The following is a 60,948-nucleotide window of genomic DNA, read 5'->3' as shown; positions in this document are numbered from 1 at the left end:
GGAAGCTGAAAACTCTACGATCTGATAATGGCACAGAGTACACGGATGTGGCTTTCAAGGAGTTTTGTGACCGAGAAGGAATTGCAAGACACTGGACAGTTAGAGAAACACCACAACAGAATGGAGTCGCTGAACGACTGAATCATACGCTACTTGAGAAGGCAAGGTGTATACGCTCTAGTTCCGGGTTATGCAGAGAATGGTGGGCAGAATCGGTTGCTACAGTTTGCTACATAGTAAATCGATCCCCACATTCTTCTCTAGATGGAGACACACCTTATAAGGTGTGGTCAGGGGAACATGCAGATTACGAGAAACTCACAGTCTTTGAATGCACAACCTATTATCATGTCAAAGATAATAAGCTTGATGATAGAGCTAAGAAGACAATCTTTTTGGGATATCCAAGAGGGGTTCAAGGCTATCGCCTTTGGAGTGTAAATGATTCTAAGTTTGTAATTAGTAGAGATATTACCTTTGATGAACGATCTGTGGTAGCTTTGTCTAAAGATATGGTGCCAGATAATGGTGATGTTGGAAAAACTTCAAATACTCAAGTGGTGGAGATAGAGTCTAAATACTAACAAATAGACTCTAGTAATATTCAGGTGGAGCATCCTAATGCTACTCAAGATGACGTAGAGGATGAACTTGATCATGAAAAAATTCAGCGAGAAAATGCACATGCATTACAACAGCAGTAGCAGAATTCTTTGGCATCTACTAGGCCAAAGAGGAATTATAAATTTGTTCAGAAGTTCGGGTCAGACAAGCCTTTGAGACATTATGGACAGGTAAAATTGGTAGATTATGCACTCTCAGTGAAAGATGATGAGCCGGTCACCTTCAAACATGCTATCAAAGACAAAGATAGAGAGAGTTGGTTAGTCGCTTTGGAGGAAGAGATGCAATCTCTTTATAAGAACAAGACATGGGATGTGATCCCATTGCCCGTGGGAAAGACTGCAATTGGTTGTAAGTGGGTGTATAAAAGAAAAGAAGATCCTACTAAGTCAGATGGTACAAGATTCAAAGTTAGGTTAGTAGCAAATGGATTTGCACAGAAAGAAGGTGTTGATTACAATGAGATATTTTCTCCTGTGGTGAAACACACTTCCATACGGGTGCTTTTAAGTCTTGTCACTCATGGTGATCTTGAGTTGGAACAACTAGACGTGAAGACTGCATCCTTGCACGGTGACTTAGAGGAAGAAATCTACATGTATCAACCTGAGGGTTTTAAGGTTGAGGGTAAAGAAAGTCAGGTATGTTGCTTGAGGAAATTGCTATATGGATTGAAACAATCTCCTCGACAATGGTATAAGCGATTTGACTTCTTTATGTTAAAACAAGATTTTTCTAGAAGTAATTATGATTGTTGTGTATACATTTGTAAGCTTCCTGGAGGTGATTATATCTATCTTCTATTGTATGTGGATGACATGCTTATTGCCTCTAAGAGCAAGGTAGAGATAGATATGTTAAAGGTTCAACTTGGTAAGGAATTTGAAACAAAAGACTTGGGTGCTGCACGAAAAATATTAGGCATGAAAATTAAAAGAGAGAGATCAAGTAAAAAATTGTTCTTGAGCCAAAGATGATACATTGAGCGCGTCATTGAAAGGTTTGAAATAAAAAATGCTAAATCGGTGGTAACGCCGTTGGCTCCACATTTTAGACTCTCTGGTAAACAATCTCCCACAACAGCAGAGGATAAGGCTTACATGGAAAATGTACCTTATGCTAGTCCAGTCGGTAGCCTAATGTATGCTATGGTATGTACACGCCCAGATATTTCACAAGCAATCAGTGTTGTTAGCAGGTTCATGGCGAACCCGGGTAAGGCACACTGGGAAGCAGTCAAGTGGATATTAAGATACTTGAAGGGTATCATTGACACAGGTTTATGTTTTAGTGAAAAATCATGTCAAATCAGCGGCTTTGTTGATTTTGATTATGCTAGTGATTTAGATAGAAGATGTTCTACGACTGGTTATGTATATAAAATACAAGGTGCTCCAGTTAGTTGGCGATTGATATTACAAGCTACAGTGACACTATCTATTACAGAGGCTGAGTACATGGCAGTAGCAGAAGGGGCGAAAGAAGCATTGTGGCTAAGGGGTCTTCTAGATGATTTGGGGTTGAAGTAAGATTGCGTGAATCTGAGTTGTGATAGTCAAAGTGCAATTCATTTGGCTAAAAATCAGGTTCATCATGCTTGTACTAAGCATATTGATCTAAGATATCACTTCGTGCGCGATGTTATAGAGAAAGACAACATTTCTCTTATAAAAGTACACACAGATGAAAACCCTGTTGATATGTTGACTAAAGTAGTGTCAGAAAATATGTTCCAGCACTGTTTGGAATTGCTCAATATTGCTTCATGTTAGGCATTACATGGAGAAATAGCGGAACTACGATTGGTTTGATCCTGAACAAAGGAACGTAAGCAGTCATTGTAAAAATGATGCAACCGAATATGAATACCACACTTTGATCGTCCAAAATTTGAGTAGATTTCAAATTGTGAACGAGGTGGAGAATTGTGAGAATAAAAGAAAGGTAGAAAGAAAACAAAGGGATGCAGACAAAGAATGAAAGAGAGAAAATGGTAGATAGTTAAAGAGTTTTTATAGGAAACTATTTTATAGTATACTCTCTTGTTATTTATAGAAGTTAGAAAACTATATAAATGATTGAAATCAAAATGTATTCAATTCAATTAAAAATCAAAGGAATTCACATCCATAGCAATTATTCATTTTCTTTCTTTTTTTTCTCTTTAATAATTATATAACGAGTGTATTATTGTGAATAATGTTTAATTTCATATTACTTTCTATCTATTAGAAGTCAAAATTCCGTTGCAGACTCAACAGATTCCATTTTACATGCGACAAAAATATGTCAACAATTTGCGATTGTTTCGTGTGTTCATCAATATGTGGAACTTAAATGCGATTTGGTAACTGTTAAGTCGATATGTGATTTGGTATATTTTACAACAGCCATTTTACATGAACTATTATATTAGTATTAGTAAACTTCTGTTCAAATGAAATAACAACATGAAAATGTATTAGTCGATGTTGTATTATAAGAGTTTATAATGAAGACTAACTTTGGGTTTATCTAAAGAAATTGTTAGAGAAACTAAGATTCTGACAACTGAATTCAAGCGTTAGAGAAACTACGAAGGATATTTTGTTTATTTTTCAGACAAATATTATTCAATCTTGATTAACAAATTCCAAAATACAAAGAACACAATGGTTGAGTATACGGGATAAGATTTCTGCAAATTTCACATTTAAAATCTGAATTAGCGTTTGTTGTGCATTTGGTTGTCGTGTGAGCAGTGTAGGTGTGTTTAAAATGAGAGAGTAAATGGCTTTCATTAAGCAATCTATCACAGCTGCAATCAGCAGATGTGTGATGGCTAAGAAATGCAGGAGCCAAATCTTGGGTTTGGGGAAATTACTGATTAAAGTTTTATTTACTGCAAAGGATATACACAATCAGAACAAACAAAACCACACAGTTCAAGCATATTTAATTACTACATCTATGTCTACACAAAAGCTGACAACAGTTCTCACCAAGGGAAGTAAGTACTTTCACTTCCCTTTTCTGCCTCCCTTCTTTTTCTTAGAATTGTTTTTCTTCCCTTTTCCATTCCCCTTGGTATTTCCAGATCCTGAATTGATGTTGACTGGAGAATTCTTGGACATTTTGTCTTTTGATTCCTCCAGAGCACTTTGCCCCAGGTCATGATTGTCCAATGCTGCTGTGCTCGCTTCTGAAGCTACACCATAGTCAACAACAACTTTCTTCTCGCACAGCAGAAACAGCTGATCCAAGATATGTGATACTTTCGGTTGTCTCGAAAGAATTTTCTTAGAAAGTTCACCAATAACCGGAAGTTGGTTCTTCAAATCACTAAAGGAGAAGACAATCACAAAGTTCCCGCAGAAAGTTAAAAATACTTCTATAACTTACTGATTTGATAGTACAAGTCCAAAATAAAATTCAGTAAGAGAGAATATTTCTGTAACTTACGTTGCAATCAATGATGAAGAAAGCTGCTTCAGTTCATCAAGCAAGCTCAACACCTCTCCCATTTCATTTTTGTTTTCAAGGTTTACAGGGTTTTTCGGTAAGCTTCCCCATATTGAAGAAATTAGCAGCTCAATGCAAGGGTCAAGGAAATTCTCCTGAAGAGTGTGAAAGGGGAGAAGCACATAATTATTTTTCAAAGATATAAGGCCCATCTTAGACTCTAAACACGAAAACAATGAAGGAAGAAGCATACCTGTATCAGGATGGAATAATGCGAAACCTTAACCATACATGATTCATCTACAGCCAACTGTAACTTCTCCAACACATCCCAGAAGCCGAGAACATTCATAGACTCATTATGTCTAATTCCCCCACTGTTCGATGGCTGATCCGAAACAAGAACAGAACTTCTATTTGGGAGATCTGAACAATTTGTTGAAGGAAACACATTAGATTTTGTGTCAGAAGCTTCTGTTATAACTGCGGCAGTATCATCTACTTGTTTTTCAAGCAATACTTTTAACATGAGCTCTTGTTTCTGGCATGTCATTAAATCAATAATGGTAGCATCTGGGGACACAAATTTCGAAGCATTCTTTCGTAAATTGACAATTACCAAGGGATCATCAATCACTTTAAATGCCTCAGCATATACTTTCAAGCCCAGGCTATTCTTTCCTTTGCGAAGAACATCAAGAAATTCCCGAGGCAGGTGTGCACATTGAGCAGATATGCTGCTGTTCTTCCGGAACAAATCATGAAGTAAATCTAGATAGAGCCCAGAGCTGAGATGAAGCAAACATAGTAAGACAACCAATCTTAGAACAAACAATGGATAATAATGGTCCACATTCATGTTTGATTTTCTAATCCACTTTTTTACTGTAATTGGTTCACTAAGAAGCACGCGGATGACTTTGTAAATGAACCTATGGACATCTTCAACAATTTGTGGTACACCATCCTTTGAACTCAAATCTTTAGGGGAGTTTCCTTCCTGGTAAATGAGCCATTCAACCAAAGATGACTTTGTGGCAACAACCAAACCCCTCCAACGGGATGCTAAGAGAAAAAGGTGTTCAGTGAGATATATAAAACAACCGGGAGAAATATAGTCAATTTCAATCTCCCAATTGACATGGTAAGTATACTGCACAGCTTCATAAAACTTACGCATGTGAAGCAGCTCTTCACTTGCTTCATTGAACTTCGAAGATTCCTTTGTTGAATTCCGATACAAGCTCTTAATGAATTCTTGCCAAGGTAGATTACCTTCCCATTTTGTCACAATTTCCACAAATAGTTCCCTATTAAATTTAGGTGTACCAAGAATCATAACTACCACTCTTCCAATTTGACCATAAGTCAACCTATATTGTTTAAGGTTCTCAAAGACCACCTTTTCCACCAAATCCCGATAAGTCCCAGTTTCCTTAAGAGAAAACATGTCTTTTGTTAATAACTTCCCATTTAGAAGAGCTATATAACGCGGGAAAACATCAATTGGATATCTGGAAAATTTCTCCAGTGTTTTCATGTAACCATGGCTGCAGCTAAAACACTTGGATTTGCACAGAAAATTCGCAACATCATAGATAAGCATCAAACACCTGAGTTGACAAAATTCTGAAATAACCTTGTTAACTGAATATTTGTAAAGTGCATCAAGGTTGTGCAAGACATCCATACCAACAGAAAATAGCTCTGAACACCAATAACTCTCTGCTGCAGAGACTAAAGCATGAACATCAACAGATACTAGCCTCCCATTCTTCTTCAGAAATTTGTCACCCAATTTTATCACCCAATTAGCATCAGGGACAAGTAGAAGGTACATGTCATTCTGTTTTTGAACACCCAAATAATCCAATGCAAACAATCCATAGCTGTTATGCTGCTGAATTTCTTGGCATTTGAAACTTGGAAGATATTCCAATACACGGAGAATGTTATCCTTCCAACTTGTCCAACAGTAAAACAAAGTCTCCACAGAAAGCTGATTCTTCACAATCATTCCTTCCACAGAATCATCAAACACATTATTTTTCCAGAAATACTTTGAGGTGTTCATCTGAAAATGTACATCCAAAAGTTTCCACAAACACAATATTTCACCTCTGATACTTCCATGCATTCGAGAAGATTTTAAATGAATCATTATTTTGAAGATATTACTATCCTCACGTGATAATATTTCAGCCTCAGTAGAAGCACGCTCATGAAAGCTGCTAGATGTTTCCTTAGCAAATGACAAGGCTCTATTCAAAAGCTCGACCTTCTCTGCAAACTGTTTCAAGGGCCATCCTTTGCTCCCCGAAGACCAAAGAGAATTCGCAACAACGTAGAAAAGAATACGTTCATAAGCTTCAACAAACTTACAAGCTTTGGCTAGCAAATCAGCCTCACACAAAATGTCACCCATCATCTTAGCAATGTCTGCTGCCTCCGCAAAGTTTCCTAATTCCTCTTCCAACAAGAGGAGCTCAGTAAGTAAACTTAACGAACGTAAGAACTCACGTTTCGATTCAATGGAATCGAAAGCTCGAACAAATTTCATCATGGATCTGGTATCTTTACGATCATAATAATGATGAGCACAACTTTCAAGAAACTTTTGCTCCATTGTGTATAGTTCATGACTTCTAGCCATAATGGGGCCAGCAGACTCATTATGCTTCCAATGCTGAATGTAGTATAAGCCAAGGTCAAAAAGCCCTCCTTTTGCACAAACACTCAAACAATCTGAGAAAAACTTGCCTTTAGCATACACTTGAGCTGCCATTTCACAACATCCAGCTAGATAAAAACAATCTCCTGCTCTTTTAAAATCAGGCTCCTCACACTTCTCCAAATAAAGTTTCCCTAATAGCAAAAGAAAATAAATCTTCTAAGTAGAGAAGTTTACAAATCTTAAAGTGATCATATACATTTTCAAGATATATAAATATTCTAATATATTAAAAATGAAACAGAAAGTAAAATAATGGAAGGATTAGGATATTTTATGATCCAAAATATTGTTACTATCTTGATATGAATGGAAGAGCTTGGTTTATGATGAATCACACAATAATGCATGTTTAATAGGGGACATAGAAATGTCAAATATGATACTGCTGTTAGATATTAACTGTTAGTGCTACCGTAGAAGAGCTTCTATTTATGGGTTTCAACTTGTTCTCTTTTTAAATGTGTTTAATTCAGCAACCTGGGTAACTTAGCCCAACAGGCCTAGTCATTAATTTCTTAATGTCAAATCAGAAAATCTTTAAAACAAGAAAAGAGAAAAAAAAATGTGGAGAAGTAACTAATAACAGATGATAAGCATAGATATAGAAGCTAAACTTCAAATTTATACCAGCTTTTTCATGATCCCCCAAATCTGAAAAACATTGAGCTGCAGTATCAATCATTCCTATTCCTTCAAAAATTTCAGCAGCTTGCCTAAGAATTTCATGCGCATCTTCAGGATTCAAATCACGCAAACGGTTTGCAGTTGCCCTAAGACCAGCAGCCTTAGACTTTTTCTCCCAGTAGGAGTCCCCTGCTCTTTCAAAACACATTGTCGCCATCTCATAGTTATTTTGATTATAAAGCTGCAAAGGAAGAATCATAATGATATAATCTTGGTTTGGAAAAAGAATTGTCAAACAAAATTGTTCGCAACAATTTTCTCTATGGTTCACATATTATAGACCTATATGAGAGAACTGTGATATACCATGAGAGCATTTAATAGCTATACAAATATTACTTCTATATGGCTAAACAAATTATAATGAACTACCATGACATGACACCAATAAATAATGAGTCAATCTAAATTCAAAAGTAGTATACTGAATAATGGATATGTTAATTCTTTTTTAAGGAAACACAACGAAAATAATGCTCGAGAACAAAAAGAACCTTTATGCCACGCGACTTCCATTCTTCTGGACTGCTTGCAACTTTCATTGCTTGAGCAAGTGAATCATCCAATTCTTTGAACTGGACAAGACATTTCTTTTTCCAATAGTCAAACATGGGTCTCGAGAATTCTTCTGTATTCTCACAAATCCACAATCTCTGCCTTGTACGGGTTATGGCCACATACAGCTGCTTGAGTTCAGAACACAGAATATTGTGTTTTGATTCATTAAAACTTGGATAAGCCTTAAGTTCTTTAGGTTCCAACATATCTTGTTCCTTCATATATTCATATACCACCCTCCATTGATTTTTCAAGGGCGAAGAGCCAAAAAAGTTGTAGAGCAATACATCCTGGAAAATAGCACAAAAGACCATTAAAAAGATATAACATAGCATAAATAAACTAAATGGGATAGTTATGAGATAACCTGAAATTCTAGACCTTTGCACTCCAAAATGGTTAATACAAGTGCCTGTTTCCCCACATAATCCAGAACTTCCCTTCGAACAAAATCATCTCGTACCAAAATTACTTGTTCAGCTCCAAAACCAACAATTTTTCCTGTCATATGTCCACTATTTCCAAATATAGTTACAATTGCATTTTCTTTATTTCCACATTCAAGAACCACGGGAGCTTCACCAAATATCAAACTGGTTTCCGGCTTCAAGACATCAATAGAATAAGGGAAAAAGCGAAAAAGAAGCTCAATGGTACTTTGGGATAACTTCAGCACTCCAGCATGGGTGCGAAAATTCTGGTTCAATAAGAAAATATCTGAAATTTTCTCTTTTCCATAATTGTATGTGTTTCTCCTTGACTCTAACACAAACTTTTTGTAGAAGAGAGATTTTATATCCTGGAACCTAAAATCAATTCCCCTTGCTATAGTTTGTGCTGTATCTCCAGAAAAAACAAACCCCTCTTCTACATTTTGGCACACATATCTAAACAAAGCAATTTGACTCATTGTTAGATCTTGCACCTCATCAATATATACAAAATGCATTTCATCACCCTCATATCTTTTACTTCTGAGTCGACGATGCAAGTCTACTACAATATCAGCCATATCAAACTCTCCTTTATCTAGCTTCAGTTTTTCATAACTTAGATAAACATCATATATCATCTCTCTTTTCTGTTTAGTTAAGCTTGAAGCACGATTTTCAGACAGCAGGAGATAATCGTTTCGGCTTAGCTTACCCTCACCAGGCTCCATAGCTTGGATACCACCTTTTATATGTGATATGATTTCAATGAATACTCTAGAGCAATCAAGCTTCTTAGTGTGTTGGAGATTGAAATGAGGCCAATATAATGCAGCAAACCTATCATAAGTCACCTCCTTATTTCTTATGAAGGTCTCTAAAGCAACAGAACTGACACCAAGATTTTGACTATTAGAATCAAGGTTACTGAATCTTCCAAAAAAGGAATTCCCCAAAGTTCCATCAAGCATCAGTAAAAACTTCTGAAATGTTATGACAAGTGGGTAAGCATCTGTAGGCAAATCAATAAAAGAATCTGCAATATTCTTGAATTGCAATGCATTAACATCAATATCTTCATCCATAGGATTCCTCTCAGCAGAAACATTGCCACCACATATAGATCTGTTAGCACAATGTCTGATAATATTAGTTATAAACCAAATCATGCACAAAATATGTGACACAGATGAAATTTAAGAAACTTACAAAGCACATGAGGACCAAATTAACTTAAATGACTTTGACATGCTAGACTCATAATGAGGAAAACGAATTAAGGAGCTAAGAGAGTGTGAACTTATGACAAAGTTTCTTAGAAAGGCAACACTAAGAAACTTTACATGTAATTCACTACAAAGCAACAAATATGTTTCTTCTATGGTTCATGAAAACAGAAGTCGGAACACACTGGCAATATATTTATCATATCCAAACTGAAAGGGATGACAGTTGGCATATTTCATATTTTGACTGGAGCAGAAAGTGAACTATTTTTCTTTGAATACACCTGTCAGGTTGAAAAATATTTGCTTCTAAACAGTTTCTAAACAAATATGCATGAAAAAAATGTAGCTATACTTAAATGATAAACTTAAATCCATTTGAAAATCCAGATTTAACCACTGGGGACTATATTTCCTCCATTAATACAACAAAGTAATCCATGAATATATTCATACAAATGGAAGCTACGTCTGGAATCAACAAAATAACATTTTTTTTTTAAAACTATCACATTTCCAAAGTTTCAATGCATAAAATGTTACGAAGATAAACATGGATGGATAACGATATGATGGACTTCAAAACAGATTACAACAAAAATAGTACGCATATTTCAAATTAAAAAGATGTTTACCCTGCCATTCATCTGAGATGATGAATCAAAGAAGTTACACACCTTTTTAGACGAACAACGTGATATTTTACTGCTTGACATAACTTGGGACTCACTGTTACAAATAACTGACGTAAGACAGGCCTGTCATTGACAGAAGAACTCTCTTTGTAATCCTGATTCAAACAAGGAACTGCTGAACTAGTAGTTGCATACGCCGCTTCAACAGACTTGTGGTGCAAGTCCTCCTTTTGAAATAACTTCATGGTCAGAACAGTAGTTTTTCCAGTACCAGAGCGACCAAGCACAAAGGTGCTTTTAGGAAAGAGGATTATCTCTCGTTCCTCGTCTGTTACTTCAAACGGAAGATCCAATTCATTGTTGTCACAGTCAGAAAGCAAGTGATTGACCACAACCGAGGATAGAGAGTAGAATTTCATCAACAAAAGACTCTCTTCAACGTTTGAATTCTCAATATAAAGTCTTTGATCACCTTGAGGACCTAATTCTGCATCATTTACACTAGTATCAAGATTCTTAAATCTGATGATCTCAATTGACTTTTCCCAGCTCATTGGAATCTCAATTTTCCTGCAAAAGCAAAACACATTGACATCAACTAGCCATAATAGCATAGGTACAATAAAATGCAAACTTGACATACTTACCCCTCAAAATATTTCTCATTGCAACGACTAACAAAATCATCACTATAGCTTCCAAATATGTTATCAAGGCGTCTCACTAGTTTAGGGATATCCTCTGGAGGCAGTACATCCCATATCTTTAAAACTTGCATATACCTTGATTCCTTTTCTATGTCCGTTGAACAAATGACATAGAGACCTTCAACCTTGAATTGCTTCAACATCTGCGATGAATTCCCACAAAGCACATCCACTTTCATCCTTTTGGGTCTCCATCCACTGGAAAGTTTAAGTAAGAGGCTTATAACAGACTTTTTGGTTCTCTTTGATCGCAGTTTTTTAAATGATTTAAGGAAGTTATCACTGAAAAGAACCTGCAAAACAATGGAAGAATGGCCGTGGTTAATCAAAGGTTAAGTTGATGCTGAGAATATCAAAGCCAGAAATAATAAGTCAAAACCACAAGATTGAGAATCACAAATACCTTCCATATGGAATTTCTGAAAAGGAGACTATCAGCATTCAGCAAATCATCAAATTGATCAAGTTCTTTCCTGACATCCCAAATAGTTTTTGCCAATTCTTCATTTTCATCAGCATCAAAGAAACATTGACGCTTTTTAGCATCAAGCACCAAAGCTTTCCAAACATTATCTTGACTTGCTAAGGCTCTTTCACTCCCCAATATCCATAGACAGTGTCTGTTGGATATCAAAGCAACATTACAATTTCAGACAAAAGAGCAATGCAAATTTAAAATAATGCTAGATATTAAGTTCTACCTAGCCCTTGTAAGAGCAACATTAGTCCTCTGAGGACATGAAATAAACTGGAGAGTGCCTCCATTAGTTCTAACTGTTGATAATATAATAATGTCTTGCTCTCCACCTTGGAAGCCATCAATTGTTTTCACATTCACATAAAACCCATCATGCTTGTTATACTTCTGTCCAAGCATATCCTGAATCGCAACAACTTGAGCAGCATATGGAGACACTATACCTATACTAACATTCTCCTTCGAGTCGAGCCAACCTGCATACCAAGAAAAAGTAGCATACATATTCAAATAAAGGGAAGATTTTTTATTGTTTATTTTGAAGGAAAGAAATGCTAAGAAAGTAGTTACTTTTTAAACAGATTTATGTATCTTGTATGTTTCCCAAATTACCATACTGTTTTCTTTAGGCTATTTGTAATTGTATAATTTAAACACTGAAATGGTACACACAATGACATAACAAAGTCTTAAACTCCAAAAATAATTTTTTTTTTGTTACTGACTATTAAATAATAAAATGCAATAATATTATAAATTACTACTGAGAATTCAAAAAAGGAAAAAGAGGACAAAGACAGGAGGAGAGACAACCACAAACCTTGGAAACAATTTTTAAGTATCTTCATCACAATTGCCACCTCAACCATATTTTTTCTGCTGCGTCCAGCATCATCAAATTCTTCTCTGCCACCAACTATGTTTATGAAAGAGTAAGGACCGAACATTGACCCTGGTAGATACTTCTTTCTATAGTTCTTTCTCCCCACATTCGGAGCATCGAGAATTTGGTTTAAATAGAAGTGTGTATTTGGAAAGTAACTTATAGCTGGATGCATCCTATACTGTATATTGAGAAAGTGATTTTGATGACCCAATGAGCTCAGCCTCCCAAATAAGCTTCTTCCGAAACCAGCTTCATAAGAAATCTTCGAGAGAACAGCGACAATCATAAATATTAATTTGTGATGGAAATTCTAGGATTTAGATGGTGGATTGCAGGGGCCAGAGATATAAAATTGACCAAATTAAAGTATTAACATTTATATAATGTGCATGAAAGCAAAGAAGCATTCACGTACCTTACTTTCAACCATTGCTGGAAGCTGGCATTCATCTCCAACAAGAATGGCATGATTTATGCCATGAAGTTGCAAAGGAATTGTTGATTCACATTCCTTTAGCTGTGCAGCCTCATCAATGACCAAAATGTTTAGTGGCTCCATGGCAACAGAATGTAGCTTAGAAGAACTAGAAGCAGTGGAAAATATTATTGAGGAAGTCTGGAAACAGAACTCTCTAATTGATGTTTCGATTGAAAAATTTGGCAAGTTGAGTACATCAAGAGAACTTTTAAGGGTTCTTAAAGAAGACAAGCATTCAGTTCTGTTCTTGTACAATAAGCTTTCGTCACGCATAAACGGCCCAGAAGAACTGTGGCACATGTCTGAAGGTGACAAAATCTCTTCCAACACTTCACTGTTGATATTATTTTGAAACAGCAAATCTTCAAATGAATCAAGTAACTCAATAAGGCAGCCCAAGTTTTCCAAGTTATACTCCAAAATGTAACTTCTGGCAACATGAGTACATAAGATGGAAATACGGTTTCTGAGTGCTGTTGCCAAAGAAAGAAACCTTTCTCTCATAAACTCAAGAAACGATTTCTGTGTCCCCTCACTACAATCTGATGAGTTTCCATCTTTTGTTTCATCAGTAGACTTATCATCAACGTGCCCTTGCTCCTTTAACAACTCATTCTCAAGAAATATATGATAACTGGAAACACAATTTTCAAGAAGGTCAATCATTGAAGCGAAACAATATTTCCAATCAACACATGTAAGGAGCTGCTTGACCCGATAATCCAAATATATATCTTCAATGTCTGCACCAACTTTGAGCCGCTCATGATTCCCAAACAAGAGCATATCTCCTAATGAACAGAACACATCATCAGATTTTCCATCAAAGGATTCTCTCACGATACTTAAGAAACGTGATGCCACTTCTTTAATGGCAATATTTGTTGGGGCACAGACAAGAATCCTAAAGTTCATTTTCCATAGAGCAAAAAGAAGTGTTCCCAAAGTCTTGGTTTTCCCAGTTCCTGGGGGACCCCAAATGAGATCCACAGTAGCTTTATGATTGCAGTGAGAGGAAGAAAGGCATGCACAAATTGCCTTATATTGGGACTCATTCAGCTCAGATAATAAACTTTCATATGTTGTGTCATTTCTTAGATCATCAATCTCTGAAGAGCAGTAGTCACAAATTTCCTCAACCTGTATTGCATCACACATCCATAAGTTGTTGCAATAATCAGATGGTAAAATAAATTTTATTTAGAGATGAAATATAGTTACATAACAATTAATAAGAAAATGTTATTTACATTTTTATAATTATAAAAAAGAATTATATTTTCACAAACAATTAAGCTAATTGGCATGAATCTTCTCATATATCAATAGCAAAACAACATTACACTATTTGACTCATACACAATCAGCAATAGATCTTTAAATTACTTGAGTTCATTACAAAATGTTATACTTTGCACATAATGATAATATGAGTGTTTTGACATTAACAACTTATCTTTTTCCTACATTATATATTCCTATAAATAGAAAACAATGCGAACAAAGCCATTACATGAAACTAAATGTCTTACCACATCACTAGCACATAAAATTTTCTTGATCAGATTTGAATTCCGGGACATGTGCAATGCTTTCCATATTCTTCTGTTGGGGATTATATTTGTCAGAAACACCATAAACAAAGATTTTTCCCTTAATTCATCAACGTCAATGTCTTTAGATGCAGTAAACTTAAAAGAAGATACAATATCAGTGTCTTCCTCAAGTTCCTGCTCCGGTATACCAGCAGACAATACGAAGGTCCACATCCTTCCAACCCTTTGTAAATCATTTGAAGTCTCCGGTTTAAAATCAGCCAGAAGAAAAACATCTCCGGACAACGTTTTGTATAGCTCTTTTCCATGATTGGAGAACCTGTTTTTCCAAATGCCAGTCTTAACACCATAGAGTTTCTTATCAGTTGAATATAACTCCTTAAGAGAGATTACTTCTGCAAAAGGTGCACTGGACAAGATTTCCATACTTGAGCATAGCTGTGTTCTGGTTTCTTCTAACAAGGGGTACACATATGACCCAAAATAATGTTCAATGGAGCTAAATCTCATATCAATTTGTTTCACCTGTAACGTGTAAACAGCAAAGAAAATAACTCAAAATGGATCCGCACGTAACATGTTTAGCATGACAAGAATGCAAACTCTTGAATTAAAATACAAATTGTGGCATTCTGATCCCAATAACATGTTACCAACACTGCAACACAAGTAGTGATAGTGGATACAAAAAAGATAAATCAAACCTTGTATCACTTATGAATAATAATAATAATAATAATAATAATAATAATTAAAAAAAAATAGTAATTTTGTAATATTGAAATCTTAACCTTGTCCCTGTAAAGATCTTCATTGGAAATGTTTTCAAGGGACCATGAAAACAGTGTGTCCATAAAGCCATGATCACTATAATCAATGGCATTCTTTCTTCTTGAACTCCTCCAATTCAACATGTCTCCCATGCAACGAGGTATTTCAGTAGCGCATAGAGTGCTGAATGCTTGATCAAAAACACAAAGACCCTTCAAAATGCAAAGCCATTAGAGTGAGTAAGAATAAGCAAAAGAAAATGGTTTTCTTAGCTAGAAAGGAAAGGCAAGAAAAAAAAATCCTCGTACAATTATTTTCTCTCGTACATGCACTAAGGACACCCCATTATCATGTTTTGATGAGCATGAGTGCCTTTAAGCTCAAAGAGAAAAAGGAGTAAAGAACAATAAAAGTTTATCCAAAAGTTAGTTTCTTCACAACATTAAGTAATTTCTTTTTCCAGAAAAACAGTGAGAATAGAATTAGAAAGTAGTAATAAATTAGTAATAATTATTTAAAACTTATCATCATCAGCAACACAAATATAAAGTATTTCCCTATTTAAGTCTTTTACCCATTCCAAAAAGAAACAGTAAATTTTTTGAAAGAGAGAGAAAATTGATTGAAAGTGTATTGTTGATTGTGTTCTGTTGTGTTTTAATAACTGGTCAGTTCGGGGGTGGTTCCTTAATCAGCACGCTCATGGAGTGACTCTTGACTTTCTTTTTTTTTTTTTTTTTGTCATGGACTCTTGACTTACTTTGACCAATGTCATCGTCCTCTCTTTCTCTTCTCTTACATACTTTTTCGAGCATTAATGGGCCCAAGCCCAAAAATAGCCCTACATAGTCTTACCCAGAAAATATAGATAAAAACCATGTCTCATGAGTAGGGCTGAAAGTGATTCAAGTGAACTCATGAGCCAATTCGAGCTCCACTCATTAATAATTCGATAAGTTGAATTCGTGAGTTGGTGAGCTGAGCTTGAATTTAGATTTAAACTCATAAATTAAATGAGTTGAACTTGAGTTTAGATAAACGAATTTGGATTCTTTAAATTTTAAATTTGTACTTTAGAAGGTAAAGTGTGATCTTCTACCCTTGAATGATTTCTCTCTCATGTTTATTCTTGGTCTCACTTATAAAATAAATGGTGAGAGATAACACTTTATTCTCTAAAGTGAAATTCAAACTTTAGAAAATCCAAATCCTAGATAAACTCATCTCATTAGTTCATGAACTAGCTCGATTATATATATAATATTAAAAGTATAGATTAAATGTATATACGTATTAATAATTTAATATATATATATATATATATATATATATATATATATATATATATATAATAGTAATATATAATTTTAAATATATATTAATGTTCTTAATTGTTTAAAATTTTATAGTCATTTTTTATATATAATTTTGATTTAGGACATAAATAAAAAATTTATAATTAATAAATAGATAATATATTAAATTTATTTTTTTAATATTTTTAATATATATATATATATATATATATATATATTATAATTTATTATATTGATATAGAATTATATATTATGTTTTTATTATTTGAGCCGGTTCGTGAGTCAAGCCAATTTAATTTTTCTAGTGTTGATTATGATCGAGCAAGCAACTCACCAGAATTTGTTGGAGTTGATATATTCTTTTTCTTTTATCTTTCCTTGCTTCTTGCGTTGTATCCAGAAAATGGACGACATTGTTGCTCGTTTCTTGTGCTTCATATCATTCCGAATAAGGTTAGGCTAAAAAATTTTGATATGAAAGCAAAATGAATGATATATTTTAATATGATAATTTTTTATGTTTTTTAAAATTGTGAGAGTACACAAATCAGACCTTCCGATTTATGTTTAAAAAGTTAAAAAAAATAGAGTACATAAATCGAAGGGTCTAATTTGTGTTAAAAAATTGAAAAAATTCAGAGTACACAACTCGAACCATGCGAATTCTTTGGTCATGAAATTTTGCTTCACAAATCGCATAGTCCGATTTGCAGCTGATGGAATTTGAAATCTCAAACGTGAAATTTGGACCATACGTTTTTTCTTGTTCAGGGTAATTATTTTTTACATTTTGAGGGACACAACTCGCAGGTTTCAAGTACTGCTTCCTCTGATCCCACAACGAGGTGAAGCACCCTCCTCCCCATACGCGAGTCCAATGCTGTCGTTCTTTTTACGCCATTAAACTTCCCCTTCTACGAGTTTAAAATATTTTTTCTTTTTTATAATAAAAAATTTAGATTAAGTTTAATTATTCTGTTGATCCTATAATTTCACAAAATATTTAATTAGGTCTTTATATTTTGTTCTTTTTAATTAGATCCCTGCACCAATTTTTTTTTTTTTCAACTAGATCTCTTTTGATAGTAATTGGTTTAATTATATAAGAACTCAACTAAAAAAAATTAGTAAAGGAACTCAAATAAAAGAAAAAAAATTATAAAAATTCAATTAAAAAAAATATTGGTGCAAAGTGTCGTTAGGTTATATTAGAATTAAAATTTATATAATTAAAAAAATTGACTAAAAATTGATAATTTTTTATAAATATATTTATTTAAAATTTAATTAAACATGCTAAGTGTTCTGTTAGTTAATATTTTATATCATCAATCATCAAAAATTATTTATTAAGTAACAGAAGGACAAAAATAATTAATTTATATTTTTTAAAAAATTAATTTAAGTGATAAATTTTTTTTAAGATAAATTAAAAAAAATATTTTTTATAGACCCATTTAACTATTAATCTTTAAAAATTGATTACTTCATTATTTTTTAGTGCGAGCCACGTTCTTCTGGTTGCATTTCTATATTTAATAGAATCTTTTTTCTCTCTTCAGATATAAGTTTTAATTATTGTCTTCTGTTTGTAGAATAACAATAATTTTAAAAGAAAATTGTACTTTCATCTTCTGAGAGATATTAAAATGACACTTTTTTTTATTTGTAAAATATATATTCTCTTCTTTTATAACTTTTAAAAAATTTTCTCTTTAATCCATTTTAAATTTTTTGTGTTAACTAATGTTAATTTTATCCATTTTTTAAGAAAAATAAATTATTTTTTTATTGATTGAATTATATTTTTATCAAAATATATTTTAAAAAAATTTAATAATTAAATTATTTTTTCTAAGATACCTTTCAATAATTTTTTAATTATTAAATTATAATTTTACCAAAATTTTTGTTAACAATTATAGTTATATTTTACTATTAATTTTTTTATATCAATATATATTATTTTAACATTAAATAAAAAAATCTTAGTAAAATTATTTTTCGATATCAGTATATATTAATTGTTATATATATTAAAGGTGGTAATATTTTTTATTTAAAGTTAAAATAATATATATTGACATTGAAAAATTAATAGTAAAATATAAAAATAATTATTAACGAAAATTTTGGTAAAATCACAATTTAATAATTAAAAAACTATTGTAGGATATTTTAAAAAAAATTAATTATTAATTTTAAAAAAAATATTTTTGGTAAAAATATAATTTAATTAATAAAAAATAATTTATTAAAAGATATTTTCGTAAGCAAAATTTAATGATAAAAAATAAAATTTTTGTTAAAGGATATTTTTATAAAAATAATTTATTTTTTTTTAAAATGGATAAAATTAACATCAGTTAACACAAAAAATTTAAAATAAATTAAAAAAAAAAATTTTTTAAAATTATAAGGGAGGAGAACGTATATTTTATAAATAGAGAAAAAAATATCATTTTAGTATCTCTCAGAAGAAGAGAGTAAAATTTTCTCTAATTTTAATGATACTGTCTATACATCAAATGCAGGATGTTATTAAGTAATTATATATTTAAATTATTTTAATTAATAAAATAAAAAGAAGTCAGGTTAGTTGTTAAAAAAATATTTATTTAAAATATTTATCATATTATTTTTTAGAATATTATTATTTTATGTTAGTTATCTTATATAATATAATATTCATAATTTATATACATAACATTTATAATTATATATTTATTATATCTAAAATTATATAATTATTCTAATAATAATTAATAAATACTAAATAAAATAATTTTTAATTATTTGTGCTGATTTTTATTGTCTCCTAAATATTATTAAACACCAAAACATACGTAACAAAGACAGAGATGTACATAAAATAAAAAAATATATGTAGTATGTTAGTTGTTAAGACAATAATTAAAACAAGAGCTGGAATCTACGACTGGGATTTTTTCTACTGGTTTCTAGCAATTCTTTTTTTGTAAGTCAACACATTGAATACCATAAAGTCAACCATGGCAGCGTTTATTGTCTCTCAAAAAGAGAATAGGAGACAGATCGAGCCTGAAGAAAGTTAGATACTCTCTTTTGAAGATGATGACATCAAGAAAGGTTTGGAAAAATGCACAAAAAGCATGATAGAACATCTGATGAGTGCTATTTAGAGGCAATCGAAGGGTTTCAGATTTTAGGATCATAGAGGTAATTTGTTTCAATTCTTCTTTGATGATGAGATTGATGTGATTAGAATTAAGAAAGGGACTCTGTAGTTGTTTAAGAATTACATTTTGAATTTGTAAAAATGGAAGGATGATTCAAGTATAAATGAGAAGAAATAATTCGGCCTTGTACCTATCTAGATTCAACTTTGGAGATTGTCAGAGCAATGCAAGACCAAAAGTTTAGGCAAAACGATTAGAGAATCGATAGGAGAAGTGATGGATGTGGGTATTTTCGTTACGAGGGGAAAAGAGTTTTAAATCTTAAAAAACCAAGTAATGCTAGACATCACAAAACTCTTGAGAAGAGTTATGAAGATCGTAAGTAGTAATAATACAATTATTGATCTGAATCTCAAATATAAAAGGATCGATAATTTCTGTTATTGTTGTGGCTATTTGGGTCACAAAGTCAGATACTATAGTGATCATCTAGAGAAGGTGGCGAAGGGAGAAGTGGTGGAAGAAGGGTGGGGTGCATGGCTAAGAGCAGAACAGTTCAGAAGAAGAGTGGAAAAGTAGAAGGAAAACACCAATTATAACTGTCTAAAATCAAGAAAATAGGACATCCCAACACAAAAGAAGCCAATCCCAGTTAACCTACTTTGATAATTTTCTACTCTTTTATTACAAGAAAAGAATTCTCAACAGTAGAGCGAAGAGGAAGAAGTCCAAAGCCTAATAAAATTGTTGGAGTTGGGAGGAAATAAGGGGGGAGTAAGGAATGGGAGAAACCTTCAGGAAGCAAAGACAACACTCATAAGATAGCGGCTATCACGGCGCAAGACAATGTTGCAGAAACCTTTTTCTCATTTGGTGCCATTGAAGAGGTAGAAGGGAAGGGGGAACGTAAACGGCAAAGTCTAAAACAGTTAGCTAGAACAAATTTTCTCATAAACCTGCTACAGAAGTCAAAAGGAGGTTTGGAGGTACAAGGGGATGTTCTAGCACAAAAACATTGTCAGGAGAATATGGAGGAGAATTCTGAAGGAGAGGGTGCTACCTGTCAACTAGCACCCAAGGAGGGATGAAAATGATGATGTGGAACTGTCGTAGTTTGAAAAAATCCCTGATAGTTCACAACATAAAAGGGATTTACAAATTCTATTCCCCGAGGTTTTGTTTTTGTGTGAGACAAAGAACAATTCCTCAACTATGGGAGGAGTTCTAAAGAGAGTTAGTTTTAATTCAGTATTCACGGTTGACCCAATAGATCTATCAGGTGGATTAGTGGTAACTTGGGGAGATGGAATTAATGTTAAGATCTTGAATAGTGATGTTTTTTTATTCACTTCAAAATAGAAGATCAGCAAACTAGTGTAAACTGGGAGGTTATTGGAGTTCATATGCACATTGAAGAATCTGTAAGGGAATCACAATTCAATATAATTTTGCAAGTATTGGAGGAATGGATATTGGTTTTGAGGGAGACAAATTCACTTGTAATAACAAACAGTTTGGATGTAATTTAATTAAAGAAAGACTTGATAGGGCTTTGTGACAACTTATTGGAGAACCGAATTTCCTGAGTTTTTTGATGTACCTAGATAATTCGGGCTCAGATGATAGACCTTTAATGCTATGTTTGGGTAAGGAGGGAAGAAGAGTAAAGCAGAGATTTTGCTTTCAAGAAAGATGATGCAAAAATGAAAAAAGTCATTAATTTGGTAAAAAAAAATGCATGATCTGTTAATATTACTGGCTCTCCAATGTATGAACTAGCAGAAAATTTGAAACATTGTGGGCATAAAATAGTAGACTGGCAGAAACACTCCTATTTCAACTCACACCAAAACATTCTCAACCTCAAAATCCAGATCGAGACAGAAGCTGCAAAAGGGCAGCAAGCAAACAGAAATGCAATTCGGATTTTAGAGGAACTAAATGAAGCTATTGAGCAAGAAGACATGCATTGGAAAGAGAAGTCTAGAATACAATGGTTGCAATGGGGTGATAGAAACACCAAGTTTCTTCATTCCAAATGTCAAATTTGGAATAGGAAAAACAAACTCCAGGAGTTAGAGAATAGTGAGCGAGAGTTGGTGACTAAACCGAGTGATATTGCAGCAGTAGCCCAGCAGTATTTTGAAGACCTTTTTGCTACTTGTCAACCAAAGGACCCAAATGCAGAGCTAGATGGCATATCAAACAAAATTAACTCAAACACCAACCAAGCACTAACCAGAACTGTTTCAGAGGAGAAGATCAAGGCAGCAACTTTTTCCATTAACCCATTTTTAGCTCCTGGGGATGAGGGTCACTAGAAAATTTTTTTAATTTTTTTGGAGTACAATAAAAGGAGATGTGGTTCAGGCAGTAAAAAATTTCTTCTCTTGAGGTAAAATTCTTAAAGCTTTTAACCATTCACACATTTGCCTTATTCCAAAAGTATTGAATACTAGTAGCATGAAACAAGTTAGGCGGATCAGCTTCAGTTCTGTCTTTTACAAAATAATTTTGAAAATTCTGGTGCATAGACTTCAAAGAGCGATGAATAGAATCATTAGTGACTCACAGAGTGTTTTTATTAAAGGAAAATTGATTAGTGATAACATCTTAATTACTCATAAATTTATGTAGTTTTTTTAAAAGCAAGAAGTATGGTGATTATGATTTTACTCTTAAACTTGACATGAGTAAAGAGTATGACAGGGTGGAATGGAATTTTGTCTGGGCGGTGATGAGGAAGTTAGGTTTTTGTGAAAAATTGAGTACGACAGTTTTCTACTCTGTTACTGTGGATGGTCAATCTCATGGCTATTTTAGGCCATGTAAAGGGTTACGACAAGATGATCCTCTATCTCTCTACCTTTTCTTTTCTGTGCAGAGAGTCTCTACCATTTGCTCCACAGAGGAGAGCAGAGGCGGCAAATATCCGGTTTAAGACTGGATCAGAAATGCTCGAAGATAAGCCATTTATTCCTTGCAGATGACTCAATTATCTTTAGCAAGGCTACGGAAGAAAAGTGTCAGAATCTAATCTAGATTTTACAAGTGTGTAAGGAGCTCAGCGGTCAGAAGGTAAATCTAAACAAATCATCGATCTTCTTCAGTAAAAACACACCTATAGGGGTGGGGTATAATCTAGCACACATTCTTTAAATTCCTCATTTTGGTAACCAAAACAAATACTTGGGACTATCGGCGGTGGTTCAGAGATAAAAAAAAAAAGGTTACTTTTCACTACATCAAGGATAAGGTGTGTCAAAAGCTGAGTCACTGAAAGAGAACGCTACTATCGACAAGCGGAAGGCAAGTGTTGATCAAGGTCGTGGCTATAGCAATTTCGATCTATAGTCTCAGTTGTTTTAAGCTCCTGGAAACCTTAATTGAAGAACTTTAAAGAACAATTATGCAATTCTGGTAGGAACAAAGGAACTCAAAAAGAAAAATACAATGGATCGGGTGGAGGATTTCATGTAGGTCAAAAGAAGAAGGTGGTCTTAATTTCAAATATCTAAAAGCTTTCAACCTAGCAATACTAGCAAAGTAAGGTTGGAGACCCTTAGCAAGACCTAACTCTCTAGTTGCCAAAATTTTGCACAGTAAGTACTATAGATATTCAAATTTCATGAAAGCAAAGGTGGAGATCAACCCATCGTGGGGCTGCCGCAACATTATTAAGGGAAGGAAAGTTCTAGAGAAAGGAGCTCTACAGGAAGTCAGCAATAGTTTTTGTAACAACCCAATTTTTAGCGTGTCATGAGCACACTAAAAGATAAGTGTTACTAACTTGCCTCTCTTAACTTTAACTATTATTTATTATATAAGCATGAGTTGTTGTTAAAACGTGATCACTTTATCGGGGTGATTTTTTCTTTCTTTTTTGAAATGTTTGGTTTAGTAAATAGAAAGACATACACAAAAAAAAAATCACAAATAATAATAGATAAAGTAAATATAAATGATTACACATATTATCTATTCGTTACTGTGTTCAGCGTGATAAAAATTGGCTATGTCAGTGCTTCGGTGATGGAAAAAGAGAAAAAGACTAATATGATACATTTTTTTTAATTTAAAAGATTAAATTAATGCAATTAGAATCTCAAGAATTAAATTAATGCAATTCGTCAATCTCAGGTATTAAAGTGGGACTTAACTCTGTAAAACGCAAATTTTCCTCTTTGAAGCACAACCAATACACCACTAGTATAGCTATTGAATCAAATTCAATTAGAATATTAAATTTCACCAAATTAGAACACCAACTTCACCCTAGCATAACACTAGAAATCGTCTTCATATATATATGATCATGAGTTATCTACATAATTTCACAAACTCTTAATATTTGTTTTTTGAGTGAATACTCCATCCGGCCCCTGATAATTATCTCAAAAGGACAACGAGACCCAAAAAAAAAAAAACACCAAATCCGGCCCCTGATAATTTTTTTTTGGGACTGATTAGTCCCTGTACCAAAAAAAATAACATTAATTTTTTGTTGGCACAGGGGCCTCGTTGTCCTTTCAAGGTAATTGTCAGGGGTCGGGTTGAGTTTTTTTTTGTTAGGGGCCGGATTGGAGTTTTTTTTTTGTCAAAGGCCTCGTTGTCTTTCGAGATAATTGTCAGGGGCTGATTTGAGTTTTTCTCTTGTTTTTTCTTACCTTCTTGGCTTCCTGCCTTTTTGTAAAAAAAAAAAAAATAGAAAAACAATTTTATTCGTAATATAATAAAAATTCAAATGAACATGAACTTGGTCAAGGCTTTCCTTTTATAATTCAACTAATATATGGCTTTACTCTTTTTGGTCTGATTTACAAATGAAGGAAAAATGGGAATTAAAATTCTCAAAAGAATTCAAATCATTCATTTTTAGTTATTTCAAAGCAAGAACTAGAATTCAATTCTCGAGTGAATTCTAATTCCTAGTATTTCAAATCATTCATTTTTAGTTGTTCCTAATGTTACTATTTTTGTCTTGCAATTTCAGTCTTCTATTCGAATTTGAATAATCATCCAAAATGGACATTTCTAAAATTAATGAAATTCATGTTTAATAACCCTTTGTTAAGGTAGGTAGAGAACACATAGACATAGAAGAAACCAAGAAACCAAAAAGGCTAGACTTCAAACTTTCAAGTTACACCAATGTGGTGTCAAATGAGTTTCTCCCTGGAAAAAATCATATACATTACGTATATGTGTAATGGAGAAATCACAACTTGTAGTTGAAGATTTACTCCTATAACATCTAGTATATAGTTAGTTATTCTTAGTCGTCATCTAGTGTGTGCTAGACTCTACCCATCGTATATATTAATGTAGACTCTTCTAATTCCTGAATTTGTCACATTACTCGTCATATACTCGCACAACATCAAAGACTGGGCTCATACAAATAGGACAATTTTCTCCTTTCCATTGCAACTCATTTGCACACTTGAGACAAGCACACATGTGTCCACATCTGCAAAAATAAATTATAGGCAAAATTATTATATTATATCTATATTGTCTTTGAAAAAACAAAGACTAAGTTTCGGCAAATAAGCAAATAAATAAATAAATACCTGTAAAAAACTGCCTCAACTTTCCTCTCATTGCAAATGCGACATTTGCCTTTCTTTGAGGTATTATCGTTGAGTTTCTGCTCTTCTTCTTTCTTAGCTGTAAAATCATGTTACATATAAAGCATTGCATCAGTTCCTTAATTAATTATTGAGAGAGGTGGATACATATAATATTTAACAAACACAAATGAGTTGCAATATCATAGATACTTTTATTGACATTGTTACAAACACAGGGGAAAAGTTAATCACAAACCAGAGTAAACATCCTGGTTCTTGAATTGTTGCATTTGCATCTGCATCTGCATCTGCATCTGCATAGTGATGCAACTGTTAATGGAGTTCCTCAGCTCAGATATTTCGCGAAAGAGTTGACCCATTTGCCCTCTCATATCATACAAGAAATCCATTTCCTACAAGTGACAACAATAACATGTTATCCATCATCATCATCAAGAAGAGATTTAACTACTAACCCTAATTCAATTAATTAATAATAACTAACTAACTATGCAAGATTGAAGACTCACAATTGAAGATGGAGTTGAGGAGGATGAAGAGAATTGGCGCCTATGCTGACAAGAACACTCCGATTGAGGAGGCGGTGGTTGAGGTTGTGATGATATATATGTAACCCTATCATACTCATCGCCGGTTAATTCACCGTCTTTGTAACTCCATGAACTCACAGGGGAAGGTGTATGAAGCGTTGGCGAAGAGTTACTTGAACAATCACTCGATTCATGATCCGAATCATTGTTAATGATACTCGTTCCCTTTCCTTCTTGATGATTATTTATCCTCTTCTCTTCTTCATTACCTCTCGCTTCCTCGTCTCTGCCACTTTCTTGAGGACTGCCACTCGAATTCAGGCGCTGTTTGAAAAACTCCATTAATCGACGGTGCCTTCTCTCTTCATAGTCATCGTCGTCACCGTCGTCACCCTGAAGTGTTCGTGATATCGATCCAGTTCGAGACATCATTAATCTATCTATCTTCTCGCGGAACTCGGCGGTAGAAAGGAAAGTGGAAACTGTTTTTCTGCAAACATACACAAGGTACTTGAATGCATTAATCTCATTGAATTAAAAATAGTGATGAATTTCATAGTTTAATTATGTGTACCTTTGAAGGAGATTGCGGATTTCGTCATTGTCCGAACCATAGCCAAGCATCTCCCTATACCATTCTTGACGACGTTCTTCCCAGTAGCTTCTAGGTCGAGAAATAGGACTGATCCAATCATAACTACTATCTTCATCATAGGTTTGGTCATCGATCTCTTCCTCTTCCTCTTCGATTTCATCGTAACAGTTTTCGGTATACTGCTGCTGGTTAATTCCATTCTCCTTTTCTGATGTATGATTGTGACAAGCTTCAGTAGTATTAGTATTAGCAGTAGGGGAATATTTCTGTTCACTTGTCTCTACGTTATGATCAGATTTATTTGCATTTGAATCAACCATTGGTGAAGGCGTGATAGTAATTTCTTTTGTAACTTCATCATCATCATTTTGAGAATCCAAGCTCTGTCCTTGGAATGTGAGATATGAACTTGAATGATCTAATTCCTTGTTATTGGAACTAGTCTGCAAGATTGCGTTCTGTTTAGGTTCTGTCATGTTAGTTGATACATTTCTATGATTCATTCCTGGATCTGAAACTCTTGTTGGGGCTGGAGATTTATGCTTAATTCCTGTGCCAAATCTTTCCCTGCATTTTCATTTGAAACAATTACAATTATAGAGTTCATTTATGGATCTCACGATGTTCATGAATGCAACAAAATATCAAAACATTTGATAAGGGATTGTCATACCTTATCTCCTTAATTGCATATCCTTGTGGTTGGTTGTTCTTGTTCATCTTAGATATTGCTGATTGATCAAAAGCTTCTGCTACTCCGCGTTGTAACAATCTTAGTTTCAGCACTGACTGCATTGATAGTAGTTTAAGGAAACAAATTGCAATGGAAAAATCATAACACTGTCCTGCTTCTTTTGCAATAAAATCAAGTACCAAACGAACAATAAACAATGGAACGATACTCTTTTTTTGGTTTTTTAGATATACCTGAATGCGACCTCTTTGTGTGAACTTGGAAACTGGAGCCCTCAATGCAAGGTCCTTAAGCTCTCTATAGCAATCATTCTCAAACTGCAACAACAAATCACTGAATGCGCGGCGTCCCCTAATGCGCGGGCTACCTGGGACCGGAGATACTGGAGCCTGAGCCTGAGCCTGAGCCTGAACCTGAGCCTGAGCCTCATTGTTGTAATGGTGGAGCCTTTTCTCCCATATCCGAACAAGAGAAGAAGCCGCGAGGTGCGAGATATCAGCTACAGATGAAGAGTCATCATTAGGAGCACAAGATTTGGAGGACCTCAAAACAAAACTTGAACACCTTAGAGGATTCTCCTTATGATTATCATTATGATGATTATTATGATGATGGTCCTTAACTGTTGCTGAGTGCCTTGGGCTCATCAGCGCAGACAGCGAAGAATCTTCTTTTTCATTGACTGAAACATGATTCTTTTTTAAGAAACCAAGAGTTCCAAGGTTGTTCCTAGAAACTCTTGAGACCCAAGAATCATCAAGATTGTCCTGTTCAAAGTTCTTGATGTGCTCATGGCATGCAGCACCAGGAGAAACACAACCAAATTGAAAAGGAGCAGCAAATTGAACTTGCGATGATGCCATCTTTTTGTCTTAGCCTTACCCCTTTGATCCTTATTTAAACCTTCAAACAAAGATGAAGCAAGGATCAAAAGGCTATATTAATTTGTCCCTATAAGAAAGAGAGGTAATCCATTGCAATAATAATATTGAAAGTATAGATGTATTTATTTCAATCTCTTCAGTATAAAAGATTTCTTAAAACTCTGAATGGCTTGAATCAGAGAGAACGAAGGTATTAGAGTATATAGAGTAATGGAGAATTGATGTTTCTTCCACAACATCATATAGGGGTTAAGGGTTAAATTTAGAGCTGGGTGTAACTCATTCTTGTTTACTATGGTTATATTTAGTATGCATCACGGGGTATGAGCTAAGAGAGAGAAATTAGAGAGGAAAGAAACAAGCTTCGTTTCTAATTTGTTTGTTTTTTACTTTGATTATTGTTGTAACTTGTGCATCTTTTGCCTAAAATTAGAGGAAATGCTGGCGGACAGTTATTTGCATATATGTTGGTTGAACTTTGAACGAATACCCTATTATTAGTTTGTCAGACTTTGTGTTTTTGAGATTTTGGGATGGTTTGTACTTTGTAGGTAGGTCTATTATTTGCTTTTTTTTTTTGGGTGAGATAAAGAGAAATAATTTTGAGGGATATGAATCATATGATTAGTGAAAGTTTGAAAGATATTTTACACTGTCAATAGTAAAATAAACGTATTTTGTCTCTGTATCACCTTTTATTTTTAGTAGTTATAGAAAAGTTAATTTCATATAATGACATGAAAAATACATTGATATTTCTTATTATATTGGAAAAAAATGCTAACAATGTGATATGATCAAATTCTAAAAATAAAAAAGAAAACTATTATTTAAAAAGTTTAAGAAATCAATAGACATCTTATGATATATATAGCAAACTGTCTATAATGCAAACTTTTTTTTCTTAACATTTATTATCAATTAGCTTTTTTTGTTGTTTTTCCTCCTTTTTTTATATTTTTTATTTTTCCTTCTTCTACTATATATTTATAAGTTGTTTGTTTTTAATGTCCAAATAACAATTCGGTCTAAAAAGAAAAAAAGTAGCCAAAATTTATTTTATTTAATATTTATTAATTATAGTAACAATTACTAAATTTTAAATAAGATAATTTTATTCTATTTTAGTTAATTTTTTATTATCTCTCAAATATTATTAATAATAATCTCAGCATGCGTTTGTGTTTCTAAAATAAAAAGTATTTCCTTCTCAAAATAATATTTATTTTATTTTTTGAGTTGTTCTTTTGTATTACAAAAAAAAAAAAAGAAAAGCAGAAAATAATCAATTTTTACAATTTTTTGAGAAATTGATAGGAACTTGCTTCTATTAAAAGCAAAATAGTTAAAGAAAGAAATAATAACATTGACGTTATAAATATTTTTAATTAAAATATCATTAAAATGATAATATAGTTAGTTTTTCTACTAAAAATTATGTAATTATGTTATTCTATACTAATAAGTCATGTATAATAAAGTAATTGTATTTTTTCTATTTGAAAAATAGTCATGATATGCAAAATAAATTTTTTATTCAGAATCATAATTATAGTTATATAAAAGAAATACTTATATATTTATTATATTAAAAATTATTTTTAATAAGTATATTCAAGTATAAAATATTTTTCTACTTTTAAAAAAATACTTCTCTCAATCATCAAAACAAATGAGAGCAGACAAATGGCTCTCAAGACAATAGCAAAAATAGTTTTTTTTTTATAACTAACAAATAATAATTATATAAAAGATAAATTTATATGTATTGATCTTCATGTAAAATTAATATTTAAAAATAATTAAATAATTTAATTAATTTAATTTAATTTTTAATTATTAATTTTACGTAAAAATTAGGAGTGAATGTAGATCGAATCGAATCGAATCGGATATAGCCAAAATTTTGATTCGATCCATATTAAAATGATCGGATGATCAGATCTAATATCCGCAGTTTTAAGCTTGGATCCGATCCGTATATTTGCGAATCGGATATCAGATATATCCACAAAACATAAAAATATTTTTAAAAACTTATTTTTATTAAAAAATATCAATAAAATTCAATTTTTCTATTCTTTTAAATATGTTTATTCTTAAAATAGTATTAAACATATATTTCTTAAATAATAAATTAAAATAATACAACATATATAATAATTATTAGTTTAAAAAAACATAAAAAAAATTTACTTATTTATTTCTTTACTTTTATGGATAGCATGCGAATACCTACACAAAATTCGCAATTTGATCTTATTAATGCGTAAATAGGATATAATTCGATAACTTTATAGATTAACTTTATATCTACAGATAAACATCACGTATATACATACCAGATCCATAAACACCCAAGTAAAAAAGGGAAGAGTTTTACGTGTATTAAGAATATTGGTATTCTAGTTATTTTAACTGTTGATCTAAATTATAAAAAATATATAATATATATTAATTAAAAGCAACGGTTAATACAACTGGAATACACTTAAAATTTTTTCCAAAGTATGTGATTTAACATAAGTAACAGTGCATTAAAATTGATTTTTTTTTTCTAATTAGAAAAAAGTGGTAATAATATAGAGTGGCCAAGAATAAGAAAGGCAAAGGAAAGGGAAGTAGAGAAGAGAGTAGTGACAGAGAAAGAGAAGAAGAATGCCGCTAAGCTCGACGGCGATCGGAGCCCTATTGGGTTTGGGCACTCAGATGTACTCCAATGCCCTCCGCAAACTCCCTTACATGCGCCGTATTAACATTCTCCTCTCTCTTTTCCTCTAAAACCTTCTCTCTCTAGAAAATTTCCTTTTTCACCGACTCTGTTGTTGTTGTTTTTGTTGTTGTAGATCCATGGGAGCACGTGTTGGGAATGGGTCTGGGCGTTTTGTTTGTAGACCAGCTCTTCAAGTGGGAGGCCAAGGTCGAACAAGACCTCGATAAGATGCTCGAGAAGGCCAAGGCCGCTAACGAAAGACGTTATATTGGTATTTTAATCTCCTCCAATTATCATTCAATTCAATTTAGGGTTTTCCCCTCTTTTTCTTCATTCCGCCAACCTGAATTTATACACCATTTGTGTTTTCAATTTCGTTGCGTTGTTTCTTTCTCTTGATTGTATTCTCTCTTCTATTTTTTATTTTATTTTAAATTATATTTGTGTTTGTTGTTTGGGTTGAATTTGTGGGAACTAGTGGCGCTGTTCCTAGGGGATTTGTAAATTGAAGTGATAATGATTGCTGTTTGGATTGATGCTGTGTGACTGGAAAAGGGAACTCCAACTATTTCAAGGCAATGGGGTGGAGAGGGTCACAGATAGGAACCCTAACCCCCCCCCCCCTCCTCTTTCCACACCATAATTTTTAGTCTCTTTTTGATTTATTATTTTCTCTTTTGGTTTGAGTAAATTTCCACAGTTTTGAGCTTGGGTTAGTGATTAGGTAAAGACTTCAAGGATTTGATCTCTTGAGTACTGCAACTAACCACTTTGGGGGTGTCTTAGCGGGTATGGAATGTTGAGTAAAGTCTTATTGGAATCTGGATAAAATTTTGAAATCATCCTAATGAATCAGCCTCCTGATCCTCTTGGTACCGACTGAAGAAAGTATGAAATGGTTTTTGGATTCTGTTACTCTTGAAGATGTTAAATCCTTTTAGTTAACTCATGTAGGAATTATGTTTTGTACACTACTACACTCCCGGGGAAGAAATTTTTGTTTTAGATACTCTCAGATAAAGATTACCTCAGTGCAGTGTGGCAATTTATAAAGATAGTTAAACCAAAATGAGATTATGCAAATTAAATGCAAATCTAAAACTTGCATGGCTAATGCTGCATGATGTTGTTCATTATGGAACATTAGTCATCTTTGCAAAAGAATCTGATTACCCTAGGGATATAGTAGCTTGAATATTGTGGAGTTTTTCTTTTGTAATAGATCCTGGATGCAACATTAGGAGTTAGGACACAACAGGAAAGCAAGATACTTTGAACATGTGGTTGTTTCAATCATGGAGAAAATCTGGAGAGTGGAGAATACTTTCACTGGTTTATCTAGTTTGTCTGAGGTTTTAGAGAACTGATTAATTCAGCAAGAAATTCCATTTATTCGTATTGTGTAATCAATATTCTTGTGCTTCTTATGATGTGTTCCGTGTTTCTGGATTGTCATTTCCTCACTGCATTTATTTATCTGTGGTATTACATTGCAGATGCAGATGATGACTAGTGCAACATTAAGGTTTGCTGAGTTTTTGTGAAGAAAATGAAGAAATGTGTTGGACCTGTTCCCTTTGTTTTATGATTTCATGTTGCTTTATTTCTAAGGCTGTTATAGCTTTTTCATGCTGGTATACCTGTTTTGAGTAGAAGGTTTGGGAAGCAGTCAAACCTGTAAGAAGGTTTCGTGAATAATAAATTCAATCGGAATAACTTTCTTAGCTGTAAGGATCATAGTAACTGTGACTTCAGTATCTATCATTGATGTTTTCATACCATATGCTACTGTGATTTGACTCTTGATAATCGTCTTGCTAACAAGTTTAGGGCACTTGATATGGATTTAAAAAGGAAAAGATGAACTGAAATAATGTTTTAAGCTGCATTAGATGTTCTACAATAATATGCTATTCCTAACTCACGTGACAAACCCTTTTGTTTAAGCCATAGAAACCGTTAAATTCGTAATTTTTTGAAGTTTTGGTTGGCTTGGGTTAAAAAATTATGCTAGGTAGGAGTTGGTTAATGTCTTTGCTGTTATGGTAAACACTTGCCTTGATGTTGTTTTAACTTTTAAGAAGAAAAATTGGACCACGTCGATATTGATTAATTTGCACTTCTCTTCTTTTTTGAAGCAATTGATATAACCGATGATGTTTTTCTTAGCAAAATTAATTCCATTTACTTCAATCATGCGAAGGGTATTCTGCTTTCAAGATTGATATTAGGCTGCGTAATAGAATAGTATGACATAATGCAAAATGTCCAATTTCCAATTTGGAATTAGCTTTTTAAATGCAACAATCTGGTTTAAGTACTAAAGTTAAGCAAAACTAAATCATTAGTAGAATTTAACGGTATGTGACCGGTTTTTGCTGGCTGTTAAATCTAGAGCATCTAAACAATAAGGGGGAAAAAAAAACAGGAAAACAAGGGGAAAAAACCCGAAGCACTAAAAGCAACGATCCAAATCCAGAGGCATATACTCTGCATTATATTTGGAATCAAGTTTCACTTGAATTTGTACTGATCCAAATTCATCTTATCAAACTGGGCCATCCTGTTGTTGAATACATGGAGGAGAAGATCACATACTTTCCGGGAGGATGGCCTCTCCTGTGGTGTAGTTTTGGTGCACTGCAATGCTACCTCAAGCACTTGGAATGCCGCAAACTCTTCAGCAGGCAACAGAGGTTTCAGCTCAGGATCTATCACCTCCTCGCGTGCAGCGCCATGCATATCCATGTGCATCTCCACCCATCTCACCATATCCATCTCTGCTCCAAAAGTTTCATCTGTTGGTGTTTTACCACTAACAAGCTCCATAAGCACAATTCCCATGCTGTAAACATCACTCTTTTCTGTTGCACGTAGGGAGTATGCGTACTCTGAAGCAATTCAATGCTAACAAAATAAGTGATGGAAATTAAACATAATTGAAGCAACTCTTAAATAAGTTTTTGGTTCAGTACCTGGAGCCATGTAGCCGTAAGATCCTGCAAACAGAGAATTAGACTCGGTTCTGGAGTCATAATTCTCGAAGATTGCTTTTGCAAGTCCAAAATCTCCCAAGTGTGCTTCCATTTTGGAATCTAGCAATATGTTGCTGGATTTGATATCCCTGTGAATGATCTTTGGCACACAATCATGGTGGAGGTACTCCACTCCTTGAGCTAGTCCCACTGCAATTCTGAACCTTGTCTCCCAATCAAGGCTCCTCTTCACTTTGCTGGCCGTAGCTGGCTTCCCATGAAGCCAATCCCATACACTCCCATTCTCCATATACTCATATATCAACAGATTCCAAGCTGCTCCTTTGTTTGCATTATTGCCACAGTAACCTATAAGCTTCACAAGATGCCTGTGCCTTGTCCTCCCAAGTGTCTTAACTTCTCTTATGAAGCTTTTGTTCAACAGAAAATCATCTTTCGCTGAAATCTTCTTGACAGCCACTGTATCTCCATTGGCCAATTCAGCTTTGTAGATTGTCCCTGACCCCCCTGAACCAATCTTGAATTCATCGCTTAGATTGTTTGTTGCATCCATGATATCTTCCCACCTGAAATCTCGATTTCCAGCAGGGTTGAGTTGAAACAGCGGCCTTCGCTGTGCTTGTGATGAAGAGGAGGAGTACACATAATTCGCTTCACTGTCTCTCTTAAGATGTTCTGGTTTGTTTCTGAAGAAGGCTCTGAATGCAAGTATAAATAGCGCAACTGCGGCTAGAGTTGAAATGGCAGATATTACCACTACTGATGGTGCATTTAGGCCTGATTGATCTCTGCTGGAAGCATCATCACTGTTGCAGTGATCAAGAGGGCTTCCACAAAGCTGTTGGTTCCCTTCAAATGCCTCGTCTGGCCAATGAGAGAATTTCCTGTCCAATTTTCCTTGAAGGTTGTTGTAGGAGAGATCAAGCACTCCCAAACTGCTCATGTCACCAACTTGTGGAGGGACTTCTCCAGTGAGTTGATTGTGGGAAAGATCAAGTGCTTCCAATTTCAACAGATTCCCAAGAGAAGCTGGGATTTCACCTGAGAGATTGTTGTAACCGAGGTCTAAACTGGTCTGGAGATTTTGGAGTTTTCCAATTTCTGTTGGAATCTCACCATTGAAGCTATTATTAGATAGCTGCAGCTCATAAAGCTTGCTCAACTTGCCTATTGCTGCAGGGATCGGTCCAGATAACTTATTACGGCCAAGTCTGAGAACGGTAAGGGATGCAAGATCACCAACTTCAGCTGGGAGACTAGCATTGAGAGAATTGTCATTCAGGTCAAGAACCAGCAATTTGGAACATCTGAATAAGCCTAATGGAATTGGTCCAGAAAAATTATTGAAGGAAAGGGTAAGCTCCCCAAGCTGAGGCAAACTTCCAACCCAAGTTGGTATTTGGCCAGACATAGAATTATTGTGTAAATGAATTTGAGACAGTCTGTTGCATAAAGAGAGCTCATCCGGTATTGGTCCAGTGAGTGCATTCCCTGAGAGGTCTAACAGTGTCAACTCATGGATCTTTCCCAATGTCCTTGGAACTTCACCAGAAAATCTATTGTTACCTAATCTTAGCCTCTCAAGTGAGGGTGAATTTCCTAATTGGGGAGGAATTTCACCATCAAAGGCATTGTTCGTGACATCGAAGGAAAGAAACGATCTAGAGCTACACAATGCAGTCATACTACCATTCAGTCTGTTCTTAGAAAGATTCACTCTGGTCAAGTTTGCTACATTTGTGAGTTGGTGAGGGAGGTTACCTTCAAGAGAATTGTTGTAGAGCATCAACTGTTCCAATGACTTGAGGTATCCAAGTGTTGCAGGGATTCCACCTGAGAGTTGATTATCTGCTAAATCCAGAATATTCAGCTTATGACAGTTACCAAGTGTGGCAGGAATTTCACCAACAAGGTCATTCTGCCTTAGGTGAAGGAAATTCAATTTTTTCAGCCTTCCAATGGATTTTGGAATTTCACCACTGAAATGATTCCCATAGAGATCAATCATTTGCAAGCTGGAACAGTTCCCAATCTCCATGGGTATATCCCCTGACAATTGATTATCATAAAGATACAAGATTTCCAACTCCCGAAGCATCCCAATCTCTTCAGGCAGAGGACCCTGCAAATTGTTGTGGAACAATGCAAGTATCTGCAAGCTACTGAGGTTTCCAATTGAGGGAGAAACTGAACCAACCAACGTGTTGTTGTGGAGCAAGAGATCAGTTAACCACAGCAATCCATAAATTTCAATGGGAATGGACCCATTGAGTGAGTTGTTGGACAAGTCAAGTTGTTTCAGTGACTGGCATTGGCCCAATGAAGATGGAATCTCACCATGAATTCCAATATCAGACAGAAACATATGCTCCAACTTTGTTGCGTTGGAACATATGTTTGTTGGAATGACACCACTAAGATTGTTGTTGCCAGAAAGAACCAAAAAAGATAGCTCACGCATGTTCCCCAATTCTTCTGGGATTCCGCCACTGAGCTTGTTCATTGACAAGTCGAGAGTTTGAAGGTTCCCCAGTTGAGATAACGATGGTGGAATAGCACCCTCGAGTTGGTTCCCCATGAAATTGAGGTAAACGAGATCACTCATCTCCCCGAGTTGACTCGGTATCTCCCCTGACAAGGTGTTGTTGGCGAGGTTGAGAATCTGAAGGGTCTTGAGTTGACTCAGTTCACTCGGGATTGACCCGTTGAGCTTGTTGTTAGCTGCGGTGAAGACAGTGAGGCTCGTGCAGTTTCCCAACTCGGCCGGAATCGGTCCCATTAACTCGTTGTCCTTAAGTATCAGATTCTCCATATTGCTGAGTTGGCCGAGTTGCGGTGGAATCGACCCGGTGAGTCTGCAGGTAGCCAAACCAAGGATGACCAAGTTGACGAGGTTTCCAAGAGAGGCGGGAATGATGCCCGTTAGTTCGTTGTCACCGAGTCGCATGACTCGGAGACTGGTGAGCAAGCCCAACTCAGTGGGGACATGACCTGTGAGTTGGTTAGAGAAGAGAAGCAAAGATTCCAATGAAGTGAGGTTAGAGAGATTAGGTGGAATGGGACCGTTGAGGTTGTTGGAAGAGAGATCAAGGTGGTGCAGGTTTCGTAAGAGAGCGAGTGAGTGTGATATTGACCCGGTGAGCGACGAGTCAGAAAGGTTGAGACTCACCACTTGCAATTCCGAGTTAGAGTTAATGGATGATCCGCATGTTACTCCTCTCCAACTGCAATAATCTTTGTTTTCCTCTGACCAATCACTCAGAACGTTTTCTGGGTCTTGCTGGAAAGATTTCTTCACTTCCAAAAGCACTCTGAGAGTGGTTTCACTGTGCAATGATGATGAGTTTCCTATGATCATGGTGGAAGAAAACAACCACAAGAGGATCATCACAGCACTTGAAACCCTCCTCATCCTGAATCAAGCTTGCAACGTAAAAGAAAAAGGGTTGTATGTGTTCTTAAAGTTTATGATCAGAGGATGTCGATGGATGCATGGCATGCATTTGCAGAAACTGGAAAGCACTGGAATGAAGAATGGGTGGAGCATGCAGAGGAAGCTTTTAATGAAGACCACAAAGTCAAACATACAGCAGCATGGGAAATATAATGTACCAGAAAAAGAGTCCAATAAATATCGGAAACAATGCAATGGAACAGTAGTTGACTGCTGCATTAATTTTTAATAAACCATTAAATTATCAACTAATTTTGATACTTAATAGAGTAGAACACAAAAAGAACCCATATTGAATTGAAAAATAGTAATAATGAAGTCACGAAGATATGGGGTTAGAAGAAGAGGATATACAGTGGTTGGGTGAGGCAAGGAGGAACAGGTGAAGTGGGTTTGCTTGCAATTGCATTGCTATAAGTGTCGTAGCTCAAAATGAATCAAAAAGAAAGTGAGCAGTTCAATTTCCCTTTCTTTCCAATTCCAAATTCCAAAACTTTGTTTCAAATTTGTAGCTTTTAATAATCTCTTACAAAGTCAAACAGCGTTGTCATAAATTGTTAAGTTCTCTCAACCAACGCTCACTTTTCCTTATTCAGACATAAAATCAAATGTATAATATTAATGGGATACTACTATACGTAGTACTGTTTTCTTGTCAATCATTTTTGGTGAGTTACCAAATCGGTGTGTCCTTATGCAGGGGTTCGTCTTTTTAATTGGTTGCACGTAATACGTAACCCATTTTGCCTACTCCAAAACCTCTGCTTTTTTTCTGTTTTTGTGACTCAATAATGTTACTCTTGTCCAAATTAATCATAAAGATATTGTTCATTAATGTTTCTTATACTCTTTTGCTTTGTTCATGTCTGTCACCCCATGCCAATCCAAAAGCTTACGAGGAATTTTTAAATTTGGTTTGGTTTCATAAGTCAAACGACATTTGTTTCTTTAATCAATCAGGATAGCTAGAGTGTGAACTTTCATTATTCCGGTTTAATTTTTTGGTTTAAATGATGGTTCAGAATACGAAGAATACAAGAAGATTCTCAGGATTTAGTATTTTTGGTAAAATATATTTTGTTTGTCTCTGAAATTCGATAAAAATTTTAAAAATATTCATAAATTTTATTTTGTTTTAATTTTGCCATAGAAGTTTTCAATTTAGATCAAATATATTTCTAATGATTAATTTTTCAAAAAATTTAAGACCAATTCAACAATAATTTCAAAAGAACAACTCTAAACACAAGCAAATCAAGCATAATTTTCATGCATTATTGTTAGATTGACTTTAAATTTTTTGAAATTTTAGCCGTCGAAATTATATTTGATACAAATCGAAAACTTTGAGACAAAATTGAAACAAAATAAAACTTAAGAGTATTTTTGAAACTTTTACCAAATTTCAGGAACAAAAAGTATACTTTACCTTTCAATTAGCTACCAATGTTTAAAAATATAAAATAAAATATATTATTGAATTATTATACTAAAACAATTAAATTGATTATTAAAAATGATGCCTAAAAATAATAAAGTTGGATAATTTTTTAATATTTTTTCAGATTAATTAAGCTTTGTAATATTAATATAAGTTGATTATTCACATAAAAATATCTTTAAAAAATTAGTAAAATTTATTATTTTAATTAATATTTATTTATTAATATTTAAGAATATGAATTAAAAATATATTATTAGATTACTAAAAATAATAAATTCTAATAGTCTTGAATATTTTTCAGTATCTTTATATAAAAATTATAACTGAAATATATAATATAAATATATATTATGACAAATAAATTAATTAAATATGTCAAGTTATTTAATAATTTTCAAAAATTATTCCCGTATGAAAATATCAACATACAGTCATCTTTAATATAATACATAATCAACCATCTTTTCTAACCAAATTGGATTGGAATTTCGAATGGTAGTATTGTTACTATACGTGTATAGTGAAACCGTGTTTTACTTGAAATGGAACACAATTGATCTTTCTATGGGTGGTATAGCTAACATGATCAGTATTGTGATGATACATATTAACTGCTAATTACGAATCTGCAGCAAAGAGAGTTGAAGTATGGAACATTGTATCATATCAGTTTTTATATCCTGTATTTGAGCGTATGCTTATTATTATTGCGTTCAATTAAATATCTTAATTGTAAAGTAGTATATTTTGTCTTTTTCTGTGGTATGGTTCAACACCAGTGTAATAATCAAAAGCTCCTTAACGTCCTTTCAGCATTTCACAAGAAAAATTGGATGGGTGGTTTGGCTTGTTTTAGTATAATCATGGCAGTGGAATATACATTTTGGTTGGTCATAGAACACATATGATTATCTCGCCCCATATCAAAATATTCTCCCGTGACTAGAAATTGATTTTTGTATGGGTGGATAGTTTTATGAATTTAAACATTATTGGTGTCATATACTAAGGAGAAAAATATTATACAAGGTAATGTTAAAAAAATTTTACACGCAATTTGACTAATAATGCATGAGAACATAAATAAAATATTATTGCAATTTTGCATATTATTACATGACTTATGATCGATTCAATATAAACCAGCCGTACGTTTTAGATGCTTATCCAAGAGAATATGACAAATCCTTTCTTAAAATAAGCAATCAGAATGTGATAGACTATTGAAAGTTTATTCACATAATAATATACAAACTAATTTATTGGAAATAATTTGACCCTTCTTATTAAATATATAATTAAAAAAAATATCTCAATATTTTATCCAAAATAAAGCTGGTATTATCATCTCACCTACCAAAAGAGAACCTCATTCGCATAGCTTAATTGTGATAATACAGTAACATTATTTTTTTTAGGTAAAATATACAGTAACATTATTTTAAAAATACAATATTGGTTTTAACTTGCATCGCGTAAATTAATTAAAAACGTTTTGTTATTTTGGTCATGGAAACGTTTTTGTTAAAAGTTTTCCGGAGAAAAAAGGAGTCATTTTGGTCCAAAAGAGAGAGGATTTTTATTTCGCCTTCGTATGGTGTTTGGTCAGGAAAGCGTTCTTGAATTGGGCTCTAATTAGCGATCTTGGTTATGTTGTTCATTTTGTTTCTCTTTTAAGCCTTCTATGATTATGTTTTTTTGGTATTTTATGATTATATTTACGTGAAATAAGATTTTATTAATTAATGGGCCTTGGTCCAATGTTTATTTTTTTAGATACTGATAAAATTTTAGTCTATCACTCGGTTATTAGATTAAAATATATAGAGTATAAACCAACTTAGTTGGTCTGAGTGGTTAGTTCACTCGTCCGATTAAAATATATAGAGTATAAACCAACTTGGCTGGTCTGAGTAGTTAGTTCACTCGTCCGCTTAAGTAAGTGTCGGAGGTTCGAATTCCACCTTGATTAGCGAGCACCAAAATTCCATGTCCAAACAAATTAGCTATGATGGTATCTACTTCAACCAAAAAAAAAAAAAATTCTCACTAGTCACTTATTTGATTTCTTATAGTCTTCTTCTGTGTCCAACCATTCAACTTCAACCTCATTGGATGACACCAACTTGGATAATCTCCTTTCCTTTGGTGCTACCAAAACCTGTCCACAATTTGAGTCCATCCTCCACAACAAGCTCAAGCAATTAGCTGCATGCAGCTCTCAAGTGGTTGCATTTTCATGATTGTTCTGTCAGGGTAAATACTAAAACAATATAGCATCTTAATACAACTGGGAGAGTACATCATAACTAAATAAGGTAATCATTTATTTGGGACATGATGGAAGTGAGAGGAATGAGAGGGTTTGAAGTGATTGATGATATAAAGGAAGAGTTGGAGATGCATTTTCCCAAGACAGTGTCATGTGCAGACTTCTTGACAGATGCATCAATGGAAATGCCACTGTTCAATTGGCCAGTTCCCTATGGAAGCAAACATGCATGGATTCTTCTTCATTGCCACTGAACCTGATCAATTGGTTCCCATGGCCCATGAAAACATTACTTCCTTGCTTGAGTTTCTCCAATCCAAAGGCATCAATGTCCTTGACTTATTATTAACTAAATCAAAACTTTGTTACTTACACTTATATATCTATTTGAAACTACATATCAACTCTCTTTGTGATTTAGACAAAATTATACTCAATACTTATGTAATTTGTAAAATACAAAATATAATAATAAGAGAAGTTAGTATAAATATTCTGATCCTAAGACTTCTCCCATTGTTTCTGCACTAGCTTCAAGCACCAGTTTGCTGTGTGAATGGTAAAGCTTGGCAATGTTGGAGTTCTCAATGGCCAGGATGAAGGGGTCAATGGTTACTGATTGATGATTCTCTGTTATGCTTTAAACAAACTCTTTACTTTGTACTTGTGGTCTTGTGAATCATACTTATTATTCTTTCATATAAATTAGTGATTGAAATTGTTGCATCAAAATGTTATGCATCTCCTCCTCTTGCTGTAGCAGTTATGACTTTAGAAAATACAAACTGTGTGAATGAGTGACAGGTTGAGAAAGAAAAAAAAAAACGTTATGCAAGTGAAGTGTGAATTAAGAAGTAAAGTGGAATAGAGTTCATTTTATACAATGGCAAAAAAACAAGTTAAAAAGTAGAGTGTGAATTAAGGAATATCTCTCTTTTTATTTTAAATATAAAGTCAAAATAACACATTTCCATGGTAAAAAAGCTGTGAATATATGGTCCCAACATCCTAAATTGGTGGTGCATTGTTTCTAGGATGTGCCTTCTTGGTACTGCTTAATGTAGATACCATTTTCCAATTATCAGAAAGAAGCTAAATATGTCCATGCTGATCTTGTCATCAATCCCTCCTTTCCTTTTTCATACACTTAAAATACATAACTGAACCTTTTTCTTCATTTATATAAACCACAACATCTTCCCCCCAACACTTAATTCACTTTCTCTTTTTATTTGTCACCTTGAGCTCCAAAAAGATTCACCAATCTTTGATGATTTTTTTTAATTATAAGACAGTTCTCTTCTTTTTTGCATGGCTTGTGATGCAGCATATCCTTCTTCTTCCTTGTCCACTTGCATGATCTTCTTCTTCTTCTCTTTGCTCTTGGTTTCTCACTTCACTATGGCCATGTTAGAACACAGCTTCCCTACTCCTTTGAGTTCTAACCAAGAGGGTGCTAAGGAGAACACCATGGTAGCTGCTTCAGCAAGAGAAGGTGGTAGAAGTAGTACACAGAGTTCTAGTAAGGTCATGGCTCTAAGAGAAAGTGGCAAAGGCCTTCAAGTGCAGGGTCCAAGGGAAGGGCGCTGGCGAGCTCCACGGCCGCCATTGCAACGGCGAAACAGGTTCTTCAATGTCAGTGAACATGAAGTTCCCAGTGGTCCAAATCCCATTTCAAATAAGTAAATTCAGTGACAGAAGAACGAAGAAACAGAAAATTATAATATTAGCTTCTAGAGTGGTTTATGGCTTATTGGCTTCAGGTTTTATATTTATTTTTTCTCCTTCCTTTTTTGTTTTTGTTTTTGTTTATATGGTTTGGGGTGAGTTTAACAAGTGTCTTGAGATAAAAGTATAAAGAGATTGAAACAGAGATACAACACTGAAGCTATGTCTTTGTTTTTATTTATTTTTCTATCTTAGTTATTTTTCAAATAGATTTAGATCTCTTTATATCTCTGTATTTCTATCATAAAACAGTTTCTAAACTATGCATAACGAGTAATTTGGACTTTTAAAGCTTCAGAGAAGTTTGATATCAGTGAAGACTGTGTTATCTTCACAAATTGCTGATTATAGCATGACCATGATCATGATCATGATCATGTACCAATCATTTAAACATGAGAGCATATATGAGGTTCAATACTATTTGTCATAATTATGTTGTGCTATGTTATTGGATAAAAAGTAATAAGGAAATGAAGGAACATGATTATTCAATTTTGCAACATGAACGTTTTTGGTTGCTTTTGTTATTGGAGTTGAAGAAAAAGGAACAAGAAACCTCCCACAAACACCATTGTTTTGCGTGAAAAAGGTTCATAAGGATTTGGCATCCAAGGCATTAGTAGTGTCAATAATCATAATAGTAACCAATTTTCCCTTAACATCCCAAACCACATTCATCATTTCTCTCTGGATATCCCAATAGTACCCTTTGTCCCTTTCCTTTAAAAATGAAGCAAAACCATTGACTCTAATACACGTCTCCATGCAGTTTATCTTTTATGTCAGATAGTGCTAGTACATTAGAAACTGACAAACTTAATTGGAATAATTATGGGGGGGTAATTTTTCACCACTTTGTCTAGTAGATAGTAGATGTATGTATAGGATTGTTGGTTGTTTTGTTTAGTTCAGACTTTCAAAATTTTGGGACAATGCTACCTAGATTTATAAAGTACTAATCATCACAATTTGTCTTTTTGCATATTTTGATGTGTTTGTAGCACGGTCCCAGTTTCACTAGGTAAATACAATATCGAATATAATGGATGTTATTTTGTAAGGCATGGAACACATGATTTGGCCTTCACTTTTGTGTTCAAGGGGTCTTTGTTGCTTTAATATGTTACTTTAAGCTGTATATTACTTGTATTTATTCTTTACTGCAGAGATGAGTCAATTGATAGTGGATACAAGTAAGACAGCTTAAGCTTATTATTAAGATTCAATTTCACTGCCTTATTACAAGATTATGGCTCTTGAAAATGCTTGTTTAACAAAATTTAAAGAAGGAAAAAAAAGGAAAAGGAAAAGAACAACAATAATATCTGGTTGCCTGCTTTTCAAAAGCAAAGTGCTTTGACAGCTTTTTTTTTTTTTTTTTTACCGACTGTTTACTTTATGTGGTTATTACATTTGAACTTTGGAGTTACAGTGTTTATCAAATTAAAAACTGAATGCATATACACAACATACTAATTAGTATTACTCAGTCATGAACTTATCACTTATGAGGCAAGTGTTACTTGAATGATTAAATTTAGATTTGCTCATCCATGATAGATATATAGATTAGACTGATGAAATATTATCACTTAGTAATGAAATGATTTATGATCTATCAATAAACAATATACATGTAAGCATCAAGCTCCACCAAAATGAATGTAATTTTACTGCTAATGGCTTTGTAAATCATGCTTTGCTAACAAATTCCACATCAAACAAGAGTATTGAATCAGGTGGAATGACACATGAACCTGCATGAAATGAAGATAAGGTTCTCCTTAATTAGTCAAAATGGTAACAGAAAAAGTCATGCCAAGTAAAAAAAAGGTACCGCAATGATGTAAGGAAATTAGGCAGATACATAATTATTTACACTACTAATATTATGTGAAAACAGATAACCATGTGCTGACTATCGTACTAATTTGTATTCATTAATAAAACAGAATCTAAGACAGCTTAATATAATGTCCTTAGTCCAAGCTTCTCCACAGTATTCGCTATATGTTCATCTTTCTCTAGTGTTCATGGGTCAACGTTATTTAGTGTCAAAAGATGAGTATGCCTCGGCATGATTCTTGTACAAATGTCCCTTCACCATTCTCTATAAAATTAAGAACTAGCTAGTAGCCATGTGGGGAGTGTATCAAGGAAAATGGAGTGTTTTAATATGAGAGGTGGGAGGAGCAAATGTTGACTGTAGAACCATACATGGATAAAAAGAATAAGAATTTTTTTAAGCATTACATGAATCATGATCACTTAAAAAAGTTATATAACTTTATGTTTTATCTTGATTATTCGAATTAGTTTCAATAATCAAGATATACTAATCATGAAACATATTGATCATTAAAAAGCATAACTTAAAAGGACATTTATGAGAAATTAAGAAGCCAAGAAGATCGAAGATCTGGACATATTAAGTGGTATATAAATGAATTTTAGGCAAATTTTTAAAATGACAAATATTGTGAAACGGAGAAAGCATTACATAATCCAAGGGATAATACAAATGCTATTATTTAGATGTGTTGAGTCATGAATGTACTAAATTTTCAAAGTGACAGAATAGAATATTATAAACATTAGATAACTTTATGTTTCAATCTTGTTTATTTATGTTAGATCCAATAATCAAGATACCAATTATCAAAAAACATTACTTACTGATAACATTAAAGGAAATATATAAGAATCTAAGAAGAAGATATGGGTCATATTAGGTAAAATATGAAAGAGTTTAAGGTAATAAGGTAAATTTTTGGGTAATTCCCGTTAATAAAATGAATGGAGTTGAAAATTATGCAGATGTCCTAAATCAGAATTGGTTACACGCCCTGTCCTGCACACATCTATATAAATCAAATCAAGTTAAGTCAATTTTAGCCATTTACAAGTAAATCGAATTAGCTTGCTTCGATTTACTAGTGGTACAGTATATACATAGTAAATTGAATCAGGCTGATACGATTTACTACTTTCACTTGCTTCGATTTACTTACTAGTGGTACAGCATTTACATAGTAAATTGAGATGTCAATAATCTGTACAAGTAGTAAATTGAATCAGCCTAATTTGATTTACTATGTATATGCTGTACCACTAGTAAATCGAAGCAAGCGAATTCGATTTACATGTAAATGGCTACATTCGATTTATTAGCGTGAATTACCCTAAATTTTTTAAATGACAAATATTGTGAAACAGAAGATGTTTTTACAATGCAAAAAAGCCATTATCCAAATATATTGAGATATGAATATACCAAATTCCAGAGTGACAAATATTGTAAAATGAAGAGGGGTATATCAGAGTCGAAGACCTAATGCAAAAAACCATTACAAGATGGATGGGATATTACAAAATCCAAGGCATAATGCAAAAAGAAGTCTTCTTGGATTTGCCTTGGATGAATTCAACTAGTGGCACAGCCAATAGACTCAAGTTTGATGCATTGAAAGTGAAGCAGATTCAGAAAATACAGCAAGCAGTACTTGTGCCTAGAGTGATGAGTGTTACTATTTATAGCAGTTAACTTAAACATAAAACACTTAACAAGAGAAAGAAGGAGTACTTGCCTCCTCTACAACCCGCTCCTCTTGAACCATATCCGAGTTCTGGTGGAAGCTTCAACGTACGTTTCCCTCCTAATAATGTTAGGAAAAAGGAAAATTCAAAAAATCCTTTACCTTCGAATAATATTGTTAATTAGAATGTTAATTAAAGAAGAGGAAGCAGGCACCTTGAAGCATTGGAGGAATTCCATCACCTCCTAAAATGCCTTCATCCCATCCTTTGATGACCTATGAGATTCATCAATTATTATGTCATCCATACTCAAACCATTTAATTTAATTAATCGATTAATGTTACCTCTCCAACGCCGACGCGGAATGTAAGTGGCTTGCCGCGATTGTAGCTGCTATCGAAAACTTTGCCATTCTCCAGTCTCCCAACATAGTGTGCCTGCACCCACCGGCATAGTTCAAATCTACGAGTTCATGGAAAATAGATATATGGTATGCATGTTTGACCTTAATAAGCTGGCCTTTAACGGCCTGAGGGCCAGTTCCAACAAGTTTGTCACAGAAGGCAAGGCCAGAAGGAGCTACTGTTAATTCACATGGTGCTGATTCAGCTGCTGATGAGGACTGTGGCTGCAAGAAGGAATGGAGAAGCCCAAGCCCAAGGCCTATTGCATCTCTTCTCTTTAAGAGGGGAGGAGTGACTACTAGTTCTAGTTGTTGTTGCTTGTACGAACATTTGTGATGAGTGGAGGAGAGTGCAAGAGTGGTTGGGGTTCTCTTTTGCGGGTGAAGCCGCATCCATGTACATGTTCCAACTGATGAGTGTGCTGCTGCTACTGAACAACTCATCATCCACAAATCACAAATCTAACGTCGATATGCCTCTCTCTCTCTCTCTCTCCTCAAGCAATCAAATGTGATGATGCTATCCTCTTTTGGTTGGGCCGTCAATCATCGTCTTTCTGACTCTAAAAGCCCAAACGCCAAACCCAGATATCGAACACGAAAGGGCCTGAAGAATTAGTTCAAGAACGAAAATACTATTCTACCCTCGCTTTCAAGAATATTTTACAATGCACTCCTATTTCTGGTTCTAAATAACCTAGCAGGCTAGCGAAACCCCAACCTCTTTCGGCGCCCAATAGAAGAGAAGAGAATGGCGAAGTCGCTGAGGTCAAAGAGGGAAAAGAGGCTTAGGGCTATTCGGAGGGAGATTGTTGAGCCTCTCTACGAAAAGAAAGAAGCTGCTAAGCAAGCAGCCCTAGAAGCTGCCCTTGCTGCACCGAAGCTTGAGGTTCGCCAACCCTCAAACTCCGCCATGGATGCCTCCACCGCCTCAGCTACCATCACCAATATGGGTATCTATCATATCTTCTCTCTCACTATATATCTTAGTTAGGGTTTGGTTCATGATTTCTAACAGATCAGACTGTAGATTAGGGTTTGTTGTCATTAATGCTGCTTCAATAACACTGGGAGTTAATTAATCTCAATACTATATGTGAGTGTGGTTTTCCTGAATGATGAGACGATGAGAGACTAGCTTTCACTTCAGAAGAGTCAAATTCAAGTCAGTAGTCCTTCCAAACTCTGAAGGAGATAACTTAGTTTGCTAACTGCACTCCCCGCAAGCTGTTTGGAACTAAGTTTAAAAGATGGCGTCTCCATTAGTTTTTACCCTGCTTATCATTTGCCATTTCACTTAGAGCACCAAGTTTTTTAACTGAAAATTTATGTGAAGACTGAAGACTATGTTAATGTTGCACAATAAAATTGCTATGGCACGATCTAATGTGTTGTATAAAATGTTACATTTGTCAGATGTGGAAATGGCTGACGGCGCTCAAAGCACAGCTTCCTTAAAGCCTGTTGGTGGAGTAGGTAAAAAATTCAAGAAGAAATTGAAGATTGCCAAGAGCAAGCGCCGTGGCAAGGGAAAGAAAAAGCGTCACATATAATGTGAATACTGAATGGTAATAATATCTCATTTTTAGTCCAACTCAAATTTGTATATTGTATCTTGCTACTGCATGTTATACACCTGTTTAAACATCTTTATTTTGATTTCAGAAAATCAAATATTGTACTGTGATAAACATCTTTATCCATTGAGTAGCAAAATAATTATGACCGTTATAGTTTCCAGAAATTGATATAGCTTAGTAGCTAGGATTTCATTCTTAGACCTTCAATGGCTTTATGTAAAATCTGAAACCTAGTTGCCAAGCTTCTAAAATTCTATGAGCCTTCAGACATGAATAGTTTACTACAATAACTGCCCATTTGAATAAACCAATTTGTTTGTTAGATACACTGTTTTTCAATGTACCAATTTGTCAGCATTGATAGTTATGTGAGATGTGAGATGTGAGGGAGCAATATATAAGGGTAGATATTCTCCCAATTCCTTAATTTAAAAGATTCACTATAGATTAATCCTGTAACCAAAACCCAACACAAAGAAAATATCTAGTAGGCTACTGCTAAATAATCCCAAATTATCACCTCAAGGGCCTCCTTATTGCCTTAAACCATAAGTATTAAACGATAATTGGCACGTCGAAGATGATAATATGTTGCAAGAGGGGAGTCTAATAAGAAGTGAATTATCAAAACATAAATGAATTTTGCGGTGTTTATGTCCAGGTACTAACTATTTCAAGTCTTTGTCCACCCGCCAGTTTGTCCAGGGTCAGTCAATCCTGCCCTGTGTGATGCCTATATCTCCAAAAAGACCTGATCTCATGTCATGTCACCCGACTGACCTGAGGCCTAAATGCATCAAAACTCAAAAGGAGGATGAGCCCTTCCAAATACTTTTTCTTCTATTGGTGCCTGATAGGTAATTCTACCCGATGAAGAAGCTGGGAGCCGAGAGGTTACCAGCTGCCTGAGGTTATTCACAGATAAAGCAGCACAGATTGATATGTAGCTGGGTGGGCACCGGCTGGTCTTTTGACCATATCCTCTACCCCTTTTGTTAAACCAGTTCCTGAATCTATAATCCTTGTGGTCTTTTGTTAGTTGCTTAAAACCATAATATCCGGATACTCTTTCTGTTTTTGATTTAATGTTTACTTACTATGCTTGTGGTATGCGATTTTGTAGGTTGCAGTGGTCTAGTCAGAATTACTGTGGCTTTCTATTCAGAAAGACTGCTAAAATTTTGATCGAACAAGCACGAAGACAATTCACTTCTCTCGTCTTTCGGAGCTCTAGACATTTTTATTAACTATACACTCAAATAGTGAGGAACAATACAATTTAGTGTGTAGTAGTAGTCAGTGTTTAAGACTCGTTGTGAACATGAAAGTAGATATTCAATTTGTGTACCAACCGACCTACCAAGCTCTTGGAAGTTGAACTTGATGTTTACTTTTACTATTGTTGAATTTTATCATTCTTGTAGTTTTATTGTCAATGTTTTGTCATGTCATGTTCTCGGAATCAAATATAACCTAAATGTCTAATAAGACCCGAAAAGCAATTAAAACAGCAACATGTTCTCGGAATCAAATATAACCTAAATGTCTAATAAGACCCGAAAAGCAATTAAAACAGCAACGTGTCAACCCAAAAATGAAATGAAAATTCACAACAGTTGCAGTGTCGTTTTAACATGAGCGAAACGGGAGTATGTACTCCTGGACTCGGGGAAAAAATGGGTGAAGGAGAGAGCAGGAGCGAGGATGACGGCCATGTCGTTGGAAGAGATAAGGGGGAGAGTGAGGATGGGTGTGCACCCGGTGGTAAGGAGGTCCTTCTTGGAAGAATTTTTTAAGGGTCTCCTTTAGAGATAAAGTTATTGGTATAGAAAAATTTAAGGCCTTTGCACTTGGATCTCTTTCTAGGGATGGGATAGCAATGATGGTAGGTAAACAAGGTGATTCTTAACTTTCGTGTGTTAGCTCCACAAAAAAAGTAATGCTCTACTTGGTAGAACCTTATAGAGATGCTTTAGTGATCAAGGTCTTCGACAAGAACTACAATTATACAACTTTTTCATATAAGCTTCGGATGGTCTGACGCATCAAAAGTGGCTTTGATATTCTAGACGTGGGATTTGGGTATTTCCTAGTGAAATTCGATGGTGTTGAGGATCGGGATAAAGTCATGCTTGGTGGACCGTGGTTGATAAAGGGGCATTATGTTGTTGTAAAATCATGGGATGTAGATTTTTGGCCATGTGAAACGTCCTTCGGGTCAATGCTTGCATAGATTCGGGTTTGGGGCTTCCAATCTGGTGCTACCAATAGTAGGCTATGATGCGTATTGCTTCTGCGATAGGTGTTCCGATCAAAGTGGACATGGCCACTAAATTGGTAGAGAGAGAGATATGCCGAACATGTGTTTAAATAAATCTGGGATTGCCAATGATTAAGAATATTATTGTGGAAGGGATAATTCATGCAGTGGAGTATGAAAGTCTAAATATGATATGTGTTTCTTGTGCACGTTATGGTAATGATAAGGCACAATGCTTGGGTAGATCACCACGGAAGGGAAGAGTGTTGATCCTAGCGCCGCCAAGACCCATGTTGGTGAAAAGTCAACATCAATTAATGATTAAAAAAAATTCAAAAATCAAATACAACTGATAATGTTGTGATAGGCGTGGTTGTTGGCGAGGATCACAGACCTAATATGAATGATGATTCATTGACTAATAACTTGCATGAGACTCACGTTGAAGAGGCATGCAAGAATGAAGAAGTGGGTTGGGAGCAAGTATCAAGGAAGGGGAAATATAAGCTGAGCCAAAAGCAAATTTAGGCCCAAAGATGGGAATACACAAGCAAAGGTTCGGATAGGAAAGCAAGGCCATGTTGCATGCTCCTCTGCTGATGGATCCGCTTCTTCACGAGCTAGGATCGGATCTCAAACCATGCTCCAGAAGCATGGGTCGCATGTGAGGAATAGAGATGTGTCTGCGATGCCGTCTTCTCACTAGACCCCAGCTCCCCGCGGCTCCTTCCTCCGGAAACGGCTAAGAATGTAGTCCTTGCAAAGCTCGTCGACGGAGAAGAATGGAAGCACGGTAGTGGACGCTTCCGCAAAAGTTGCTACAGCGGTAGTACCACCGGGGATGGAAGTTTCGCCGTCGAATGATGCAATGAGGGAAGGCAAGGATGAGGGAGTCTGTCCTGTGATTCAAGTCTCATCTTGAGGTTGGTGAACCAATTTTATATTCACTGCTATTCTATTATTCTATCTTTATATTATGGATAGTTTAAATATAATAGTTTGGAACATTAGGGGTGCATCTAATAAGTTAGTCCGGGTGAATTGCAAAGAGCTTGTTAGGAAATTTAAACTTGTCTTTTTATTGTGGTTGAAATTCATTGTCCTTTTCAACATTTGAAACTGTTATGGGAAAGGCTTGGTTATCATTCTATTGGTACAGTGAAGGCAACAGGGTATAAGGGGGTATATGGTTCCTTTCTACAGTGTCGGATGCTTGCTGCAAGTGGGTAAATGCTTTTAATCAGTGTGTTACGGTGGAAGTTCAGTTAGATAATGTGATTTGGAGGTGTAGCGATATTTATGGTAGTCCTCATTTTAATACCAGAGTTCTTCTGTGGGATTATCTTGTGACTAAGTCCTCATCTTTTCGTGGGCCATAGATCATTATTGGTGATTTTAATGAAATTCTGTTTTCTCGTGAATCTAAGGGTTGTCTTTTTTCAAGTCGACGCGCAAATTGCTTTGCTGCCTCATTAGGGGGATAGCGATCTATTTGACTTAAAGACTATCGGAAGACGATTTTCTTGGTACAGAAGGGTGAAAAATTATATTGAGGTGGCAAAAAAGCTTAATTGGGTTTGTATCAATAGTGGATGCTTATCTCTATTTCCTGAGGCTTATGCGGAAATACTAAATAGACTTCAATCTGATGATTGTTCCATTCTAGTTCACTGTAAAAGGCAGCCCTAACCGAAAAAGAATAGGCCTTTTCAGTTTATTGCGACTTGGGCTACCCATTCGGGGTATACAGATATTGTGACCGAATCGTGGTGGTCTGGCTATACACAGGTGCATGGCAAGCTTTCAAAAGTGCATAAGAATTCTCTAGAGTTTAATTCTAAAGTGTTCGACAACATTTTCGTTAAGAAAAGTGAGTTGGAGCACCAAATTAATTTCTTACAGAAGCGGCTGGAAGTGATGGAAGATTTTTCTATGCAGCAAAAAGAGTGACAGTTGATTGAGGATTACAATAACACTCTTGTGCAAGAAGAACTTCGGTGGTTTCAAAAATTCAAAGAGCAGTGGATAAAATTCGGGGATAGAAATACCAATTTTTTCATGTTCATACTCTGGTGCGGAGGAAGCATAACCAATCCATGGTCTCTTTCTCTAGGATGGGGTGTGGGAAACGAATTCGAATGTCCTTTGAAGGAAAGCTGAGTCCTTTTTTAAAATCTTATTCCGTTAATAGGAGGATGTGGATTTGGAATGTCTTGGTGAAGTATCGCTTCCTTCCCTAAATGAGGACGCTTGCTGTAATCTTACAATGCCAGTTATATTGGAGGAAGTTAAGTCGACTATTTTTAGTATGCATTCTTCTAAGGCGTTGGGTCCTAATGGTTTCAGGCTTTCTTCTTCAAAGAATATTAGGAGATTATTGGTTTTGATGTTTAGACTATGGTTAGTCAAGTGTTCTCTAGTATAGATATTGATCCAAGAATGATGGAAACTCTCCTGATTCTTATTCCAAAGGTAGAAAGGCCAGTTTCCATGAAGGATTTCAGACCTATCAGTCTCTATAATGTGGTTTACAAAGTTATAACGAAGGTCCTGGTCAATAGACTTCGTCCTCATCTCATAGACATTGTTGGCCCCTTCAAGGAGGTTTTATTCCAAAAAGGGGAACCTCTGACAACATAATATTGCGCAAGAGGTTCTCCACTTCATAAAGAAAACAAAGTCCAAGAAAAGCACTTTGGCCTTTAAGATTGATCTGGAGAAAGCCTATGACAGAGTTGATTGGAGGTTTCTAAAACATACCCTTGGGATTTTTGGCTTTCCTACCCTTACAATCAAACTGATTATGCGTTTTGTTACTGCCACTTTGTTGTCTATCCTGTGGAATGGGAAGAGATTAAATAGCTTCACTCCTAGCCGATGACTCAGGCAAGGAGACCCGATGTCACTATATCTGTTTGTGTTGTGTATGGATAACTTTTGCAGATTCTCTAGGATGAAGGTTAATGTGGAGTAATCTAAAGCGCTATACTCCAAGAATGTCTCAGCGACAAGGAAAGATATTTTTACTGGGGTGTCATCCATCAAATTCATCCAGAACTTGGGCAAGTATATAGGGGTTACCCTTAGTCACTCTCGGGTGATGTGAGCAGTGTTCAATGATGTTTTGGATAACATTCGGGGGAGACTGGCCAGCTGGGAAGGGAGATTGCTTAACAAGGCGGGAAGACTATGCTTGATCAATTCAGTAGTGGATGTAATTCTTTCTTATCCCATGCAAGTATCTTTTTTTTTTCCTAAAAGGATATCCAATAAGATAGAATCCTTGATGCAGAGCTTTCTCTGAAAAGGTCAAGCTGATGGTAGAGGCATGAATCTGGTTAGTTAGAAGATGTTGGTCACCCCAAAGAAGTTTGGTGGTTTGGGAATTCGAGATATGTTTTGTGCTAATGTTGCTCTTCTTGGGAAGCTAGTCTGGCAATTTTTTTCATCATCCAAACAAGTTATGGGTTCAATTGTTGGCAGAAAAATACCGTTCCTCTCTTGGAGACTATTTCAGTCGGTCTTGAGACACGGGCTCCTATGTTTGGAAGAGTATATGTAAAACTTGGGATCTCTTGAAGGATGGCTTTGTTTGGTGTATTGGGGATCTAAACCAAAACTTTTGATTTTCTAATTGGAGAAAAGAGGGGGCAGCTTTGCCAGGAGATGGATTATGTTCACATTTCTGATTCGGATCTCCGGATCTTGGATCTTTGGTCATCTGGACAGTGGCACCTTCAGAATATCTATTCTCCTCTAAACCAGTTTTTGCAAGGCAACATTCTTTCCTATAATTCGGATGTGCAAGTAGGTTCAGTGGTAGGATAGTTTTGGTCTAGTGCGACGTCAAAGATTTATGACTCTCTTAGTGGTTACTTGTGGCTCAGTAAAAAGAAGTTTGGTTGGAAAGACTAGGGGAATTGGCTTTGACTTTGGCGTCAGCTTGTTCTGAAAAAACATAAATTCTTGGCCTAACTTAGTCTTAGGGAGACTCTGCCCACTACTGCTTTTCGTTTCAAGAGGGGCATCTCACCAACGGACAGCTGTCCACGATATTTTTCTGGTCAGGAATCGGTTGTTCATTGTATTCGAAATTGTCAGAAAACTCAACTAGCTTGGTAGGCTTTAGAGATTTCTGATCAACCTCTGAATTTGATGAACTGGTTCTTGCTTCATAGCAAAAAAATCCTTTTAGATTCTTTTCTGGTCTATGGTGGATTTGGCGTTCCAGGAATAATGAGATCTTTCATCCACACGAGTCTTGGCCCCTAAAAAAGGTTACTAGTATGGCTTTGTCCTTGGAAAAGGAGATTTGGAATATTTTTATGTTGCAACGAGTTTCTATCCCCTCTACCATTAGTGGCTCATGGATTCCCCCTCGTTGGGTACTTTTAAGATTAATTGTGATACAAGTTATCCTAGTATTGGTGATTGTGTTGGTTTTGCCTGGATTAGTAGAGATTGGAAGGAAAGTTGGCAACGAGGCTGTTTGAGAACGATTGAGAGTCGTAATCAAGGTAGCGAAAATCGCGTCTTTACTCGTATAAACGGACGATTTTACGGGTTTGCAGGTCATCCCCGTTCCCATTTCTACTTCCGCGCCTGGTGAAGCTAGAATTCATGGAATCGCCGCGGAAGATCATAAAATCGTACAATCGTGTCGTCTCCACCGCGTCAAAGAAAAGGCAATCCAGAAGAAGAAGATTTGCGGGTTTGAGATGACCTGGCTAGCCCAACCCGAATCCCACTAAAAACTCTTCAATTTCTGTTGTACTTCCTAAGTGGTTACTTATCTCTCCCCTCTTTTTGAATTCTGGCTCTCTCCCACTCTTCCACTACTCTAAACCTCTCATTGACCCATTGTATTCTACATTTTTTGAGATTTTTATTCAACGATTCTACACTTTTTCTTCCACCATTGTTAGCTTGTTGTCTTCTTGGTTCTTGTCAACACAGCTTTATGAGACTGAGTCCGTAAGTGCGATGGCCTCCCCATGATTGCATCTTTGTTCTGTGCTTGTGTGTTGCGGTACCTTGTGCAATCTCATTCGGTAAGTACATAATAAATTAATAATATATTTAGTTATTTACCATCATTACAAATTTACAATTGAAAAATATAGTTAGTTTTAGTTTCTTTACCGTCATTAACAACCAATAGTGATCAACGAAGTCCATGGATAGAGTGATGAAGAAACTTATAATTTGGATTATTATTATTATTAAGACAATTTAGGGAAATTTCGCTTTGCATGCACCAATTTCAGCTTGTTCTTTTCATTTTGTTATGCTTCTGTTTTGTGTTGCCTCCTTAATAGTAAAAAGGATTAAGGAGGCTCTATCTTGTATTTTAGTTAATAGTTTAAGGATTAAGACATGATATTGACTAATGAATATGAATGAATAATGCTATTCTATTTGTGCATTTCACCAAAACCTCCTTATTTAGCAACTAATAGAATCCAATTTATCATGATCTTATTGTGCATTTCACCAAAACCTTCTTATTTTGCAATTATCCAATTCATCATGATTAAATTCTAATATAAAAATCAGGTTGCAGCTAACCCAACCAACAATACTAACTTCATCTAGTTCTCTTGTTAATCTTAATTAATTTGATGTGATGTTTTTTTATTATATATAGTTCTACGTTCCTAGTAATCTTAGTGGAAAATAATTAGTTGAAGTTGCTTGTTTTTTGTTAAAAAGTGGTAGTTAGTTACTACAGTCACCTAATTATATCAGCTTATAAATTTTGAGAGCTAAAATATCTATATAAAGGTATTGATGCTTTATTTGAAGGTATTGATTTTCGTTTATTTATATAAAGACTTGTTTGAGAAGTGCATAGAGATTACTCAAAAATATCTTGATGATGTACATAATGTTATCCTTGATAGTGATTCAAATGATTGTTATTAAGAAAGTTTAGGGAAATTTCTTTTTGGCATGCATCAACTTCAGCTTGCTTTTTATTTTTGTTATGCCTCTGTTTTGTTAATAGTTTAAGGATTAAGAAAGACATGACAGTGATTAATGAATGTGAATAGTGCTACATCTTACCAAAATGTCTCTCATTCTTATTTTTGTATCTCAAAGATTCCAATATAAATAAGGATTACCAATATAATACATACATAATACTGTGCTCAGGTATAAGAAAAGTAGAAAATGCCAACAAAACATAATTGGATTGGGATTTAGGAACTTTATTTTTTATTTAATTTTTTGGTTCTTAAAGGTTTGCTAATTAAATTTTTTAATTGCTACCTACAACCTAAATGCTTACATAATTAATTATATATTTGCTTATTAGTTTATTTATCTTAGTGTAGTGAATTTGATATAGACGGCACAATTGCTACTGTGTTCTCATTTTAGATTCCATAGTTTAGAAATTAATTATGTACTTCTATTTGTTTAGATTTGATACGGTTTCAAATGCGAATAATGGTGAAAATAATACTAGAGTTGAAACTGATTGTGGTTGTGCATCCAAGAAGATCGCTAAAAATACTGAAGGAAATAGGAGTGATAAAGCTTGGAAGCATGGAATTTCGGTTGATGGAGATGCTAAAAAAATAAAATACAAGTATTGCGATAAGGTGGTGACAGGAGGAGTGTATAAGTTGAAACATAATTTGGCAGGAACAAAAAAAGATGTTGAACTTTTTATGGGTGTTTCTAATGAGGTTAAAAAGGATATGTTTGATAATGTTGTTGGTTTGCAAAAAAATTTAGTTAAAAAGACAAGAAAATTTGAGGAAAACATACAAAGTAAAGATGAAGGAGTAGAAGAAGAAGGAGATGCTTTAGTTGGTGAGAAGAGAAAGGAAAAAGAAACAGAGACACCAGAAAGTCTCTTTAAGAAAATGGGTGTGAGCACTCAAACAACAATCAACTCAATTTTTAAGAAGGGCTTAAGGGAAGAGGCGTGTGATGAAATTGCTTCGTTCATCTACAATAATGCTATTCCCTTTAATGTTGCAAGGTCTGAAGAATACCATAGCATGTTTGAGAAAGTTTCCCACCATGGATTAGGATTCAAACCACCCTCTTATGATGAGTTAAGAGGAAAATTATTGAAGAAGAAAGTAGAGTCAATCAAACTAACATTAGAAGAACATAGAGTTGAATGGAAGAAAACTGGATGCACTATTATGACAAATGGTTGGAAAAAGAAGGAGGACTATTCTCAACTTTCTTGTGAATAGTCCTAAGGGAACTGTTTTCTTAAAATCCATTAATGCTTCTGATATATGCAAAACAGCTGAAAAGATATTCAAGATGATTGATGAAGTTGTAGAGAAAGTGGAAGAAGAGAATGTGGTTCAAGTTGTAACTGATAATGCAGCTAACTACAAAAAGGCAGGATAAATGTTGATGGAAAAGAGAAAGAATCTTTATTCGACTCCTTTTGTCGCTCATTGCATTGATTTGATGCTTAAAGATTTTGAGAAGAAGCTAGATCTTCACAAAAACACCATTGCCAAAGGAAGAAAGCTAACTACTTACATATATTCTAGGACTTTTCTAATTTCTCTTTTACAACAACACACCAAAGGAAGAGATTTGGTGAGACCAGGTATGATGCAACTTGCTACGTTCTACCTTATTTTGGGTAGTTTTAATGAGAAGAAGAATCCACTAATTAGAATGTTCATCTCGGATGAATGGAAGGAAAGCAAGTGCTCAAAGACAAGGGATGGAAAAACATTGAAAATATTGTTTTGGATAAAACATTTTAGGGAAATATTATCCATTACTTGAGAGGTGTTTATCCTTTTCTTCATGTGCTTTGTATAGTGGATTTAGAGGAAAAGACAGCTATGGGATATATGTATTCTGAAATTGATCGTGCTAAAGAAAAAATTAAAAATACTTTTCAAAGTGTTGAAATAAGGTAATAAAACTAGTAATCAGTAAACATTTTCTCTCAGTTTTATCATTTAATTATTTACTAATTAGCTAATTGTCTAATTCACTATTTTTATGTTTTTCTTTAGTTATAAACCTTTGTGAGATATTATTGATGCAAGATGGGACAAGCAACTCTTTAGGTTTTTGCATGCTGCAGGCTATTATTTGAATCCACAAATTTATTATAGTCCTAATTTTAAGGTTGAGTATGTTAAGAAAGGACTTTATGATTGTTTGGATATACTTGTGGGAGATCCTGCACTCATTACAATTATTGATAGTCAACTTGAGGATTTCAAGAGTAAGGCTAAATTTTTTGGTAGAGATGTAGCCAAAAATGCTCTCAAAACTAAAACACCCTCACAATGGTGGGATTCTTATGGGGATGAGCATCCAAAAAACTTCAAAAATTTGCTATCCGTGTCTTGAGTTTAACTTGTAGTTCATCAGAATGTGAGCGCAATTAGAGTGCTTTTGAGATGGTAAACTTTTAATTTGATATTAGCTTAGAAATTTATTTTCTAAATTATAGAATTAGTTAATTATTCAATTTTATTATTTTTTTATTAGCATATGTTAATATATTAAATAAATACTTGTAAATTTTGATATTATTGGCAAGGAAGAAGCCATCAAGAAATACTACTGGCTATAGCCTTGAAGACTTGGATTCGGATGAAGAATGAATTGTGGAAGATGAAAATAATATGATGAAAAGTTTGGAAGAATTTGACACACAAAATGATGTAAACTTAACCCCTCAAGAAGATAGAAGTAAAGATGGGGTCCTTTGATTGATTTGGAGATTCCTCTTCTTGATGATAATGATTTCAATGAGCTTCTCAACTTTCCTCCTAATAAAAATTAAAATGTTGGAAAACATGATGATCATGACGTTAATAAATTGCTTTAGTCTTTATATTTTTTAGTATGATGTTATGTTATCTATTTTATATTTATGATGTTACATATTGTTATTTTGAATTTCAGACTTGTGGTTAGTTTATATTTTTATATTTGAACTTTACAAATGTTACATTTTATTATATCTTTATGCTACTTTAGCTTTATTTTATCATTATGTTATTAGTTATGATACTTTTGTCAAATTTAAATTTTTATTTTTATTTAAATTACTTAATTTTATCATATTATATTATTCTTATAATTGATATTGATAAATTTATATAATTGGTAAAATCTTATATTCCGCTTTACGATTTTACGCTCTACGATTTTTAATTACTTTTTCGATTTTACGTAAAATCTCGTTTTTTGCTATTTTGGTCGTAATATTTTGTAAGGAGAAGAGTTATTTGCTAGATGTTATTTGTGAAACAGATTGTATGAATATCTTACTTTATTCTTGTCAATAATTTTTAGGATAATTCTGATTTTGTTAATTTTTTTGTGCCAAAAATTCGAGACATTATATCTTAAAAATTGCGTATTGACTTCCCATTAATCTTCAAAGATACAAATAAAGTGGCATATATCATAATAAAAATGGCGATGAAAATTCATATTCACCAAGTGAAGTTTTTGCTATTTTAAAAGGAATTTAAGCGTAACATTTAACGAAATTGTCTTATTTTTTAAGTAGTTCTTTATTTTTTGTTTGTTTTATTGTTATTTTTCAGTTATCCAACCTTAAAAAAAATATATAAGCGATAAAATACTAACAAAATTTGGTCTCAACGGAGCTGGGACTACAATCTTAAAATGCCTAAGAAGAATACCATGACTAGTTAGAATTAACGTAATAAGTAATAACCAAGAGTAAATTTGATATTTGAATGTTATTATCGTGAATTTATAATTAAGAGTGTCTATTTTCATATGTCAATAATACAGTTTAATCATATCAACAAAATAAACTTAATATCAAACTAACAGATGGTGCTTATGTTATAACTGTTATAGTAATTATGGTATCTTAAAGTGTTATTGAATTTAAAATAATATTTTTTTATTATTTAACAATATTTTAAAATAAAAAAGTGTTAACATAATATAAAAAATAAAATTTTAATTTTAACAATATTTATATAATTATTAATTATAACATAATCATAAGTATTAGAGTAAATATCATTTCCGGTCCCTAACTATTTGTTTGATGGACTTCTCACTCCCTAAGAAATTTAAACACGATCTCTATCTACTTTGATATATGTATATTTCAGTTCCTGTCTACTTTGAGTAAATATTCTTTTTGGTCTCTAACTAAAGACTGGAACATACATATATCAAAATAGATAGGGACTGATTTGGATGTTTAGATTTTTTAGAGAGTGAGAAGTCCATCAAATAAATGGTTAAAGACCGAAAAAAATATTTATTCTAAGTATTATATAGACTCTACCAACTAATAAATATAAAATAAATAGATATTATATATTAATTAATATCCCAAATATATTATAAATAAAGTGGCAGACTTAGACTTTTTGTTAGATTATTGATTATTCTCCTTCGTTTATCTTTCTTGTTATTTTTTTTAGGTACATATAATCATGAATGGGACACATTTCTCAACTGTAGATATTCAATTCGTACTCTTTTTCAGACCTTTTGAAAAACAGGAATAGCAAAATTAAGCTGCATTTGATGGAAAATAAAATGCCAATGACGAAAAGGAAGTGAGAATTTAT

At 34.2% G+C, this 60,948-nt stretch overlaps 7 protein-coding genes across 7 annotated transcripts; 3 read left to right on the top strand and 4 right to left on the bottom strand.

Moving 5' to 3' along the window:
• Positions 1-3,473: 3,473 nt before the first annotated feature.
• LOC112734666 (uncharacterized) lies at positions 3,474-15,839 on the bottom strand. Its single transcript, XM_025784081.2, has 15 exons — positions 15,518-15,839; positions 15,230-15,421; positions 14,415-14,963; positions 12,820-14,022; positions 12,339-12,666; positions 11,742-11,994; positions 11,444-11,660; positions 10,981-11,333; positions 10,376-10,903; positions 8,409-9,597; positions 7,978-8,331; positions 7,427-7,664; positions 4,319-6,930; positions 4,066-4,220; positions 3,474-3,945 (listed from the first exon to the last, which is right to left on the bottom strand). Exons 2-15 carry the CDS (start codon positions 15,359-15,361, stop codon positions 3,624-3,626), a joined length of 8,433 nt encoding a protein of 2,810 aa, XP_025639866.1. The 5' UTR covers positions 15,362-15,421; positions 15,518-15,839; the 3' UTR covers positions 3,474-3,623.
• Positions 15,840-21,449: 5,610 nt separating this feature from the next.
• Positions 21,450-22,004, top strand: LOC140183663 (uncharacterized). The gene has a single exon (XM_072232128.1). It carries the CDS (start codon positions 21,450-21,452, stop codon positions 22,002-22,004), a length of 555 nt encoding a protein of 184 aa, XP_072088229.1.
• Positions 22,005-24,689: 2,685 nt separating this feature from the next.
• LOC112734665 (uncharacterized) lies at positions 24,690-28,173 on the bottom strand. Its single transcript, XM_025784080.3, has 7 exons — positions 27,330-28,173; positions 27,076-27,191; positions 26,382-26,969; positions 25,787-26,297; positions 25,513-25,669; positions 25,257-25,353; positions 24,690-25,153 (listed from the first exon to the last, which is right to left on the bottom strand). The coding sequence occupies exons 1-7, from the start codon at positions 27,957-27,959 to the stop codon at positions 25,039-25,041; spliced, it is 2,214 nt and encodes a 737-aa protein (XP_025639865.1). The 5' UTR covers positions 27,960-28,173; the 3' UTR covers positions 24,690-25,038.
• Positions 28,174-30,504: 2,331 nt separating this feature from the next.
• On the top strand, positions 30,505-32,474 carry LOC112734664 (uncharacterized). The gene is made up of 3 exons (XM_025784079.3): positions 30,505-30,729; positions 30,827-30,964; positions 32,190-32,474. The coding sequence occupies exons 1-3, from the start codon at positions 30,639-30,641 to the stop codon at positions 32,204-32,206; spliced, it is 246 nt and encodes an 81-aa protein (XP_025639864.1). The 5' UTR covers positions 30,505-30,638; the 3' UTR covers positions 32,207-32,474.
• Positions 32,475-32,958: 484 nt separating this feature from the next.
• Positions 32,959-37,741, bottom strand: LOC112734663 (uncharacterized). The gene is made up of 2 exons (XM_025784077.3): positions 33,669-37,741; positions 32,959-33,584 (listed from the first exon to the last, which is right to left on the bottom strand). The coding sequence occupies exons 1-2, from the start codon at positions 37,099-37,101 to the stop codon at positions 33,208-33,210; spliced, it is 3,810 nt and encodes a 1,269-aa protein (XP_025639862.1). The 5' UTR covers positions 37,102-37,741; the 3' UTR covers positions 32,959-33,207.
• A 6,368-nt stretch (positions 37,742-44,109) lies between these two features.
• LOC112734660 (peptidyl-prolyl cis-trans isomerase FKBP13, chloroplastic) lies at positions 44,110-47,196 on the bottom strand. Its single transcript, XM_025784074.3, has 5 exons — positions 46,634-47,196; positions 46,473-46,565; positions 46,342-46,402; positions 46,178-46,246; positions 44,110-44,347 (listed from the first exon to the last, which is right to left on the bottom strand). The coding sequence occupies exons 1-5, from the start codon at positions 46,976-46,978 to the stop codon at positions 44,283-44,285; spliced, it is 633 nt and encodes a 210-aa protein (XP_025639859.1). The 5' UTR covers positions 46,979-47,196; the 3' UTR covers positions 44,110-44,282.
• An 84-nt stretch (positions 47,197-47,280) lies between these two features.
• On the top strand, positions 47,281-49,547 carry LOC112734661 (uncharacterized). Its single transcript, XM_025784075.2, has 3 exons — positions 47,281-47,484; positions 47,948-48,099; positions 49,235-49,547. The coding sequence occupies exons 1-2, from the start codon at positions 47,283-47,285 to the stop codon at positions 48,082-48,084; spliced, it is 339 nt and encodes a 112-aa protein (XP_025639860.1). The 5' UTR covers positions 47,281-47,282; the 3' UTR covers positions 48,085-48,099; positions 49,235-49,547.
• The last annotated feature ends 11,401 nt before the right edge of the window (positions 49,548-60,948 follow it).

This window comes from Arachis hypogaea, chromosome 3 (genome assembly GCF_003086295.3).
Source record: "Arachis hypogaea cultivar Tifrunner chromosome 3, arahy.Tifrunner.gnm2.J5K5, whole genome shotgun sequence".
NCBI classification, from domain to species: Eukaryota; Viridiplantae; Streptophyta; class Magnoliopsida; order Fabales; family Fabaceae; genus Arachis; species Arachis hypogaea.
This window is presented reverse-complemented; position numbering and strand designations above follow the sequence as displayed.

Excerpts from the sequence above, each read along its gene's own strand:
- LOC112734666 (XM_025784081.2), bottom strand. The coding sequence starts at position 15,361 with ATGGGAGACATGTTGAATTGGAGGAGTTCAAGAAGAAAGAATGCCATT. Across the intron at positions 14,023-14,414 it reads TTTTATGTGCTAGTGATGTG|GTTGAGGAAATTTGTGACTA; the intron begins GTAAGACATTTA and ends GATGCAATACAG. Across the intron at positions 8,332-8,408 it reads GCAAAGGTCTAGAATTTCAG|GATGTATTGCTCTACAACTT; the intron begins GTTATCTCATAA and ends GCTATTTTCCAG.
- LOC140183663 (XM_072232128.1), top strand. The coding sequence starts at position 21,450 with ATGTATGAACTAGCAGAAAATTTGAAACATTGTGGGCATAAAATAGTA.
- LOC112734665 (XM_025784080.3), bottom strand. The coding sequence starts at position 27,959 with ATGGCATCATCGCAAGTTCAATTTGCTGCTCCTTTTCAATTTGGTTGT. Across the intron at positions 26,298-26,381 it reads ATCCGCAATCTCCTTCAAAG|AAAAACAGTTTCCACTTTCC; the intron begins GTACACATAATT and ends GTATGTTTGCAG. Across the intron at positions 25,154-25,256 it reads GTTGAGGCAGTTTTTTACAG|ATGTGGACACATGTGTGCTT; the intron begins GTATTTATTTAT and ends TTATTTTTGCAG.
- LOC112734664 (XM_025784079.3), top strand. The coding sequence starts at position 30,639 with ATGCCGCTAAGCTCGACGGCGATCGGAGCCCTATTGGGTTTGGGCACT. Across the intron at positions 30,730-30,826 it reads CAAACTCCCTTACATGCGCC|ATCCATGGGAGCACGTGTTG; the intron begins GTATTAACATTC and ends TTGTTGTTGTAG.
- LOC112734663 (XM_025784077.3), bottom strand. The coding sequence starts at position 37,101 with ATGAGGAGGGTTTCAAGTGCTGTGATGATCCTCTTGTGGTTGTTTTCT. Across the intron at positions 33,585-33,668 it reads TTACGGCTACATGGCTCCAG|AGTACGCATACTCCCTACGT; the intron begins GTACTGAACCAA and ends GAATTGCTTCAG.
- LOC112734660 (XM_025784074.3), bottom strand. The coding sequence starts at position 46,978 with ATGATGAGTTGTTCAGTAGCAGCAGCACACTCATCAGTTGGAACATGT. Across the intron at positions 46,566-46,633 it reads TTAAAGGCCAGCTTATTAAG|GCACACTATGTTGGGAGACT; the intron begins GTCAAACATGCA and ends CGGTGGGTGCAG. Across the intron at positions 44,348-46,177 it reads AGGAGCGGGTTGTAGAGGAG|GTTCATGTGTCATTCCACCT; the intron begins GCAAGTACTCCT and ends CATTTCATGCAG.
- LOC112734661 (XM_025784075.2), top strand. The coding sequence starts at position 47,283 with ATGGCGAAGTCGCTGAGGTCAAAGAGGGAAAAGAGGCTTAGGGCTATT. Across the intron at positions 47,485-47,947 it reads AGCTACCATCACCAATATGG|ATGTGGAAATGGCTGACGGC; the intron begins GTATCTATCATA and ends TACATTTGTCAG.